We start from the raw sequence: 72089 nt of genomic DNA, 5'->3' as shown, positions 1-72089 counted from the left end.
AACTGCATGCTGAGTTTTACCGCAAAATGACATCTCCTTCTAAGTGTTTGATTTTTTTTGACAAACAGTGTAATACTGTCGATATAAAATGTACACTTACCCCTATATATTTTCACCTTCAGTGTGACCTACCTGTACAATTCCATTGAAAAACAAACTGAAATCTTTAAGGGTGGGGAAAAAAACATGGTTCCATAAATATGTGCACCTTATAATCAATATTTTGTTGATGTATATATTTGCTAATATAGTATGAATATTAATGTGTAAAGTCGTGTGTATGCAAATATATATATGAGTGTGTGCCTGTATGAGTGGTTTGTGTTTGTTTCCTGTGGCCACTCCAGAAAATATAAAAATAGGTTAGTTTGGAATGTAGATTGTGAGCCCCAATAGGAATAGGAACCTTAGTGCAGCAGATGAAAGACACATCATGCTTACTTCCCTTCAAAATTGGAAGATTTCCAGCAGTGCCATCAGCTCAGAACTGGCAGAAACCAGTGACACCATTTTCATTCATTTTGTCTTCGGAGGAGTTTGGAAAACAGTGGTCTTCACGGAAGAATTGTGTCTAAAAAACCATACCTTCAACAAGGCCTAGCAGCTCAACCATGCACGAAAACATAGGAACCGGCGTTCAGTAAAATGTCAGCAGGCGCTCTGGACTAATGAGTCAAAATGTGAAATATTTGGCTGTAACAGAAGGCAGGTTGTTCCCTGGAGGACTGAAGAGCCGTACAATAAGGGGCCCTTCACACTTGCAATCGCGATATCGCTGCATTTGTGTAACGCGAATGTCAATGGGACTTTCTCATGTTAAAAACGCATCGTACAAAAATCGCAAGTTTGTGCTTTGTGACTTTTGTGTGATGCATTTTTAACATTAGAAAGTCCAATTGACATTCGCGTTAAAAAAACGCAGCGATATCGCAAGTGTGAAGGCACCCTAATGAATGTCTGCAGGCAGCAGTGAAGCATAGTGGAAGTTCCTGGCAAGTTTGGGGCTGCATTTCAGCAAATGAAGTTGGGGATTTGGCCAGGATTAATGGTGCTCTCAGTGCTGAGAAATACAGGCAGATGCTTATCCATTATGTAATATCATTAGGGAGGCATCTGATCGGCTCCAAATGTACTCTGCAGCAGGACAATGATCACAAACATCCAGCCAATGTCATTGAGAACTATCTTCAGCGTAAAGAAGAACAGGGAGTCCTGGAAGTGATAATATGGCCCTACAAAGCCCTGATCTTAGCATTATCTATTTTGTCTGGGATTACATGATGAGACAGACGAATTTGAGCAAGCTACATCCACAGAAGATCTGTAGTTAGTTCTTAAAGATGTTTGGTACAACCTCCCTGCAGAGTTCCTTCAAAAACTTTGTACAATTGTACCTAGAAGAGCTGATGCTGTTTTGAAGATAAAGGGCAGTCACACCAATTATTGATTTGATTTAGATTTCTATTTTGTTCATTCACTTTGTAACTAGTAATACTTCTATTTTGAAAGTATTTCTACTTTGCTGCACTTTTTCCACACCCGCCTAAAACCTTAGCACAGTAATATATATGTAGACATGTAAATATTGGTATTGTTGTATCTTGTCTCCACCAGAAGAATGTGTTGAGACAAGCTGTACGCCCACAACCAATGCTCACAACTTCATTGGATGGGCCGGGGAATCCGCTGGTCTGTGCTCCCCTGGCGATCTTCTTCCCTTCCAGCTTCAGCGGTGTAAGTTTTTCTCCCCCTCTCCTCCTCAACCATTGCATTCCCCCGCTGCCAATATTCCTGGGTGGCAACCCCTCAAGCCGGCACCTCTGTGGGCTCGCAGGTACGCAGTGATACTTCCCCCAGCGACCTTCCCTGCCGGCATCAGCGCTGTTTTTCCCCCCCTCCACTGCATTCCCCCATTTTCACTGCCCCCGGCGCCCTGCCTTCTTCTCCCATGCCTGCTTGGTCACCCACTGACAGTCTTCTTGCCGGCGTCGTATAATGCTTGCAATATGTGATGGCACCGCTGAGACTGACAGTGCAGGAGCCGGGAAGGGGACAAGGGAGAGTGTCGGAGTGTCACTGCTCCCAGCGCTCTGCCTTTTTCTCCCGTCCCTGCTATGGCGCAGTCTAGTGCAGAAGCCGCTAAGGGCACAAGGGAGAGTGGGTGTGGGGGCAATGGCACGACGAGGAGGGAGGGAACATAATAGAAACCCATTCTCTGGACAAGCCAATCAAGTTGTGGGCGTTGGTTGTAAGCGTGCAGCTTGTCTCCACCCATTATTCTGGTGGAGATAAGATACAACAGTACCGTAAATAGCTATATGTCTTCCTCCTAAGCACATGTGAGTACACATGAGCTCACTGTAGCACTTGCGGCTGCTTTGTTACCCTGGACCCCTAGGCTTCACAATGAGGTCAGAAAACAAATCTACGGTGAAAACTCTATCTATAACTGGCTGAATTTTCCCGCATTCCCTGGCTGATGGGTTGTTTTATTCTGGCCCCTTGTTCTCCTCACATCAGCCGCTGCCCCTATCTGCATAAGAAAATATTTATTTTATCCTAAAGAACAGTAAGAAAAAAATTAATCTGGCAGCAAAACTGACAACTGCATTTTATTACCTCAAAAATGTCATATTGCCTGACAGAGTGAATGGATATGAAAATGTAAATGTGGAGGTTCTGTCCTCTGCAAACATCGGGAGAAGTGAGTGCTTTCCTTACTGGGATAACACATACATTTACATAAGACGTTGCCGTGGGTTTACACGCTCACCTGGTTAACGCTATCACCACTACAGCGAATATTAACATTTAATTTGTATGGGCATATATCCTGTCTTTGTGCTGTCCGTGTATTTCAGTACATCGAGCCATTATAGTCAATTAGACTATTCACATGAGTGCTTTTTCACCCAGACTGATGGTTCGCATTAAATTCACTGTATGTCCTATTGTGGTACATATCACAGTAGATCATGCAATGTCCTCTGTCCCCGCCCCTTGGACAGCACATGGACATGAGAATCTTGGGCGTAACTTGCATATTCCCACCTGAATGGCCCTTACAGATAAAAAATAATGAATCCCACAAAATATTTATCTGGTACCAAACAATGTTTTAATGCCAGGACAGATAATTCTCTGTAAGCTAAGCACAAGTCTCTCTTGTCCTAGACTATATATAGGCTGATAGCACTCACCAGTAAACCCCATCCTGCTGCAGCCTTTTTTCTTAATTCTTTATTTATTTGTTTTCCATGTAAAACTGCAATTCAACATTTTGTTGCAGCCCTTTTTGTTTTTATTATTTCATCCCAGCTTTCACAAAAATGCAAACTTTTTCATTTTTTCGGTGCTAAAAGACGGCATGCTTTTTCTGCGAGGAGTTGTATTTTTCAGTGTTACAATATAACGTACCATATTATATATTGGAAATTTTTTAACAATTGCTAAGTGGGGCGAAATGAAAAAAATGGCAACTTTTTGATTGCTTCTCATGCAATTTTTTCTTGTAGCTGGGGTGACCAAAAGTGTGCCGTTCTGGCATTGCATTTTTTTTTAACTAATGGCATTCACCATGCAAAATTAATAATGTAATATTTTAATAAATTGGCCTTTTGTGGACCAATTTTCATAAATTTTCTTTATTATAGAGTGACAACTGGGGATTTTTTTTTTAACTTTTAAATATATTTCTAATTTTTTATAGTAATTAAAAGACATATTTATTATTATTATTGCTTTTTTTAGTCCCCACGCTTATACATTATAATACAGTACCATAGTATTGCATTACAATGTATTTTTACCAGCATTCTATTAAGACATGCCACAGGCATAACTTAATATGCAAACAATCATGGCAGTCTCGGGGACCTTTTGAAGGCCTCTTGCTGCTATGAAACCTGAACTGTACCACATGATCTTATTGTGGGAAGATAGTTCAGAAGATCTCAGACCTGATTGGGACATTTAAATGACAATTTAAAGATTTAACAACCTCAATTGAAGTTATCTCTGCAGCTTTGTGGATGAGTGTTGGCTGTCAAAGATGGCTGATGCCTGACATATATGGAACGGGCTGGTCTCCCGAGCCTGATCCATACAGTGACACCTAATGTGCGCCATACAAGAACGACACACATTGGGAAGGGGTTAAAGCAAGCCGTACACAGTAAAAGCAGGCCTATAAGGAGAGGGTTTCAGCTACTATATGTTAACAAGAATGTTTTCTTTCTCTGAATGCAAATAGAGATCTATTTTATTCTTACTGTCTTTACCGTCAGGCCTCAGGATAGAGCACAGATTGCACACGGTCGTTACCCTGGGGCAGCATTCTCTTGTGCTCAGCGTTCTCCCACTAGAGTAATGCACTGTCTATGAGAAGCAGAGGATGGGAAGTGCAACTGATCTGCACACATTTCTTCTTTTGTTTTCTATATGCACCAGTATTTATAGTGTTGGCCTGATTGGGTGGGCACTAGTGGGACTGAAGATCGGCTCTAAAAGTGTTCTCTATGTTACATGAATTTGGCCATTCTATCCACTTTGAATTCTGCAGTTGGCTTCCGTTTTGTATCTCTGATGACTCCATCGCCTCCAGTAATAAGTGACTGCCAAAATAAACCACTGTATATATAACTCAGTTCCAAAAGCTTTCATTGACATCTAAGTGCCGCGATAAGTCATGATCTGGTGCAATTAGTCATTACTAGATGTAGATCATGATGTCTTTACACGTGAATCTTGGTTTCTTTGTGAGACTTTCAATGATACAATTCCCCAGAAGGTTTTTCTCCATGATTCCATTAACTCCTTCCCCATCTCCTGGGGAATTCCAGGTGATGCTACTTAAATCCTCATTATTCTCAGCACAAGAAGTGGTGACTTTCCCATTACCTTGAAGAAGCAATGCTTCCCCCACCTACATCTCAGCAATATCCCACAATGCACAGCAGCTGTTCTCCAGATGACTATTATCTCATAAGTGTAAGTTTTCTGCTCGAATCTGTCCTCAGCAAAGTATCTGTACGAGAAACATAACCTGGAATATTGTCAATATAGCATTCCCCACTGTCCGCACACTCACACAGTAATTATGGAACGGTAATTAGAGAAGCAGATACAGTATCTAGCAGCTGACCCCCTGACCCTGCTGTGCAGAGAAAACATACATCAGAACACCATTTACTTATGACAAGTTGTAAACAAGCCGAAAACAAAACTTTCCAAGAGACACAATTATTTGCTAATTTGTAAATATGGTTTTACCTTAAGATTCTCTCTATTTAGTCATCGTCTCCGGGGAAAAAGACAAAGTGTTTGAAACAGTACAGAAATGAAGAAGAGCCTTTACAGAATCATTACATAGCTTTCCCAGAATCCTGAACAACAAATCTACCCTATTTTGCAGTGATACATCCTCTATTTCCGTATACAGTACCCTACCTGACCTACTGTATGTACCCCTATCTGTAGAATGGATCATGTTTTATTAGCTAGATGAGATACAGACCCTTGGAGGTGTCAGTCATATTTTCTGATGTGAACTGTACACTATTGTATATAGGTTATGATGCTGCTGTATACAAGCTGTCCTTCACGAAGCGTAATACATCAGTCCGTCTCCAATGGTGCAAGGAGTGTTGTCATTGGACAGTTGAGAAATGGAAGAGCGTTCTGTGGAGTGATTAATCACACTACTTTCTTTAAGTCAGATGGATATACCTTGGCTGGTTGTAGTGACAAGAACCACGAACACAGAGGTGTACCCTGACATTCTAGACAATTATGTGCCGCTGACAATGTGACAATACTCTGGGAATCGTCAGCAATACTTCCAACAAGACAACGTCTTGTCACAAATCTAATACTGTTTTACGTTGCTTTGTGGATATACATGTTCCACGTTTGGACTGGCTTGGACAAAGTCCCAACCTGACCCCTATTGAACATCTTAGGGATGAACTGGGAGGTCGGGTCAGGAAACATGAATTGCGTACATCTTATTTGAGAGAACTCGTTAGGTGTTTGCAGGATGAATTGAGGGAAATACCAGCTAAAGTGTATCAAAAGTTAGTAGAAAGCATATCACAGTATGAGTATCCAATGCCATTAAAGCCAAAGGAGGCTCCCTTAAGTATTAATATATGTAAATAGATACTGCTTTTGATTCTTGCTCAGGTGTTCAATTACTTTTGCTAGGATAGTGTACTACTCTATAATTTACTATAGAGGGCTCCATTAAAAAAAACAACCAAAAACAGGAAATTATTCATGTGGGAGCTATAATGGTGGCCATTTGGTTGTCTTCCAGTTAAGCCTGTGGTAGAAATGGATGCTGTATGATGTGGTTTACTTTCTGGGGGTTTGGGGAGTCTTTGTCCCTGAGTTTCCAGTAACTTTTTCTAATTATTATACAAGGTAAATGTAGAAAGGTTGGCATGATGCAAATGACGCTTATTGGAGTCAGCATGGGCAGGGAAGCCAAAAGAAATGACGCAATTCAGGTTCGGATACGGAAGCTTGCAGTAATAGTTCTTGGAATTCCTGTGATGTATAGGTATACTGAGGGATGGAAACTTGAGGGGGTGTGTGGGCAGCAGTTACAGTTCCTTCTGTTCTTGTCCACCCTGTGCGGTGCTCGCCCCCAGATTGCAGGGGAATGTCATTACTCTCTGTCTGCTTAAGCCAGCTGTTCAGCTTTGTGTCACTGCTGGGATGTCACTATCTATTAATTACTTAATCAATAAGGTCCTTTAATGGAGCACATAACAATCCCAGGAGGCTTAGGAGAAGCTGGGACACAACTTTCAAATTTACATCTAAATGAGAAAAGACTCAGAAATGTAGAGTCCTATCTCTCAGACTTATCACAGAGTCACACAATGTCCACAAACCTGATAAAAGATCAGAATAGTGAAGTCAAGACAGCTTAAAACTGTATGGCACATAATGGTGGCCAAACCTGACCCAAGGGCACCAGAGGATAATACTAGTGTCCCTACTCATAAGGCAGAACCAACAGCAGAGACAAGGAATTACAATGTATCCAAATGGAGTCTGCCAGGTGCAAGATGATTCCAGGTACCCAATGTAACCATTACGTTGTGTAATATGTGTCACTCTTCTTCTCCACTGGACAAACCTCATCCAGAAAAGGCTGAAATGAGATGTTATGTGTAATCTACAGCACTGGGTAAACATTTTAGGCAGGTATGGAAAAATGTAGCAAAGTAAGAATGCTTTCAGTGTAAATAGTTTATTTCAGTCAATCAACGAAATGCAAAGTGAATTTACAAAAAATAATTCTATGTTAGCGATGGGGTTACAACTAAGGGCGCCGGAGTCTGGTTGGTGCAGGCTGCTCGTCCTGGCATGGCTGGGGCCCGTGCTGGCGGCACTGTCCGGAATTCCCCAACTCTGGTGGTCGGTCGCGGTGGCCAGCAGTGCATCCTGTGTTGTGCTCAGGCTTTTCCTCTGGTCGGCCACGGGGCGCTCGGGCTGGTGCGCGCCGCCGGGGGGGAAGCGGCTTTATGATTCCCTCCAGGGCATCATGTGACTTCTCTCCACCCCTCTGGGCGGGGAGTCCTGGATATATACCCTGCTGGTCCAGACACTGGTTGCCAGTGTTTGGTTTTGACCTAGTCTGCCTGCATCTGCAATATAACTGACCTGACTTCTTTGTGCTTGTGACCTCGGCTGTGCATCTGAATCTGACTCTGTTTTTCCCTCCTGTGATGCGCACGTGTTTTTCCTGGTTTGACCTGGCTTGTTCTTGACTACTCTCTGGTTTGTTGATTGTTGTGCCCTGTCAGCTACTCGGTGCTCACCTGAGGTCTCCCTGTCCCTCTTTCCTTGGGGTCCCTGTCATTAGAGCAACGCAGGGACCGTCACCCAGTTGTCGCCCTGGGGCTTAGCCCAGGGGGGCAAGTAGGTAGGGACACGGGAGAGGGCTGGCATAGAGATTCCCTGACCATCTGTCCCTGCCAGTCCCTAACAGAAACACTGGCCATATTGCTGCTGGGAACCTGTTTCGACCATCCCGCTTGAACCCTGATTTGGAGGTGGTTGCGGCCCTTGCTAATCAGGTGCAAGCCTTAACAGGATTGGTGCAAGAGCTGTCCACTTGGCTCCAGCAACAGGAGCAGACCGTTGCTGGTACTTCGGTCACTACTGCTGCAGCCCCAGGCTCGGGGGTTGAACCCAAGATTGCGCTACCTGACGTTTTTTCTGGTGACCGTAGGACGTTCTTCGTTTTCCAGGAAGCATGCAGGTTATATTTTGAATTACGTCCCCACTCGTTGGGTCCTGAATACCAGAGGGCAGGCATTGTAATTTCACGTTTGAGAGGTGACCCTCAAAACTGCGCATTCTCGCTGCCCCCGACTCATGGCTCCGCCAATCGGTAGATGCCTTTTTTACGGCCCTAGGGCAGATTTATGATGAGCCACAAAGGACGGGGTACACCGTGAGTAAGTTATTGAGTCTTCGGCAGGGAAGACATCCTGCGGAAGAGTTCTGCTCCCAGTTTCGGCAGTTTTGTGTGGAGTCAAGATGGAATGACCGTGCTTTGAAAGATTTTTTTCTGACTGGGTTGTCTGAGTTTGTTAAAGATCTGTTGTTGTCACACCCGGCACCCAAGACGTTAGAACAGGCTATGACTATAGCGGTAAAGGCCGACCGTCATCTTAGGGCCCGACGCAAGACTCAGACCGAACTGCCCGTGACCCAGTCTGAGAATGCACCCTTGACCTCAGCTAGCAACGAAGTTGAGTCAATGGAAGTGGGCTCCTTGTCCCCAATGGAGCGCAAGGAATTCCGGCTCAGGAATCGATTATGCCTATATTGTGGAGGTCCAGGTAATTGGGTCACTAACTGCCCCAAGAAGCAGCTGTCGGAAAACTTCCACTCCTAGGTGATGTCCAGAGGAATCGCCTATGAGCTCAGGTACTTCCGGAATGTTCAAAATTGTTTGTGCCATTCTCTATTTCGTATAATGCTCGTCTCCTTAATGGTTGGGCTGCCGCGAACTTCATTAATTTTGAATTTGTCAAGTCTGCATGGCTTTTACCAGTGAATCCTCCCTTCTGGGTTTTGGGAATTAATTCCACTCTGTCAGTGGGGGTAATCAGTAAGAGGACTCCTGAACTAGTTTTTTCCGTAGGGGCGCTACATTCAGAGGTGTGTTCGTTCCTGGTGATGGAGAGCCTTTCCGTTGATTTAGTCCTTGGTTTACACTGGCTCCGGCTTCACAATCCCCAGTTTGATTGGTCCACCTCTGAACTAGTACAGTAGGGGCAAGGTTGCCATGAGCATTTGGTCTTTGTTCAAGTGCATTCCACTGAGTGTAAGGTAAAGGGGTTACCTCCGTATATTAAGGACTTTTCTGACGTGTTTTCAAAACAACTTTCTGAGATGTTACCTCCGCGCCGGGAATGGGATTGCAAGATCGATTTTATTCCCGGGAGCAAGATCCCTAAAGGGGGAATATATAATGTAACTGTCCCTGAACATGAAAATTATTTTACTGAGAATCTCGTCAAGGGACATATGCATCCTTCCGAATCACCTCCAGGGGCAGGGTTTTTTTTCATGGAGAGGAAAGATGGTGGCCTCTGGCCCTGTGTTGATTATAGAGCCTTAAATAGGATAACCATCAAGAATCAGTAGTCTTTACCCCTGATTCCTGACCTCCTCAACCATGCTGTAGGAGCCCGTTGGTTCTCCAAGCTAGACCTTCGGGGAGCTTATAATCTCATCCGTATGAGAGAGGGGGACAAATGGAAAACGGCGTTTAATACTCATTTGGGGCATTTTGAATGTCTAGTCATGCCATTTGGGTTATGTAATGTGCCAGCTATTTTTAAAGGTTTTTATGAATACCATTTATCATGACATCCAGGAGTAGCGACACGAGACGGAGGCACGAGCGAGCGGGGAGCTGAAGGGGACAGAGGAGCAGCTCAGCAGCCGAAGCAGGTGCGGGGGCAGCGGCAACTGAAGCAGGCACGGGGGCAGGAGTGTCCAGTGGGACCGGAGCGCAACAGCGCAGCAGCCGGCGCCAAGAGGCCACCAGGAGTTCAGCGGAGCAGCTGAGACAGGAGGGCAGAGTGAGCGGCCGCCGGGACAGCGGGTGACGTCACCAGGAGGAGCGGAGGAGCTGAGTATCTACCTCTGTGTGTGTTTGTGAGCTGTGTGTCTTCTGTGTATCTGGTTAGTTGTGTCTTCTGTGTGTGTGTGTGTCTGGGGGTCTAAGTGTTTGTGAGGGGGAAAAAAAAAAAAAAAAAAAAAAAAAAAAAAAAAAAAAAAAAAAAAAAAAAAAAAATTTTGACTGTTTGCGCATAAGTGTCAGCGGGTAAGAGGTTGCGCGAGAGAGGCAGCGGGTGAGGGGTTGCGGCAGCGGGTGAGGGGTTGCGGCAGCGGGTCAGCGGTTGCGGCAGCGGGTCAGCGGTTGCGGCAGCGGGCCAGCGGTTGCGGTAGCGGGTCAGAGGTTGCGGTAGCGGGTCAGAGGTTGCGGCAGCGGGTCAGAGGTTGCGGCAGCGGGTCAGAGGTTGCGGCAGCGGGTCAGCGGTTGCGGCAGCGGGTCAGCGGTTGCGGCAGCGGGTCAGCGGTTGCGGCAGCGGGTCAGCGGTTGCGGCAGCGGGTCAGCGGTTGCGGCAGCGGGTCAGCGGTTGCGGCAGCGGGACAGCGGTTGCGGCAGCGGGACAGCGGTTGCGGCAGCGGGTCAGCGGTTGCGGCAGCGGGTCAGCGGTTGCGGCAGCGGGTCAGCGGTTGCGGCAGCGGGACAGCGGTTGCGGCAGCGGGACAGCGGTTGCGGCAGCGGGACAGCGGTTGCGGCAGCGTGTGAGCGGAGTGTGAGCAAGGCTATCTTCACTACTTCCACAAGTAAATTGTAGATCCCCATTAGGATGAGCTCCATGCCTGGCAATGTCATCCAGTGTGCTACTTGTGCAATGTATGCGGTCCTTGATCAGCCGATCGAGGGTGCATACTGTTGCGCAAGATGCATGCACGTTGCAAATTTAGAAGCCCAAATTCTGGATCTAAATGGGCAACTGGCAACACTGAGAGCCATTGACATCATGGAAAGGAGTTTGGTGCTCACTGAGCAGACACTCGCTGGGGTAGAGGCGGGGGCGGATGGTAGTACGGAAGAGCAGGGGGAGCAGGCAGTCAGCTGGGTGACAGAAAGAAGGAGGGGTAGAGGGAAGAGAACCAGGGAGGCTAGTCCTGAACTGGCACAACCCAACAAGTCTGCACGATTGGCAGATGAGGGGGATGCCATTACAGAGCCAGCACCGCTGCAGCACGACACGCCCTCTGAACGCCAGGGGGATGACTGCTCCAGTGAGACAGGGACGGGGAGCGCAGGGCAGGCTAGACAGGTTCTAGTGGTGGGGGACTCAATTATTAGGGGGACAGAGAGGGCAATCTGCCATAAAGACCGGGATCGTCGAACGGTGTGTTGTCTTCCTGGCGCTCGAGTTCGACACATCGCGGATCGGATTGACAGGTTACTGGGAGGGGCTGGTGAGGATCCAGCGGTCATGGTGCACGTTGGCACCAATGAACAAATTAGAGGTCAATGGAGGGCCCTCAAAAATGATTTCAGGGACTTAGGGTCCAAGCTCAGGGCGCGGACCTCCAGGGTAGTTTTCTCGGAAATACTACCTGTACCTAAAGCCACACTAGAAAGGCAGCAGGACCTTAGGGAGGTAAACAAGTGGCTCCGGAGTTGGTGCAAGAAGGAGGGATTTGGGTTCCTGGAGAACTGGGCTGACTTTGCGGTCGGCTACAGGCTCTACCGTAGGGACGGGCTGCATCTAAATGGGGAGGGTGCAGCTGTGCTGGGGGAAAAGATGGCTAGAAGGCTGGAGGAGTGTTTAAACTAGGGACTGGGGGGGAGGGTAAAATGAGAAATAGTGGGGTAGTCAGTGTAACTAGCGATCCGGGTCCAAGCAAAGGGAATGGGGGTCGAGCAGGGGGTGGGGTTAGTACAGTTAGAACTGACAGATCAGCCATAAGTACGAATAGCAACAAAACAAATTTAAAAAACAAAAAAAATGAAATAAATTGTATGATCACGAATGCACGAAGTCTGATCGGTAAAGTGGGCGAGCTTGAAGCGAGAATGACTGATGAAAACTATGATATGGTCGGAATTACTGAAACATGGCTTGATGATAAGTGCGATTGGGCGGTGAATTTGCAGGGGTACAATCTCTTCAGAAGAGACCGAAGGAACCAGAAAGGGGGAGGGGTATGTCTGTACGTCAAATCGAACTTGAAGCCGAGGCTACGGGAGGATATAGGGGTAGGAGACGAACAGGTGGAATCTCTGTGGGTAGAAATACAGGGGGGAAAAAACAACAAAATCCTGATAGGGGTCTTTTATCGACCACCAAAAGCAACAGCAGAAACTGAAGACTTACTACTAAGGCAGATAGAGGAGGTGTCAAAACGAAACGAAGTAATTATCATGGGGGACTTTAATTACCCAGATATAACATGGGAGAACGAAACCTGCAAATCTCACAGGGGTGATAAGTTCTTGAGAGTAATTAAAGACAATTACCTGAACCAACTTGTGCAGGAACCAACAAGAGGGAAAGCCATTCTGGACCTAGTGCTAACTAACAAACCGGAACGTATAAAGGGGGTGCAGGTTGAGGGGCACTTGGGGAACAGCGACCACAATATAATCAACTTCCAGCTGTCAATCAATAGGATGCCTTATCAAGGAGTAACAAAGAAACTAAACTTTAGTAAAGCAAAATTTGATGAGCTTAGAACTACTATCGGTAACATTAATTGGGACAACATCCTCAAAAATATCAGTACGGAGGAAAAATGGGAAGAGTTCAAAAGGATCCTAATCGCCTCATGTGAGCAGTTCATTCCCTTCAGAAATAAAAGTAACTCAGCTAAAAGGAAACCAATGTGGCTCGACAAGACGGTACGAGGGGCAATAAACGAAAAGAAGAAAGCGTTCAAACTACTAAAGCAACAAGGCAGCGAAGAAGCGCTAAAATCATACAGGGAAAAAAACAAAATATGCAAAGATACGATTAAAACTGCCAAAGAGGAAGCGGAAAGACGGATCGCAAAAGAGAGCAGAAACAACCCGAAGCTATTTTTCAACTACATAAACAGCAAAAGGATTTGCAGGGAGAGCACTGGCCCTTTAAAAAACAATGCAGGAGAAATCATTGATGATGACGAAGGGAAAGCAAATCTAATAAACAGTTTCTTCTCAAGTGTGTTCACCAAAGAAAAGGAAATGCCACACGAGGAGCAGAGGAATAAAACAAACCCCTCACAAAATATCACATACCTAACGCAGGAGGAGGTGCGGAAGCGTCTAAAGAAAACTAAAATTGATAAATCACCGGGCCCAGATGGATTACACCCAAGGATACTAAAGGAACTAAGTGACGAGATAGCTAGGCCGCTATACCTTATATTTCTAGACACTATCAAGACTGGAGTAGTACCATTGGACTGGCGCATTGCCAACGTGGTACCAATCTACAAAAAAGGGAGTAAAAGTGAGCCTGGTAACTACAGGCCAGTAAGTCTCACTTCAGTAACGGGAAAAATTTTCGAGGGGATTCTGAGAGACGCCATCAATGAGTACCTCAAGGAGATTAAGGGAATAACTCCTCACCAGCATGGATTCATGAAGGGTCGCTCATGTCAGACAAATCTGATCAGTTTCTACGATGAAGTAAGCTCTAAGCTGGACCAGGGAGAATCTATTGATCTTGTATATCTGGACTTCTCTAAAGCCTTTGACACCGTGCCACATAATAGGCTAATATACAAAATGAGGCAGCTCGGACTGGGCGAAAACGTGTGTAAGTGGGTAAAAAATTGGCTCAACGATAGAAAGCAGAGGGTGGTAATAAATGGTTCGTACTCTGATTGGACCACAGTCGCTAGCGGGGTGCCACAGGGTTCAGTATTAGGCCCCACTCTGTTCAACATATTTATTAATGACTTGATAGAGGGGCTGCACAGCAAAATATCAATATTTGCAGATGACACAAAATTATACAATGTAATTAATGCAACGGAGGACAATATGTGGCTACAAACGGACCTGGATAAGCTGGGGGCTTGGGCAGAAAAATGGCAAATGAAGTTCAATGTTGAAAAATGTAAGACTATGCACATGGGCAAGAGGAACGGATGTCACGAATATTCACTTAATGGGGTACCACTAGGGAAAAGTGATATGGAAAAGGATCTGGGGGTATTAGTGGATAATAGACTAAACTGGAGTAACCAATGCCAGTCAGCCGCTGCAAAGGCAAATAAAGTCTTGGGGTGCATCAAAAGAGGAATAGGGGCGAAGGACGAGAACATCATCCTCCCACTATATAAGGCACTTGTCAGACCTCACATGGAATACTGCGTACAATTCTGGACACCGGTGCTCAGGAAAGATGTCACAGTGCTTGAGGGGGTTCAAAGAAGAGCGACTAAACTAATACATGGAATGACGGGACTGGAATACCCAGAGAGGCTATCCAAATTGGGACTATTTACTCTAGAAAAAAGAAGGTTAAGAGGCGACCAAATAACCATGTATAAGTACATGAGGGGACAACACATGGATCTCTCCCGCGATCTGTTTACACCCAGGACCTCGACGGTAACAAGAGGACATCCGCTACGATTAGAGGAAAGTAGGTTTCATCACCAACACAGAAAGGGGTTCTTTACTGTAAGAGCAGTTAGACTGTGGAACTCTCTACCGGAGGAAGTGGTGATGGCAAAATCCATAGAGGAGTTTAAAAGGGGACTTGATGTCTTTCTGGAGAAGAAGGATATTACAGGATATAAATATTAGGTTAAGTGCAATCCTGGAATATAGGCAGGTAGGAACTATTAGGGGTTGATCCAGGGAACAGTCTGATTGCCATTAGGGAGTCGGGAAGGAATTTTTTCCCCAAAAGGGCTAATTGACTTCTGGCCTTGGGGTTTTTTGCCTTCCTCTGGATCAACACAGTAGGATAGACAGGCTGGACTAGATGGACAATGTCTTCATTCGGCCTTACATACTATGTTACTATATGTTACTATCCTGGGCACATTCATGGTTGTATATTTGGTGACATTCTGATATTCTCTTCTAATTGGGAGAGCCATGTCAGGCATTTACGGACAGGAAAACACTTAACCCAGAGAAGGGACCTGCCTATGCGTTAATAACCAGCCCCGACAAGGGCAAACCTGTCCACGTATCTAGGCCACTAGCAGACCCTACGTGGGATAGGAGAAAACAATATGGAAATGATAATAACCGCAGTACTTAGATTTGAGAAGAATTAGGCCGCCTGCAGACGGGCGGGTCGGATCCGGCTGCGAGGATTCTCGCCGCGGGACCCAACCCGAGCAGCTGCAGAGAGCGGTGCGTACTCACCAGCGCCCGCGGCTCTGGCTGTTTGATGTGCCGGCTTGCCGGGCAGCAGGCGCATGCGCAGATCGGAGCCGGCGGCCAGGCAGTGACGTTTCTGTGCGGGGCTCGCAGAAATAGAGCACGCCACGGTTTGTTTGCTGTGCGAGATTTCACACGGACAAACTGCGGCCGTCTGCCTACGATTGCGTTTGCTAACGCAATCCTATGGCAGCTTCCAAGGGCGGAAATTCCGCGGGGAATCCCGCCGCGGAATTTCTGCCTGTCTGCAGGCGGCCTTAGGCAAACAGGAGATCCAGCATCAAACTCTGTTTTCCAAAACAGTCAGAGGAAGACTGAAAATTAAATAGGAAAGAGCTAAGCACAAGGCCAGGATAAATAGTCCTCCCAAATTGCTCACAGGTGAGACCAAGCAAGTCTCACCCAATACCACTCCCTTCAGAGCCAGAAGATGGATAAACAAATACAAGACCTGTACCAGATCACTAAAAAGAAACAGATCCCAGAACTGCCAGACCACACCTGCTGGTAGAGACAGGGGTGTAATTCAAATTTTTTAATAACAGGTTCTTCACTTGGCTGACAAAGATGTACATGCGTAAAGCTATGGTACAATGTACTGTGTAGTGGCCAATATTCAATGTACTTACAATGAGATCAAGAGAATCACAGTACAGCCAAGGAAAGTGCCAATAAATAAGCAAAGTGGGGACATCCCTAAAATATAACTTTTATTAGGTTCAAACTAAAAACTAGAACCAATATAACACTAAATACAAAAAAATGTAAAACACACCAAGAGTCAAGAATCACCAAATATGCAGTCCTTGGCTAATTGGTCACTGAAAAATGAACTCATGGGAGACTGCTTTGATCAGACACAGAAAGCCAGAGATTTTATGAAAATAGTTGGTCAGTGTGCAAAAAACAAATGCCCAACCCCAGAGTACTGAAAGGAAAAACACAATAGGCTCCAAATCCTGATAAATGTTTATGTTCCTATTTCTACCAAATAGAACACAGAGCATAAGAGTAAAGTAGCTATAAACTAGGGCTTCCTCAAATGTGCACCAAAAAGCCAGTCCTCAAATATAATAACTCAAATATGCAAATACCAACAGGCCCTAAAAGCCTAGAAAATCTGAAACTACCGTGATGAAACATAACTAGATAGCCTTTAGTTTTAAGTTATACAGCTCAATGATGAAAAAAGTCTTCTAGCCTCACATGTAATAATTATTGGTAGTCTGAAGTAGGACGGCTCAGGCTAGAGTAAGGCAGCTGAAGTTCAATAATTCTAGATAACCTCAACCTTAGCCGATCAGATGTTGCAACGTCACTATTCCAAACTCCTGGCATCATGGTGCCTAGGATATAAGACCCTAATACCAGGAGAATGGGTAGGGACTCTGCAGCCTCTGATTGGCTGCAGCAATAACCTTTTTTCCGCTGTTGGCAGAGACTGGGGATCTCAGCTATAGCCGGTATATTATTTTCCAGGGAGAGAAAAGAAGTGAATATCCTTTGTTTTATTATTTTATACCATGGGCAGCCGTTGAAAAAACTTGTTTCAAACTTAGACAACCCCTTTAATATGTGTCATGCAAAGTGTGTCCTGAAAATATTTGCCATCATAATCCCACTGTACATATGTCAAACAGCAAGATATAGGCTTCTTACCAGGTAATATCTTCACTGGACATAGAAGAGAAATAATTTATACTCATCGGTACATGAAAGCAAGTCAATTCTTTATTGTGCAATTTCCATTTCCTCTTGAGAACACAGAGTCCATCTTAATTAGACCTCCTCACCCAGCCGTCATGTTTCAGGGTGCGGAGATCTGATTAGGATGGACTCACTGTTCTTGAGATTATTTTTTCAGTAACATATGCTTAATATTGTATTGTTTATCATATTAGCTTGTAACAATGTTGCTTTTACTTGTAAATAACATCCCCAGTGATTATTTTAGGTCTATGCACACCATTGCACTTTTTTTCCCTTTTAATTAATGTATTTTTGGAAATATTTTTGTAATTGGTTTTCATGGTGAATCTGATTGTTTGATTTCTGTGCTTGTGGTGTTCTCTAAGGCACTGCAGATTGAGGACTGAAATCTTAGCAAGTTCTGTCAGTCAGAGTTAACTGATGGGCTCAGCTCTTTCCCTAGCCTGCCCCATGTGGTCCAGGCCACATGACTGAAACACTTCCTATTTAATAGCTAATTTTATAATCATTGGAATATAGTGGCCATAGGTAACTGTCACATCTCAGTCAGCGCATGGTTAATTAGTTTCCAGTACACCTAGTTTCTGTAGGTTCTATCCAGATTAGCCAGAGTTAACAGCTCCTGTGCTTACTAGTCCAGGTTAGTTAGTCCTACTAGTGTCTGAGAGGTCTGGCTAGTGATTGACATTTCTGTCAGCCAATCGGCTTCTCCCTCCTCCCTATAAGATTCAGCTCTTGCTGCCTGTGAGTTGCCGATTAATTTTCAGTGATCCCTGAGCAGTCAGCCCGCTCAGAGCTGCTGTGTGTCTGGCTCTGGTGCTTTGGTTTGCTCTCTGTCTGTCTCCTTCCTGGAGTTGTCCTCTTTGTCCTACTGTGCACGGTGAACTTCAACGTCATCCAGTGTGATCCTCACCCTGCACCCGTGCTGAGCATGTGCTCTGTGCCGCATGGTTGAGATATACAGGTCTTCACCTTCATGCAGAGGTGCTCTCTGTCCATTCTGCATCTAGCCAGTCAAACAGAAAAAAGTGGAATGCTTTGGTTTGTTTTCTGTTTGTGTCCATTACTTCCACCTTCGTGGAGTTGTCCTCTTTGTCCTACTGTGCACGGTGAACTTCAACTTCATCCAGTGTGATTGTCACCCTACACCTGTGCTAAGCATGTGCTCTGAGCCGCATGGTTGAGATATACAGGCCTTCACCTTCCTGCAGAGGTGCTCTCTGTCCATTCTGCATCTAGCCACCTGTACAAGCTAGTTCCCATTTTCATCTTGGCTGCCCTCCATACCCTGTTCTTGTTGGCAGTCCAGGACGGACGTGACAGTAACATTGCAGGTATATGTAATACATAGAATTACATAAGTGTATAAAGTACTAGACACACTGAGTCAAGGAGACACATACAGTATGAGGGGCAGCATCTGCTCCATACCCAACCATAGTGGATTCTTAAACCACAGATGTGAAAGCAGTCTAAAAGGCCCTTAACAGCATGTTTAAACAATATTGCCCTATTGTACACCTAAACAATGCAGCCAAACTATAGCCCTAAAATAGACCTACGGAAGCCAGTTTAAAACAATGTGGCCATATAAATATAATGTAAAATCTGCATAATGACACACACAAAAATAATTTTTCATTTCAATTACACAACTTTATTAGAACATTACATAATTCATATAAAACACAGAGATTAAATGTATTAGCAAAAATGCATTTGTGCAGAAAAAAGTGTATTACAGGTCATTTAGTTCAGTAGCAGGTAAGAGCAAATGAAAAAGAGTAAGATTTGAAAAAACCCATCCCCTAGATTACACAGTACAAACAGACAAGCCATTCAGCTTTAAGCATAAAGAGCAACATGGTAACTGTGTTCCCACAAATGTGCAGCACAGTGCTTTAAATGTAGACACCTCCGCCAGGCAGGGAGGAGCAGGAAAACAGAAGACATCAAATGACCAAAGCGCTGTGCCCCTTGTGTTATCTGTGTCAGTTGATGCATCTCCTCTCAGTTTCCGGGTCCTCATTGGGTGTATGTATGGCCAGCCTGCCTCTTAAAGGACTAGCATGCAGCCAGCTTTTCCATCCTTGAAGAATCTGGACAAGTCTCTGGCTATTTTATGCCCCCTCCCTAACTAGCAGGTTCCTGAGCAATTAGTGTAGTTTGGTATGCAAAGGTTGTCATTTGTTATGACTGATTTGTGGTTTGACTCATGATTGTTCTACTCAGTTTTTCTGACTTCTCCTCCCCAAAACTTAGCTTGTTTTTGGACCATACTATGTCTGTCCGCTGCTTGCCTGACCGTTGGCCTGTTATATTGTTATGCACGAATTTTGCCTATCCTGACCTTAGCTCTATTCTGCAACCCTGTCTCTGCCTCCTCCTCCAGTACTGCAATATGGTTAACTATCGGAACATGTAAAGACACTTAAAACATTTAATTATCCTATCCTATTTTCCCAGAGAAAGATCACAATTTAGTGGTGACAACTCTGGGCCACTACCATGAGATTCTGATTGGTGGGGATAAAGGGTCATTACCATGGTACCCCAGGTGCTGCCCCTGGAAATAGCCCAGAGCCAAAGTGGTTTGGGGCACAGAAGGTCCACTTCCACTACCTAGACACATACATAATCAGACTTCCTGTAACTGAGCTGACCCCAATGACTGAAAAAGTTCAGTTTTGGTGCCGCTATATTGATGATGTCCTGATGATCTGGCAAGCAACTAGGAATGAGTTGAACAGTTTTATGAACTCCTTAAAGGGGTTGTCCGGCCATAAACATTAGGTCTCATTACTTCTGTTTGCCAATTTCCATGCACTTTGTAATATACATTGTGCATGGAAAATAAAGCAAACAGAAGTTTTGGACTTACCTGAAGGGATGCCCCCCCCTGTGTTGCTCCTCCGTCGTCCCTGGTTACCACAAGAATCTTCTCTTCTTGTCGGGCCACAGCAGCTCTTGTCGGCGCGGGAACGAGCCCCTTCTCATCCGCGCATGCGCAGTTCTTCTCTCTGCAGCCGGGACCGATATAAGATCTTCTTGTGTGCAGGGGGGGGGGGGAGGATGGAAGAGCCTCAGAGCAGGAACTGAGCTCCCGCCTCCTCTCTGCCTCCTTTCCGCCCCTCTGCACTCTTTTCAATGAGGAGAGGCGGGACGGGGGCGGGGCTAAGGTTCGAGAATTAGCCCCGCCCCCGTCTCGGCTCTCCCCATTGCAAATAGTGCAGAGGGGCGGAGAGGAGGCAGAGAGGGGGCGGGAGCTCAGTTCCTGCTCTGAGGCTCTTCCATCCTCCCCCCCCCCCTGCACACAAGAAGATCGTATATCGGTCCCGGCTGCAGAGAGAAGAACTGCGCATGCGCGGATGAGAAGGGGCTCGTTCCCGCGCCGACAAGAGCTGGGCCGACAAGAAGAAAAGATTCTTGTGGTAACCAGGGACGACGGAGGAGCAACACAGGGGGGGGGGGCATCCCTTCAGGTAAGTCCAAAACTTCTGTTTGCTTCATTTTCCATGCACAATGTATATTACAAAGTGCATGGAAATGGGCAAACAGAAGTAATGAGACCTAATGTTTATGGCCGGACAACCCCTTTAAGTGCCATTAATTGGAGCATCAAGCTCACATATAAAGATGGCTGTGTCAACGTGGATTTTTTGGATATTTAGTTGCAGATTGGTAATCAAGGTTTCATTCATTCTTATGTTTATAGAAAAACTATGGCAGTGAATTGCTTGTTACATGAAAGACCCTACATATGAAGCATGTAGAAATGTTCTGATAATGGTGTTTTTTGGAAAAAAAGCATTGAAATTACAACAGAGGTTTAAAAACATGAACATAATAATTATTCTATTAAGAAAGGTTATATGAAAGTAAAATGGACACACTCAAAGAACATTATGAAAGCCGCCAGGGGTATGGAACCCTAGAATGATACGTTGAAACTTTTTTTCATCATATAAATCAAGGTCGCTTGAGATGAACGTGGCTCTTGACAAATGTTGGAATGTGTTGTTGTTGGACAACACATTGCAAAGTTATTTACTTGATCTTCCAAGCATTACACACAGGAGATCTAACAACTAAAAGGATGTTTTGGTTCATGGTCTATCTGAACGCCATAATTTACAGAATGTTTCTCTTAAATCTCATTCATATCTGCATTGAAAGTTCTATTTGTAGCCTACGTCACAGCTTCCTGTTAAAACCAAGGCAAAATAGCACTGTGTGCAGCACTGTTTTGTCTTCAAGAATGCTGGAGGGCATAATGGTGTAGTGGCCTAAAAAAGGGCACTCCATAAGCGCTGTTTAGCTGTGGGGACTGGTAATATAACCATCATGTCACATCTCAGTCAGTACATAGTTAATTATTTGCCAGCACACCTTGTTTCTGTAGGTTCTGTCCAGACAAGCCAGGGTTAACAGCTCCTGTGCCTTCTAGTCTAGGTTAATTGCCCTGCTAGTGTATGACAGGGGTGCTGGTGATTGACATGTCTGTCTGCCAATCAACTTCTTCTGCCTCCCTATAAGATCCAGCTCTTGCTGCCTGGGAGTGGCTGATTATTCTCCAGTGATCTCTGAGCAGTCCTGCTGCTCAGACCTGCGGAGTTCTGGCTCTGGTACTTTGACCTGTTCCCTGTTTGTGCCAGGTGTTCTGCTGCTGCTGATAGTAGCTGCTGCGTGTTTACCAGTTTTTCCTGTATTATTGGTCTATCCTTTCAGCCTAGCTGTCAGTACCAGTAAGTTGTTTTCTGCATAGGTACGGCGGTTCCTTCCTGTCTTGCCACTAGGCAGCGTAGGGTCAGTGTTGCCGGCCTGGACCTGTCCACCTTTGGGGTTACCTCTAGGAAAGGACATTGGCGTGGGTGAGGGTCAGGGAGTCCTGCACCGTGCGTACCTGTGCACACTACCAGTATTGTAACATACCCGCGCCGTGCGTACCTGTGCACACTACTAGTATTGTAGTCCCCTGCCGTGCATTCCTGTGCACACTACTAGTATTGTAGTCCCCTGCCGTGCATTCCTGTGCACACTACTAGTATTGTAGTCCCCTGCCGTGCATTCCTGTGCACACTACTAGTATTGTAGTCCCCTGCCGTGCATTCCTGTGCACACTACTAGTATTGTAGTCCCCTGCCGTGCATTCCTGTGCACACTACTAGTATTGTAGTCCCCTGCCGTGCATTCCTGTGCACACTACTAGTATTGTAGTCCCGTGCCGTGCATTCCTGTGCACACTACTAGTATTGTAGTCCCGTGCCGTGCATTCCTGTGCACCCTACTAGTATTGTAGTCCCGTGCCGTGCGTACCTGTCTGTGTACACTACTAGTATCGTAACACACCATCCCTAAGGGGTTTCATCTGAGTCATTTTGCACAGCTGATGCAAGTAACCTAGCAACCAGTTAGTTGTTTTATTCAGCTGCACAAGATAGAAAAAATGCCTAGAGACTCAGATGATGCAGGTAGCCTAGCAACCAAATAGGTTGTGATTGGCTGCAGACAGACTGGTCAGGTGACAGAGGCAATAAATAGCTGGGAAACAATGGTCGCAGCAGAGCAAGAACAAGCAGGAGCAAGACAAGGAGAGAAACAAGAGAGAAGCAGGAGGGAACGAGAGAAAACAGAGAAACAGGAGAAAAATCAGAGAAACAATGAGTAACAGAAAAGGAGAGTCAGCTGTAACAGTGAGTAGAAGAGAGATAAGAGAGAAAGCTGAGCTGAAGAGAGTGAGATAAAGAAATGTAAATATGAAGAGGGATGGCGAAAAGAAATGCAAAGTATGTTCCCAGAAATAAACGTGTTAGACACAAGTACCTTGATTGTTGCAAAATTGTATATTATTTATTATTCACTGTATGTGTTGAAGAGAATTACCTAATCTCCATTTTATTTAATAACAACACCGTGTTTACAACAAGTTAAGCAAATCATCTGGCTCCATGTGTTATTCAGCACCTCACTACTCACTACTACAAATCGTGCCCAAGGGCACTGGCGTTCGAACTACAAAGAAAACAAATCATAATTACACACTAATAAGCGCCACCATAATGGGACCAGATGGACCCCATTGAAGTCAATGTGGTCTAATAAATGCTATTTGGTTCCATCATAGGATGGATCATATTAACCAGGGATTCTGGGATCCTGCTTTCCTACTCCTATGACAGAGAAGAAAAATGGAACCCATAGATGTTAGGGTGAATTAACCCTTTCTTATTTTCATTTGTACTTCCATGTTGCTGTGCTAAATGGTATATAATATGAAAAACTGGTAATTGGTTCTGAAGCCCCCAAACGTCAATCACACTTAAAGGGTTTTTTTTTATTCAATAGGCCCCCCGTTCGGCGCGAGACAAACACAAGGGATGGGTTAAAAAAAAAACAGTTTAGTACTTACCCGAATCCCCGCTCTGCAGCGACTTCTTTCTTACCTTAGCAAGATGGCCGCCGGGATCTTCACCCACGATGCACCGCGGGTCTTCTCCCATGGTGCACCGTGGGCTCTGTGCGGTCCATTGCCGATTCCAGCCTCCTGATTGGCTGGAATCGGCACACGTGACGGGGCGGAGCTACGAGGACCAGCTCTCTGGCACAAGCGGCCCCATTCACCAGGGAGAAGACCGGACTGCGCAAGCGCGTCTAATCGGGCGATTAGACGCTGAAATTAGATGGCACCATGGCGCCGGGGACGCTAGCAACGGAACAGGTAAGTGAATAACTTCTGTATGGCTCATAATTAATGCACGATGTACATTACAAAGTGCATTAATATGGCCATACAGAAGTGCTGAACCCCACTTGCTTTCGCGGGACAACCCCTTTAATACACAATGAACTTTCAAGAAAATCAAACAGATAAGTAATATTAATAAAGCAAGCCCATACATATAACAGTCACAGAGAGGTGTAGGGTACAGGAGCTTCTTCAGGGTCTTGTACAGTACATAGTGTTAAAAAAGCATGAAGCGGCCCTGACCAGGTCTCAAAAGTAGAGTGCAGTACGGGACATGTAGTGCCGCACTTTACTGTAGAGAGGCGCCACTTGACAGCCAATTAGTGCATGCACCTCTGTAATACAAGTGAAGTGTCCATGCTGATTGGTTGGATTTTCCAGCAAAGTGCTGACATTATATGCTGAATCTAGCTTTAAGTAATAATGGCCCAGGAAAGACCATTGTGTGCTGAAAACATTGGGGGAAATTTACTAAGCCATTTCCGATGCCAGGCTCAGTATAGTTTCCCTCTGCGCATGGTGCGCTTAATACACGAAGAGGCGCCTGAAATTTACATGAAATGAAAATGTATTTTTGTGTGCGGCTCTTTATTTCTCATGAATGAAGAGTGGTTGGTAGCATTGAGGGGTACGCAAAATAGATTGTGGTCATGAAGGAGTTAGTCATCATCCTCCACATTTTGCTGTGACAATCATCAGGTCAGTTGCGGAGAGGCTGATAACAGCGGTTTGTATAGTTTACGGCCATTCATAAAAGGTGACCGGTGATGCCACAAGGCCATGATGTGCTACTCATTGTTCCCATCCATGACCCAAGGCCCTTGAGGGCTTTGCAGGTCTTGTGTCTTGTGAATTTCCTTCTCTTCATTTTCTGATCTTCCTAATGATAAGTGACTGTGAATGTGATTTGACCTGAATCTGGATAATGATTCATCCTAGAGCTGACACTCCTTATGGCTCCTAAAGAGACAAGAAACAATGGTGCTCAAAGAGGAGATAACAGCAGATGCAACCTTGGCAATGACAGTGACCTCAGTGGTGAATGTTCGGCCCAAGGAGTCATCTCTCCAGACGTCTCCTGCAGCATCTCATAAACCGATCTGTCATACAACTGCTAATACTTTATATAATAGAAGAAAAAAAAAACTAAACTCCAGTAAGTACAAACTGATCAACTTCCAGACATCTGTCTGAGAATTCTGATCATAGAAGAGTTGGGTAATAATCAATATCCCGGAAGATTTTCATTCAACTTTACCACCAATTTCTTTTTCACTATATTTTTCCATAGAATGAAATATCCGAAGCAAATCTCATACTGCAACATCTGCAGCATATTAACGGCCCAGAGAGATGGTGACATCACATGTACTTGCCCCTTCTCACTTAATTTTAGTATACCGTGAAGTTCTTTTTTCATTGCGTGATTACTTCTCATTAATTTCCAGTCGTTTAAAATCTTTTTACACAGATTCGAGCTGAAAACCTTCATTTCACATGAAATCGTCACTTGATGAGTCTAATTGTCCTTTATTGACACTAAAAGCTAAATAATTGAGAGTTAATGGAGGAAACGCAGAGAAGGATAAAGATGCCAGAGAACACATCTGTACTTCAAGAGCCATAACTGCAAATATAAGGGGCCATCCTGCTGCTGGGTCACATCACCTACATTTGAGGTCCATTCCCTCTTATGCCCTAGCTCTGCAGATTGTCAGTTGCTCTTTTCTTTGCCAATCCTGCAGAAACAGTGGAGAATGGAGATTCAACACCACTTATGGGAAGGGGAAAGCGGACCAACCTGACACAAAGTTAGATATTGCCTATTCTCAAACTCCCACTAGGCACTACTGGCACTTCGGGGCCAATACGTTCACCCTATAAGATCATGTACAGAGATCTTTCTTCTTGCCATAAATCACTCATGATGTCCTACAGCATGGTCTGGGTTTTACCAGATTATGTGATCTGGCAAAATATATACGGCTTTGACCAGGACTAAACTGAAACTCTTCCTAGACAAACACTTGTAATGTCACCATGCCTGATATAGTAATGCCATATGAGCTAACAGAATGGTACTGATAGACAGCTTCTAGGGAAGAATAATCTGTTGAACTGCTCCAGACCACTAAGATTCACTGTAAGCTTTGGTATCTTCATTGGTCAAAATTGGTGCCTGGTAGCTCTGTTAGTAAATGGCGTCTTGGCACGGCCAAAGTTAGAGTCTTTTGGCTGCCCAACTTCTGTCCACTGTAGCATTGGGGAGACTTCCTGTACTAAGTATTATTGCACTCCTTCTCCTATAAAGTTATAACTTATAGATCCCCTAATAAAGAGAGACCTTTAGTGTCAGATACTTCTTGACTCTTTTCTAGGAGAGAATGCATGCCTATGCTCATGCATAATCCAAACCAGCCATATAACGGTGCCATAGAGATGAGAACTCGGGGAAAAGGCAATAAAGATCCCACTTGGCATAAGATTGGGAGTGAAGGAGACTCAGTAGGCAAATTAGAGGATTTGGGGTTTTACAAATGCTAACAGATCATAAAGATATTGGGGATGGGGTCTTCGGCGCTCAATTTAGTTCCTGTTTCTTAATTAAAATCTTTATAGAAATGCTACGACCATAATTACGCTTAGAAACCATTACAGCGACATCTTCCAATGATTAACTGTGGAGAAGAGGACGGCATCAGCACATTGTCTGCACCAGCAAATGGATGGCCACAAATTAGCTGCAAAGTGCAAGATTTTCTCTTTTATAGGTGGAAACAATAAAAGTATAAAATTGAGAGAATTACATTGATGGAGCCGGGAGGAGGGGTAACCTGCTATTAAGTATCTACTGCCTCCAGTCACATACAGCAGTAATCAGGACTCATTCAATTAATTGGGTTATCTCCCTGATACCTATTTCTCACATTAGAAAACAGGTGTCAGGCTCCACCCCTTGTGTTATTTACCTTTTTACTGATGGGCGATGAGGGGGCATAAGTACTATTTGGGGATAGAAAATGGGGCAATATTACTGATGGGGACATAATGGTTCATAATTATTTCTGGAGACATAAAGGTTGATAATTACTATGCGATGGGCCCTAAAGGCAGTACTTACTGTGTGGGGCTTAATTATAGATGGTATTGTAGATAAGAAGATTGTGTGTAAGTGTGGAAAACATAGGGAGGATGCTGGAAAAGCAAAGAGCCAAAGATGTATCTATGTCAAATTCTGCAATGACATATTGTGGCTGGGAGAAGTCATCATGGTGATCTAGGGTGGATAGAGAAGAAAGGGAAAAATGAAAGACTCCAGTCAGAGGGGATATCACCTCTGATCACTGGATATAATAGTACTGTAATCACATATACAGTGTGTAGTATTTTGGCGCTGGGGCTGGAGCCATGGGTGTAGTAGCCACAGGTCTGGAGAATGATCAAGGAAAACCAGAAGTCACTATCAGGAGTTCTTGTGTTGCGGTACAAATGGAAGAGGCAGGTAGTGTTGTCAGCAAGGATGCCAGAGGTTGGTATCAGGAGGTCTTGTGTCATGGCACAAATGGAGGAGTTGGGTAGTGTTGTCAGGAAGGAAGCCAGAGGTCAGTATTAGGAGATCTCGTGTCATGGTACAAATGGAGGAGGTGGGTAGCATTGTTAAGAAGAAAGCCAGAGGTCGGTATCGGGAGGTCTTGTTGAAATAGAAGAGTAGACAGGAATAAAGCTTGATCAAGACTGTGGAGCACAATAATCACATGCTGGTGCAGTAGCAGGGTCAGACTTTTATAATGAGCCTAATTAGGAACAAAGGTGAGGTCAGGACAGGGGCTGGGTTTGCAGGATCTGGCAACAAGGCAAAGAGTCATACAGGGGAACTGTCCAAAGGCTGAATGGCTCAGCAGGGAGAACTACTGACTGGAGTACAGGAGTTCCCAGGTTTGATTTCTGACACAGTGTGCAGAGCGCTCGTGGTAACTGTATAGGGTAATATTTGTCTTTTTATAATGCTTTTTTACAATAACAGTATGATAATAGTTTTCCATTACTATGTAGTGATGGTGATTAGACATGAGGGAGCACGCTCGAATAAGGCAGTTACTTGAGCGAGCATCGCTCTTCTCGAGTAACTGCATTCTTGTCCGAGCAGGCTCGGAGGGGTGGTGGTGGTGAGCCTGCTCGGATGAGAATGTAGTTACTCGAGAAGAGCGATGCTCACTCAAGTAACTGCCTTATCCCGGCGTGCTCGCTCATCTCTAATGGTGATATATGTTCGGCGGTAGTTAGGCGGTATTATTTAGCCCTTACTCAATGTTATTATTAATAAAGTCTGTCTTGGTATATAATGGGTTCTGTTCAGTGATCACATGGTGTTAATATGAATGGTGATAATATTTTTACCTTATATTATGTGATATTATTTTGGGGTCTGGTCTGGGATACCATATCAGTGCCTAGCTGTTTTTTACACTCTTCTTAAGCCTACAAGGGTAATGGCACATTTAGAAGCCTAGGCTTTGTTTTTTTCACTTTTAGGTGTAACTTTGCAAAAAAGTGTGTCCTTACCTGAACTTTTACAAAACTTTTTCATAGGGCTGGTAAATGTTCATGTTCATGCTCGAGTGGGCATTCAAATATTTGCTAAGGGACCCAATCTCTTCTCGTTGTGCCTGATTGTGTTGTTTTGGCTGGAAATAGGTTTTGCTAGTTTGAGCTGTCAACTATTCACAGGAGGGCACGGTGGTAGGGCCTGAGATAATGGGAGAATAAAGGAACTTGTTATTGGAGGGCAGGGTTGAGGAGAGCAGGCTGGTTACTTAGATATAAAGAATTGCAAGGCAGGGACAAGCCTTTCTGCCATTGTATAGGCTGAGTGGTTGAAAAGAGTATCCTTCATTCAGAATTCCAGGTCAGCTAGAAATGGTGGCATTGCTATCATTTTCTGCGCCATATCTAACCCCTCTCTATCACATGAAAGACAGGTAGCCTCATTGCATCCCTGTTCACGCCCTACTGGTTTGCAATGCCATTCTGTATGGCCCCTAGTCATGTGATTAGAGACATGCTTGACATGCTTTTCATGTCAGAGAGAAGAGGAGAGGGACGTAAGGTACGAGTAGAGACAGGTAAGTACTAGTGTTCAATGTGTGGCTATCTCTGCAATCCCTATATATCAACAGAATATGTGGATCCTGACCCCTTTGTAGCAACTCCAAAAAGGAGTAGTAGAGATGGAGAGGTGTTCATGCTCAGTGAGGGTATCTTCATTGTCATTTATGGGAGGAGTACAACATTTGGTTGTTTCAGCATCTCAAATAAACTGCAATGGAGAGAGCCATATGCAGGCATGGTGTCTTACTTTACAGGCTGCACGTAAATAGGAAGCAGACCCCATTTGCTCAGTAGGTGAGAGTCCTAAAAGTGGAACTGACACCTATTAGAGATTATGGCATATACCTTTGGTAAGCCGCAACTGTCTTAGATAGTTATAGGCCGCTTTTACATCTGCGTCAGGAGTTCCGTTTTCTGGCTCTGTTATGGGAGCAAGAAAGGCTGAATGGATCCGTCTTATTACGGAACAGAACACCACTGAATGGATCCCCTTGACAATAATGGGGTCCATTTGGTTTCTGCTTAGCTGTCTGGCATTTTACAGGAGGAAAAAAAGCTCCATGCAGCACTTTTAATTCTGGTATTTTGTGCCGGATCTGCAAAGGAACCTCCGGAGATAAGTGGCCTTACTCTGTTAAGTTTTATTTTGATCCTTATAATACCTTATGTGTGGAACATGTGTAAAGTCAGGCTGATGCCTAATGTCACTAGGTCATTATTGGGTAAAATTCAGACATCTACAGTACCCGCTTAGGCCGGCTGCACACGACCGGGTCGGATTCTGCATGCCCAGCTGGTATCCGCGCATACCTGGCATTTCTTCTCCTTTTCTGTACTGCGTATGGTCGGCGCACGGTGAGCCGTTGGACATGCGCAGTAGAGATTTTTTTTAAACCCCTGCTTTTCCCATGTTATCGCCTAGCAATGACGCGGAATCCGCAACCGTTCAGCAATGCCAATTGTGGAAGGGTCGCAGGTTGGACGGCTTCCATTGTCTTAAATGGAAGATGCCCACGCAGAATCTGCTTAAAAACAGAGCGGCTTTTGCACCGCGAGTGGAAAATTGCAATTGATTTCTGCTCATGTGTAGGTAAAAGCATTTTTGCATAGCATGCTATGGGCAGTATTTGCTGTGGAATCTGTAGGTGGATGCCCAGCTCAATATTCCGCAATGCAAATCCGCCCGTGTGCAGCCGGTCTTAGTTATTAACTTTTTATATAAATCTTATCACTATAACTTCATTATTGAATATACTCTACATGTTACAATTATAGCAGGAAACAGGTTCAAGGTACTGGCCTTCATCAGAGGTCTGACAATAGAAATCTGATCATACATAAGGTTGAAAGTTATTGATTTACTGAAAGACTAGTAGATGCTGGGAGCAAACTTCCAGCAGACGTGGTTTAAAAATCAACAATAAATGAATTCCAGCTGCCTGGGATAAGCATAGATCCGTCCTATGAGAAGAAGGAAACAATATAAAAGTAAACTAGATGGACCATTTTGCTGTTGTCAGTCTTCCACGTTTCTATTAAAGGGTTTTATTTGGCACTTAAATAAAAGTGTAAATGGCCTCAAAATAAAGAAAAATGGAATACTCCCCTGTCCCCGCTGCTCCCCCATCCAGCGCTGCAGCCCTGCGGTAATTCTTCTACAGCTGCTAAAGCCTGTAAGTGGCTGAGCAGTTACATGCAGAATGAACAGCTTATGATTTTCCTCCACTTCTTTAGGGTTCCATGCAGTAAGCACTGGGGCTGCAGCGCTGGATGCGGGGTGGCGGGGACAGGTAACTATTTAATTTTTCTTTATTTTAAAGCCGTTTAACCTTTTTTTGAAGTTTTGGAAAACCCCTTTAGAAAAAATGGTTTGATGCTTTTTTGGCACAGGATTAGTGATCGCTCAAGGTCATAGATATTGAAATCTGCAAATTATGATCAATCCACTCTTTATCATCCATGTGTGACAGCTCTGCAGCAATCAGGGGCACTGACAGTTCTGTAGTTCCTCACCAATGACCACCAGGGGGCAGTAATGTTATTCTATTTTCGCTCCATTTTCTTACATTTTGAAGTTTGTTTTCCACTGGTGAAGCTTTACAATCACTTTGTGGTAATGCAGCTTTTATTCATAGAGTAACAAACACCTGCTGGGACGCAGGCAGGGAAGAAACAACCTGTTATCTGCTGTCGCTCAGTAAAGATCAAGCCACAGAATGTGCAGTGCTGGGCTGTAAGGGGTTAATGTCTGCTGTTCTTTCCAGCTAAAATGCTGGAAGCCAATGGAAAGCTGTCTTAGCAAAGGTCAAAGCTTGCACCTTTGTTCTTCCTATGACTAATGCAAGCTTCCGGTTCAGTCCAGGGGTTCGTCTGAATTCCGCTTTCAGTATTTCAGACTGAACCCTGCGATGTAAAAAACATAGGGCGGAATTTACTAAGCCCAGCATTTGCAAGGCCGAGTTTATTATAATTTCTGGCACACGCCTCTTCATGTATTAAGCACATCCCTGGCATCTCCATGTGCCCTTCTAGAAATGTGTGCCAGGTGCAACTTGGTGTATATTTCTGGTATAATTTACATGCCTGGAGTAAATTATACATAAATCTATCAGTCCAGGGCGGTCACACCTCGACAAGTCCTCCCCACGTTTCGGAAAAGTGGCAAGGCCAGCGCAAAATAAAGAAAAGTTGAAACTTTTTATGCAAATACCTGCTTTTAGAAAAATCTGTATTTTTTTTATGCTGCAAAATGGAAAAAAAAGGTCTGTAAATGTGAAACTAGCCTTATCCGGAATTATGAATATTTCTTGGGGTTTAGTGGAAGCTTCTTAGTTATAATGGGCGTTCCCACAGGCGTAATGTCATGTGTTCTATAATATCCACGTAAATGGTGAGCCATGATAATGTCACAGGTTATAATCTGTCAGTTAAGATATATTCATGATTACATTATAGCTTACACTCTAGCTAGAATTTAAAGAGCAGCTCCCCCCTAAACAAAGCCTGCCACTTGTGATCTGCTCCTCACAGGCTATGGATTGTGCACCCGGATCATTGCCTGCTCAATTTCTCATCTGCAGGATGGGGTCACCTGGGTAACAATCTGGAGTGGGGATAAATAAGTGACAACTACTTTGGGCACCACAAATTGTTATTTCCTATTGTATTCACATGCAGAGCAGAGCTCCCCCTAGTGATCATATCAAGTTATTACAACCTCTACCTCCTGATGTCTAATCTCATTATTTCTAGTGTGCTGCTTTTGCTGAGTAGCCCATTATGGCTAGGATACATACATTTATCATGATCTTACAAGTTGCATATACTTTGCTTTACTTATACTGATCTTGAGTTATATCTTTACTCTAGTTATATCCAAAACACTGCTGTGATGCATTACAGGAGCTTCGGGCATTACTTGAGAGACTTCGTGGAAGAACAATACAATACAGTGAAACAAAGTGTACAGAACACATACAACTCAGCAGTAAGAGTCTAGTGAGCTGTGCCATTACAGCCATCCATTAGGAGAACGGCAGAGTGGTGGATGCAGCTCTCGGTGTGACTAGGGTATAAGACATGATATAACAGCAGAATGGTGACTGCAGCTATGGATGTGATCAGAGTATAAAACATGATCCAACTGCAAAATTGTTGATATGACTGAAGTATAAGGGAGGTCTCTCACGAACGGATTTGAATTGTGGATTCCGCGATCCCTGGCTTTAAGACAGGTATTTTCAAATTTTCCTTCACACTCATGGGTATGAATTGCGGAAGAAAAATCGCAGCATGCTCTATTTTAACACTGATTCCGTGCGGACGGCCTCAATATATGTCTATAGATGCAAGTGATCCAAAGCTCATATGCAATAACCATTGCTTATGAGCTTCGGAAACGCTCACAATTTGAATAGATAGAAAAAGAGATCTTTCTTCCGTGCAGATGATACGTTGTGCATATGTGTTCATCCGTGCGGAAAACCTCACGCATCTGCGATCATTCGCAATTATTTTCCCCAAAGGATTACAGATCTTCCACTGCAGGAATCCGCATGCAGAATCTGAACCCGGCCTAACACAAGATGTAAAGGAAGAACGGTGCATGAAGCTCTCTGTACATGACTGCAGTATAAGATATAATGTAACAGCTGAATTGTGAGTGCAGCTGTGGATGTGACTGGTACATAATGTAAACCAGGTCAGTAAAAGATAAGTGGAAGATTTCCACAGTTAATCAGCTATATATGGACTCTACAGTGATGCTTGGCAGCGGCGCTCTGCATTACAGCGATGGAGCTTTGTGAAGATACATTAATATTACTGAAGGCCTGTAAAAGATACATTGTCCTGTATCCTGTGGAGACACAGAAGGGGCACTTTACATAACAGGCCGGGCTGCTGGGGAGATAAATAGCCTGCTTCTGTCCTCCCCACAGCGTATATCAGATTGTGTTGGAAGTCATTAAATGATGACAATTTTGCAGTGTTTACTGCGCTGCCAGATTGGCCGGATGCCATGTTTCTCAGCGGGACGGAGGTTGGGAGGTCCTGGTGTCACCCTGGAATCTTTTTACGTTTCAGTCATTTGCTAAGAAAAATCTTATAAAGCTGCAAACGTTTCCAGGAAAAGGAAAATTCTCTCCAGGAAATTGTAGAAATTAGATCACGTCCTAAACCGTGGGCACAAGGAAAGTAGCGATAGAGAATCCTGCTACAACTGCCACATGGAGAAAAGTACTAATCACTGCGGGGTGGGAAATAGTCTCTGATAGGACAGATCAGCCAATGCAGAAGATGGAAAGGGGCAGTCAGGGGTCCCTTAAGGCCCAATGTCTACTTGCACGCATGGACTCCACTGCTGAATCCCGGAACGGAATCCAGCCATGCCCAAGGTTTTCTTACCTCTCCGGCTCCAGCGCGATCTGCAGACAAAATGGAGCATATTGCATTTTGCGAAAAAAAAAGCACATCCGCATGCTTAAAATTGCCCTGCAGATGCATCCCTATGGGCTTCTAGAGCTGCGGATCTCCTGCAAGTAAGACACGAGCGAGTTCTACAATTAAAATCTGCCTGTGGACTTTGTGCCTAAAGGGTTTTTGTCCTTCGTAAACAGAAATTCTATACTTACCTATTCCTCCCCTACAGAGGCGTAACTTGAAGCTCCCGGGCCCCGAAGCAAAACTTGTAACAGGGCCCCCAACTATAATGCTTTACTCATAGTACTGGGTTCCCTATATGGAGAAGAGTGGCCTTATGGCTCCCCTATGGCTCCTGGGCCCGGGGCCAACCGCATCCCCTGCATCCTCTATAGTTACGCCCCTGCTCCCCCACCAGTCTTCTTACTGCATCTTGCAGGGACTGGTCCCGGGCAGTTCCTAATCCTACCCGGAACCCCGGTCCCTACCTACTTGCCCCCCTGGGCTAAGCCCCAGGGCGGCAACTGGGCGACAGTCCCTACACTTACTAGGGAAGCGGGGCACGGGGACCGATACAGACAATCACTGGAAACAAATGAACGCAATGGGGAGTCAGACAGTCTGAGTCAGCAACTGGAGGGTACGCAGTACAAAGGGGTCAGGCAAGGCAAGGTCAGGTCCGAAGTCCGAAGTCCAAATATGCGGGTGTAGCCTGGAGACAAACATACACTGGCAGGTACTGACAGACACAGAGAAGTTTAAATGCTGTCAGAACTCCCACCCCAGCAGCTGATTAGGGCGGGAGCCTGACAACAGCAGAAGCTAATCCAGAGAGCAAGCAAGCCCGCCCCCAGCACTAGCTGGCGGGGCAGAGATAAAGAACGCGTGCCCGGCTGCCATGGCAACAGGGACGCGGCGCGGGACAGCACCCACCGTGTCCCTAGCAACCCGGTGGCAAGCAGGGCAACGACGGCCAGGGGTGGTCACCAGCATCGGGGTTCCCCTGCGTCGCACCCCAGCTGCCTAGTGACACAGCATTCATAGCCTAGCAGGGAGTGCCAAGCTATTGCGGAGACTGCACATGCGCGCTGTCTCTCTGCAGTAGTACATGAACTTTTATGGCAAGACAGCGCACGTGCGCAGTCTCGGCAATAGATAGGCATTGCTTCCTAGGCAGTGAACATTATGTCACTAGTGACTTAAAGGGGTTCTGACATCAAAAAAAAAAAAATTGTACTCACCTTGCCTTGCCTGGCCTGGCCTGATCGCCAGGCATGTCCCCTCCAGCCGGCATCTTCTTCTGTGCCTTTAAAGCAGAGCAGGAGCGGTCAAAAAGACTGCTTCCTGCTCTGGTCCGTCCGTCAGGCACTTCCGAGGTGAACGGACGGACCGCACAGTGCTTGCTGTGGGCGGCCCGTCCGTCCTGCTGAACTCCGGAGTGCTGCGCATGCGCAGTGGAGATGCAGCCCGTCCTGACTCCTGTCAGAGGGCACCTCTCCACTGCGCATGCGCGCGATCCCGGAGTGGCGCGGCTCGTGCAGACAGAAGAGGAGGAACAGCGCCTGCTGGGAGATGACCCCCCCGTGGTCAACAACAACAGAAGAACAGGTAAGTGTTATCTTTTTATGCTTTAGCAGCCATTAAACCGTGGGTTCCCTGGGTCCATTAGGCACACCAGGGAACAATGGCTGCTAAAGCATAAAAACATTATTTGTGTCAGAACCCCTTTAACCTTCACTGAAGAATGCAGAGAATGGACACATCATAACAAGTAGGAGAGGATCCGGCCGGCTTGAGGTGAGATGATCTGGGGGGACTGGAGGAGCCAGAAGATGAGGGAGGGGAAGATGCGGTAAAAAGACTGACGGGGGAGGAATAGGTAAGTATTTTATTTTTTCTTTCTAATGACAGAACCCCTTTAAGCTACACAAATCTCTCTCCTGTCTTGATACTTTGTTATAATGTATTAGTTCAGGTAAAATGTAGCAGTCAGGAGTCCAGGCTGTTTAGTGCACAAAGGATTATCAATTGTAAGAAAGATCAGCGAGGAGAAGATGCATGAGGAAGGCTGCCTGGGGAGGAATAGGAAAGTATTGATATATTTTTTATGATAAAACCCCTTTAAATAAAGCTTCATCATTGCAGAATGAAAATGTCTTTTCTTAAAATGTAAAGATCTTTGAATGCTGTCAGTAAATGAGAACATCATCCAAAATCCTGGCCTAATCTAGGCGTGCAGAAACAGCTCCATGGGACAACAGAAGACAGCTTTGATCTACTGTAATAGAATACAGTGTAGTACAGAACTCCTACTCCATCGGTATTTAGAGTTGGCTGAAACCTGAATCTCTCCTGCTCATAAAGGGATTGATATACTGCATATCACTGTTGGACTGCAAATAATATAACTGACCCTCATAACCGTGTGTTATCGCGGCACACATCAGCCACACCATCTATTAGGACTGATAGCTGTGCAATCTCTCCAAGGCCCCCTTGCAGCAGGTGATCTCATGCACTGCCAATCTCAGATGGGGATGCTGGACTTGATCATTATAGAATCTCTGGGGAGGTCCTCGTAATGCAATTCCATAATATAATGTAGACATTGTCACCATTAGTAGATAAACCGAGTATAGCTATTGTTTCACATGGGTGACATGTGTTACAATTAGAGATGACCAAGCATGCTCGGATAAGTCAGTTACTCGAGTGAGCCTCGCTCTTCTTGAGTAACTGCATTCTTGTCCGAGCGTGCTCGGGGGGGGGGGGGGGGGGGGCGGGGGTTAGCAGGGGAGAGAGAGATCTCTCTCACTCTCTCCTCTGCCGCCCCCCCCCCCCCCGAGCATGCTCGGGCAAGAATGCAGTTACTTGAGAAGAGCGAGGCTCGCTCGAGTAAATGACTTATCCGAGCATGCTTGCTCATCTCTAGTTACAATGTATTATCAGCATAGGCGTAACTTGAAGCTTCTGGGCCCCAATGCAAAATCTGTAACGGGACCCAGAATTATAATGTTTTATAATAGTACTGGGCTCCCTATATGGAGAAGAGAGGCCTTATGGGCCCCCTAAGGCTCCTGGGCCCGGGTGCAACCACATCCTCTATATTTACGCCCCTGATATCAGTTAAAACCCTATAGGACAGAAGTCTAGGGAGTAACGGTAGCATACATTAACCTATTCAGCAACAGCACCTGGACCCGGCAGTCGGAGTGATATCATTGGTTGTTAAGCTGCCGATTTTTATGAGGATTTTATAACTCTTTTCAAATAATCCTGTTTCCATGGTGATCTCAGATCTACAGTCGTGGTTCTGGGTTTAATTTTGTTTAATGTCCTGGATTCATCTTCTCTATCTTGAGATTATTCAGACGATTTTAAAGCCATCAGACATGAATTGTGTCATCAATTAGGATTCCCATCATGTAATCAAAGGACAGACCACAGAACCCAGCTATCAATGCAGATTGTCATATCCAGCACTGTGAACCCATTACCTTCCCGTTCTCTATCAAGATGGGTCCATAGGCTGCACTATGGGAAAGTGTCTACATGACAATCGTCTGCCTTTATAGTCACAAGTACAGTATTCTTATATATAATTTATCATTCTATAGTATTCTTTTCTAAATTGGCTTTTCATTGTGCAGAACATTGGATATTTTAGGGCTTTTCTTAGGGACGATAATTTGGAGAACATTTCATTCCAAAAGATTTTTGCACTTTGGTGCTTTTGCTTTCCTGACTGCATTGCCTTCCACTAGTGGTTAAAGGTGGTACTGCACTGTCTAAAAAATGCAACAAGGTTTGAAGGAAGCATCGGAGATTCGACATAGGAGGATTATATTGTGCTACTAGTAGGGATGAGCGATTATGCTCGCTAAAGCACTACTCGCTCGAGTAATGTGCTTTAGCCGAGTATCTCCCTGCTCGTCCCTGAAGATTCGGGAGCCGCCGCAGCTAACAGGTGAGTCGCGGCGGGGAGCAGGGGAGAGCGGGCGGGAGAGAGAGATCTCCCTTCCGTTCCTCCCCGCAGCTCCCCGCCCTGCGCCTGCCCCCGAATCTTCAGGGACGAGCAGGGAGATACTTGGCTAAAGCACATTACTCGAGCGAGTAGTGCTTTAGCGAGTATACTCGCTCATCCCTAGCTACTACTTGATACAGTATTATTGTTATATGGTATTATCTAGGTCAATGTCAGTAGCCTTCACTATGCAGTCACTATTTAGCACTATACAGTGCTCATTGGGCGCTGTTTGGTACCATATGAGCGCTATATGGATATTTTGTAAGTAGGCCTTATATGGCTCTATTTGGGCAAAATTATGGCACTGTGTGTAGCTACTATTTGGTTTTATGCAGTGACCTTATGGCACTACTTAAGGCAAAGAATGTTATTCTGGGTAATGTACTGTACTAAAAGTGACAGTTCTAGTGATGATCATCAAAACCTTGGTGGTCCACAGCATAACAAATGGTTAAACAGTTCTATTCATACTTTGGTAAGGGATTGCAGTACATCGCGGCATCATCACCCTTACAAGTATGCGCAATAGTTATCTCAGCCTTGTATTGTGTTGGTCATCCAAGGACTGTATGGCACTATGACAGTAAATTCATATGTAAATGTACAGTAGGTGTCCTTCTTCAGACATATACAGTATTCCCAGATCCCTCAATTGAACCCTTAAAGAAGTTGTCCATTTATGTAAACCATTGATGGCCTAGCCTTAGGATAGAGTGTCCTTCTTCATGGACGCCTGCTGTTCAGCTTTTCTCTAAGCTAGTGAGCGTATGCACTGAGCTGATTTATGCAGGAAGCAGATAGCTCAGTTCCCACTGTAGTGGCCTGATTTGATATTGCAGGCAACCTTCCCACCCACTTGAATTGGAACTTTGCCTGTAGTACCAAGCTTGGCCACTGCAGTTCTGGCATTTATGAATTGGCCAATCAATGCTGCAGCTCAGCCAATTTATAAATCTCGCCTTCATAATGCACTGGCTGTTGATTGGTTCTTCAGCCGCTGCTCAGCCAATCAATGCAGTGCTAAATGAACCAATCGCAGTCATCACATTGATTTGTTGAGCACTGCATTGATTGGCTGAGCAGCGCTGGATGAACCAATCAGAGCCATCATTTCCTGGAGGCAGGATTTATGAATCCAGCAACCAGCAAGTGATCTTCTGTGCGTGAACGAGGACTGCAGGACACCTGATGGAGCTTTGGAGAGCAGCGGGAGGACCCTGAGCCTTTTAGGTAAGTGTTCCTTTTTTGGGAGGGGAGTGCAGCTAGGGCTTAGTTTTGAGGTAGGGCTTAACCTTCACGCGAATTTATCATGGGCAGCAGCGATACGAAGTGCGATTTTTCCATGTAGCAGCGATATCGCTGTAGTCCATGTGAAAGAGGCCTTAAGATGCTATTTTGGTCCTTTGGATTCTGGAGCTGGGCCTGCACCCTTTAGTCACTTTTACATAATTGATCCCGGCTTGCTATAGGAGTGGTGCTGCTGACATAGACTGTTATCCAGTGTCCGATCATCTGTAGAGACCTGAAAGATCCTACAGTCAAGTTCATGTGGCTGCAGCCAGGGCCATTCCAGCCCAAACTGTGAAGATGAGACTAAAAGCAGGGAAGTTGGGGGAATGTCTGGGTGAGGCAGGTGTGTGTGAGTATCATGGCCGCCTGTCATAGCGGTGATTAATTCTTCCTTCTACACTCCAGCTGTGTCCTGTATCCTCGGCTGCTTCCATAATCAAACTGCACAACAGACGCTCAGTCTTTAATTCAGCAGCATCTTCTTAGCAGCGTTCATCTGCTGATGCAGAGGTTTTGCTGTGTCATTTCTGCGCTGTGATGTAGCAGATATGACAGATCAGTCGGGGGAGCAAGGACGGTACAAACCTTCCATCTGCTGGAGAATTGTGTCAATCCCTCCCAACAGAGAGGCGCAGACAACAGGGTCCTAGGCCAAACGGCTTTTTGTAAGCACATAACTCTGTAATGAGGCATTGTATGCAACCCACAATGCTGAACTATTACAGTAACTATCTGCCACCCATACAGGGGTCTGGCAGGCACGGGCTGAGAATAGAGATGCCACAGAAGCTGGCATGGTGCCATCACTTAAAGGGCCACTTCAGTCTTCTGTAAATAAAGCTTGAATAACTGTAAAATGAAAAGTTCATCAACTTTCTAATAGAATAAGGGAGGAACTCATTAAAGACTGACATAGATTTGCACTGTAATTTATGCCAGTTTTTGTCTTAAATTATAGTATTTAAGTATGTCAGACTGCAGAGACCATGCATTTCTGTTTAGACCTGCCAACTTCTTCACAGTGTGGCGTAAAAATAAGAGAAAAAGAAAATGCTAATTTTTGCACAAACGCAGAATACACCAAATGTATGATTTTTTAAAATCTGAATTCTGAAGCAAATGCATAGATAAATTAACCCCTTTGTATTTTACATTCCTATTGTCTTCACCCAAATCACCTCTGGCTCTCGCTGTCCATCAACTTCACATTCCTTTTCTCCATTCAGCCTGACTTCTCATAAACGCATTACAATGTGTCCTTCATATTTTTGCAGTTACAGATTAATTTTCCACCTTAGCGACCCATCACTGTTCGCAATGTCACTTTATTGTTTTCATCATTTCTCCTTGAAGGAAACAAGAGAAGATTTCTGTACTTGTTACTTTCTTGAGCAAACAGAATTTGGGGATAATAATGATGGCTGATTTTAATTGTTTGCTGCTGCAGCGCACTTGTCACGTCCCCGCGCTTTCATTTTAATGTATTTGACTTTAATTAAATACAATTCAGATGTTTAGAGAGAGAAACGTTCCAAGTGAAGAAATGACCCTTCTATTCTTACACCAGCAAACATCATTAATACGCTGGCAGTTCTCAGCAAAGATGCAACCGCTAACATATTATCATTACTGTATGTATACAAATTAAAGGGATAGGACGCACATTCAAATGATGGGACTGCGTAATGTGGATCTGAGCTTACAGTGAATTTATCTCCATGGGAGTCAGAGCTCAGTATCTGATACTCATATCTAAATCCTGTGGACAGACACAGAAATAGATGAGTTCCATCTGCCAGCATATATTAAGCTGCTAAACTCCATAAAGTGGGGGCTGACAGTAGACAGAATGCTATCATTTTACTCTATATCTATGCAAGTTATTTGGAGCTCCTGCCACAATAAAGATATGTAAAAAATAAATCTACACACAATGCTTTACTTGCGAAATTACTTTAAATTGGTTGTCTTGGATTAAATGGAAAGAGCTACTTTTCCCCCCCTAGAAATGGCACCCCCTCCTGTACATGGCTGTATTTAGTACTGCATCTCAGACCTATTTAACTGATTGTCAGGCTTCCTTCACACAATTGTTTCATCGTGGCTATTTTGCCATGATGAAACATCGCTCGAAAATTGCTACCATGTGAAGCATTGGATTACAATGCATTTATTCAGATGGGCGGTGCTTGAAAAATACGTGCTGTAAAATCGTAAAATCGCCAACCGTTTTGGTCACCGATGCGTCTCCACCGATGTGTCTCACAGCTTCCCAAGATAGGTCTTGATCTTGACCTATCATTTGACAAAAACGTGGGAGGCTCCCAAAGGCTCTTATGGGAGCTAAAAAAGGGAGTTTACCCGTGTCTGAGCCTGGGAAAAGAAGACAGCTGCCTCTATTTTAGCTATTCAAGCTAATAGAAGCCATTCTGCCCACCGATGGAATTCTGCGATGCAGCGAGTTTTTTTTTCACGTGATACACTCATGTGAATGGACAAGAAAATGCTAATTCATATCGGAATTAGATCGTGGCTATTCTTCTCTACAAAGTAGAAATTGCACACGCTCGTGTGAATGAGGTCTCAGAGACATGTCAAATCCAATTTTGAAGATGAGAGGATTGAAGGTCCTTCTACGCTGCTCAATCTGAACATTATAATGACTGCTAATCAATGCGATTGGCGCTTCTTTGTCTGGCTTTCACACAGACCCATTCAAAATGTATTCAGGGCGAACATTTGTTAATGCAATCTTTTGTCCTTCATGCTATGCTGTTTAATTGCTGTTTATATGTTGCTGGCAATGATGATTTTTGGTGCCATGTGGAAGATGCAATCACTCAGTGAATGAATATTTGCTCATTCGTCAGGTAGTTGGCGGCACTCACATGGCCAAAACATTCCAACGAACGTTCTTGCTTGATCATCGGATGGTGTAAAAGGCTCTCTTTAGGCCAGTTTCACATGAGCAGATTGTAATACAGACGAGTGTCCCTGCCAGACTGCAAGTCTGTTAGGATGGTCTGAGTTCAGGTCAGTAGAGATGCAGTTGGGCCATGACACGTGTCCATATTATGGGCACATAAATATGTCTGTAATACGTTCATGTGAAACTGGCTATAGACTTGATGCAGAATCGGTATGGATTCCATGTCAAATCTGTTGCAGATTACGTTGTATGAACATAACCTTAGAATTGAAGACTTGAATAGTAACAAATACGGACTATTCCACAGAGGAGATGTAGAAGCTGCCCAGATACAGACAGGTAACTCAGGCACCTTCTGGACACTAAGGGCACCTTTACACACAGCTGTAGGCATTACGTTGGAAAACCGCATTGGCCAAATCCACACCAAAATGGTGCGGATTTAGCTTCATTTTTGACTGCAGAAATACTGTGGATTTTAACCCTGGGGGCTTGAAATATGCAGAAGAAATGGACATGCAAAAGATTTAGAATCAATAGCGTTTTTCAAAAGTGCTGCAAACTTGTTGCGAAACTTTCCGGCACCTCGTAAAGAGTCTGGAAATCTCCTTTACATGGCTTGTACTATAAATGCTGTGGAATTTCTGCTGCGATTCCAGAAAACTCTGCAGCATTTCCGCCATGTGTGAAGATGGCTTAATAGTGCTGTCCTTGGTTGGAGTCACTTTGCAGCAAGTATCCTATGAAGGAATTGACTTGTGAGCCGTGCAGATAGAGAGTCTTGGGGAAATGTTCATGATACAAGTCCCTGTTACAATGTTCACTCTGCAGAGCGCTCCGCTGACTTTGCCGTCATCTCCATCCTTCTATTTCATTCTCAGCTCTAACAGTACAAAAAGACAAGTTATCCAATTAAGGAAAAACTAACATAGCCCAGCGCCTGCATAATGCCTGAAGATCAGAGCTCCAAGCGTCCCAGGAATGTGCCAGCGGCCAGACGTTTTCTCTGGCACGGCCAAAGGATACACAGCGTCCAAACAAAATATTCCGCCGCCTTTATAGTGTCATAGCTAGTGTCAAGCAGAGATTTCGGATCAATATTAATGTCCTGGATTTAGGAGATTTGCTAAAGTGCAGTCATGTCTGTTCTATTTTCTGTGCCTAATGTCAATTTTATCCACCTTGGAGCAGCTTAGCATGCACAAAGGAGAAGAGGATGGGGTAGAAATGATGAGCTTGAGAGTAGGGATGATGGAGGTGGGAGTAGTCATTATGAAGATGGGGAAAGATGTGATCAGGATGGAACGAAGATTAATATGAATGTAAAGATGACTCTACTTCCTGTAGAGGACAAATCACAGATGATCCTGAGTATGGGAACTAGAGATTCAGGACGAATTAACACCTTAAAATCCCTTGCTTCCTGACACATAGACAAGAGTTTCGCCATGCAAGTATATGACTGCCTGCGTCCACCCATAGACTTATTATTTACTTTAATGAGAACTGTATAAATCTGTATGCAGTGAGCTCCCTCTAGTGGTGGCTACAGGAAAACAATTTTATCCTACAGCTCAACGTGTAAGCAAGCAGAGGGCATTTACTTTAGGTCCCAAGAGGTCACATTAAAGAATAAATATAAAATCTGTGGAATATATATAATATACTTACTCAGTATTATTCTGCTCATTTAGCAACAAGGCTGTGACACATCATGAGTTAAATGTGATTCTGCTATTCTGATCCTGTCTTGTGGGACAAATCTTGTAGCACCTGGTGATGCAGCCGCCACATTCAGTGTTTGTCTCAATAAACCACACACTTTAACCGGCCAAGAAACCCCCTCCCAAACACAGAAAATAGAGCAGATTCCCCAAGGGATGAAATAAACAGGAAATATTTTGACATCCTTCAACTTTTCAGATTTCCCCATCTTCATTTCCATCAGAGAAGCTTTGTGTCCCCTGTGATTTCATGAATTGATACACACAGCGGCGGCCAATAAACTGTTATCGAACAGAGCATGAACAATATTAAATCTGTCACCGCAGTCAACACATTTAGATGATGAGAATCACATACACAGATATGGCTGTTTGAGCATGGCGTGGCATGCCGGGGCTCAAGAGGACACTAGAGGGCACTGCAATGTACTGAGATCAGGCCTGCAACAAAGGGTCAGTCATCAGAATATGGGCTCATTCACATCAGTGGCCAACATGCCTTAGAGAGAGTCTGCTCCACTGCTATGGTGCAAGGGAATGAAAGAACTGGTGCATTACTGCTCTTCTCCTAGTGGATGGTACAGGTATGTGACAAACCCTCAACTGTGTGAGCAGGACTAAGGCCTCCCTCACACAGGCATTTGCATTAATTTTCATTGCTTCTTTTACTGCGGTTTCAGCAGCGTTGTCATACATTTTTGACAACGTTTTGTCATGGATGCTGAAAAACGAAAAAAAAAAGTGAATACTCACCTAGGTGGCGCTATCCTGTTCCCTGACGCTGTTTTCCGGAGCTCCCGGTACATGTCGTAGCCGACAGAGGAACCTTTGCTAGTGACGGAGTTTGAAGACCACGCCTCCAGAAAGAGATTGCTCTGATTGGCTGAGCCCCCTGAGTGAGTATCAGCAGGCTCCGCCAATCACAGCAAGCGATGGATGCACCAATCAGAGCTTCAACAAAAGAACGTATGATCAAATACACATGCTGCATTGCAGCAATAGTCAGGCTGTTGCGCGTGTCTCTTTGCATAGCCAGTTCACACGTGTGCATGATACTCCCTTTCTGTGGAATAGAATGGCTATTAAAGCCTAATAAGCTGTCTTCTTTTTCCTGTGCTTTGCACCAGGTCACACCCACCCCTTGTTTATCTCGCGGAGAAACATGCTCATGAGAATGAACCCATTGAAACATGTTTGTTTCTTTAAGCCCTAAATGTAAACAAAAGTGTTCCCATTCACTGAAAATAGTGAGGAGTTTTATAATAAAGTCTATTAGAAAGTTGTAGAACTGTTCATTATATAATGACTAGCAATTATTAGGAAAGTATAGTACCAGTGTTTCTGGTGGCACAATGCGCCACACAGCTCTGGTACATGCAAGTCACACGCACACAGCTCTGCTAAACACAGGTCACACATACACAGTTCTGCTCCACACTTGTTACACACAGATCTGGTACATGCATGTCACACACACACAGTTTTGCTACATGTACGTCATACACACAGCTCTGCTACATGTACGTCACACACACAGCTCTGCTACATGCAAGTCACGCAAAGCTCTGCTACACATACCTCACACACGCACAGTTCTGCTCCACGTACGTCACACACATAGAGCTCTGATACATGCACGTCACACACACAGTTCCGCTATATGTACGTCATACACACACAGCTCTGCTACATGTACGTCACACACAGAGCTCTTCTACATGGACGTCACACACACAAAGCTCTGCTACATGCACGTCACACACAGCTCTGCTAAACACACAGTTCTGCTACACACACATCACACACACAGCTCTGGTACATGTCCCTCACACACACATAGCTCTGCTACATGCACATCACACACACAGCTCTGCTACATGTACATCCCACATAGCTTTGTTACATACATTCTTCATCCCATACAACAGTAATCACAAGCGTCACAGCAGAGTCCTGCACACACTGATCACCCCCTGGTAATGTGACCGTAGACTCCTCCCACACAGGTGACTGATCACATGACGGTGACCTCATCATAGGTCCTGTAAGCACATGGCTGTTCTACAGGTTTTTAATAAAGTTCAGAGCCCGGGTGACTGATCCCATGACAGTGGCATCTTCAAATGTAACTCACACAATCACTCACTTACAGACAGGTGGTCATTAGTATTCCATAGCAACTGAGGCCGTGGGGGGTTTAGGGAATGTAGTCCACCCGTAATCTGCACAAGGATGAAGGACCTGTGATGACATCACCGTCAGGTGATCAGGGGCGGAGCATGTAGCTCACTCACGGACGGACAGATGGTCGTTAAAATTTTGATGTAGCTTTATTTACAGAAGACTGGATTTAGACCTTTAAACCGGCATCACCCTAATTTTGCCACAGTACTGATGTCATGTGGTCACAGCCTTATGTACAAGTATACATTGTAACATCATTTAGGCTACAACCTGTTGCTTTACATACTGTGAGAAAAGTACAACTCCTAACATCTGATAGACTGTTTAACAAGAGAGAAACTTTCTCTCCATTATGCGGTATGTGATGTAGAAGCCCGGCCAGCGGGGAGGCGAGGATGCTGCAGGAAGAGCGATACATTGCAGGTAACAATCACAGGATGAGGACGGAGACACTTAAAGTCAGTGGAAGCCATCGATGAAGTGAAGGGCAAATAGCAATTGAATGCCAGAGTCCTGTTCATCCTGAGCGTTAAAAGCAATTTATCAGTCAATTAGCGGTGGTTGATGGTAAACCTCGTGCTGAGAGCAAAAGACACCAGGCATCCGCTGGGCTGCTCCGCGTTAACTACTTCCTGCCCTTATGGAGGCTCCCACCCAAATCCTAGAACCAGAGAAGTATCAGTCAGTGACTGTAATGTATCCAGGTCAGGATCATCATGCAGTAAGGTGTTAGTGTGCCTATGGGGGCTGGTGATACAAAACAGCCACAATGATAGAGGAGATGATGTAGGTTTGATAAAACAAAGGGCTCCCTCACACATGAGCGCAGCACAGCGCTGCGGTTTAAATCGCGGTGCTCTGCCACGCTTTTACTTTCGCTTTTGGAGGCAGCTCTTTAGCATGCCCCATCACTGATGAGGTGCATTAAATGCACAAAATAGAAGAGACAGCGCTCGAAAATCATGCCTAATTTCTCATTTGAACGCGCCAACGCCGTCAGAGTTCGCTCAGGCAGCCTGTTAATCGTTCAATCATTGATAGTCACTGTATAAGGGCTAATGCCCATGGTCGGATTTCTGCCGTGTTTTACGAGACGGAAATCCGCGGCGTTGTCCCGCAGAATTCGGTTGACCCGTGGAATTCCGCAGCATGAAAGAAAATGCTACATGCTCTATTTGCCGCAGGCATTCGCACGGCCGACTTCCATTGTAGTCAATAGCACAGCGGAAGTATCATGTGAATACACGTCCCCCCTCACCGCCAGCCGCATCATCCGCACTGCCAGTGCGTCACGTGCTGTACTGCGCTTGTGCACTGGCCCGCCAGATGGGACGCATACAGCGGATCCGGAGTGGTGAGTATGGGGGTTTTAGGGGGCACCGTGGTGGGCTCTGCTGCGATATTCTGCTGGCGGAGTCCGTCACGGCCGTGGACATGAGCCTTAAGTGAAGGAGAAGGACTGATCAATCAGTATTTAACCCGAACGATTAGTGAACGAGCCAACAATGAGTTTTAGTCCTGCATAAAATGAACAATGAACGAAAAGCCAATGATTTATCATTGGTTGTTCGATCGTTGGCTGCGTTTACACTGAATAGTTCATTTATTTTCGTTTATTTGAATGATTTTTTGAATGATAATCGTTTCGTGTAAACGGGCCCTAACACATACAGTAGCCTCCAACTTTCAAACAGAGGAAAGAGAGACAACACCATTCAATGGACATTGCAGCAATTTTTTCCTATGCAAAACCATGCCTCTAACCATGCCCAATCCCTCTCTGTCTCGTGTAACTGTGCAGTAAAAACTATGAAGAGGATACAGCACTAAAACAGTACTGCAGTCTCGTGGGAGGCGATGTGCGACGCGCATCACAGGATACGACAGAATTACAAAAACAGAAACTTTTTATTTTAAACAATCTAAGAGGCAGTTTAAAAACCAATTAACTTTCATGGTATCGTATGGAATGCTGACTATCACTCAGAATGATGATTGCTATATTCTATACACTTGGAAAACAACAATATGCAAATGGTATAATTTACAATATAACAATGTAAAATACTTATATGTCAACTAGTGACTCAAACACAGTGATTTGAGTCTGAACACTAGTCTATAGATATCAAACTGCAGATTTCCGCCCACAGTCACTGACACCAAAACACTCCTACATGTTTTGTAGTATCTAAGGGCACTTATTTAAGCTTCATGTGCACTTTCGTCTCCAGGTTCAATCCTGGGCCCGGCTCCAGTTACAGTTCAGTCTTATCTGTACCTCATATGCGTGAATTTAGTACTGCAGCCCTTTGTAGTGCACAGCAAGTCTGCTGACAAGCTAACTCGTATTCACTGGTGTGCACAGTGGTGTTTATCAAGGCCGGCCTCACTTACAAAACATTCTGCAACCAAGAGTCCTGGAAGTCCAGATGATAATTCTGATGTCCTCCTGTAGATCAATGCTCTTCAGGAATGTTCCTTTCACAGGAGTAGATCGTCGATCCCGGACCGGTGATCCCTTCAGCGACGAGGGGCACTGCTGTAACTTTAAGCAGTCTGCCAGTCCTCACTGGATGCGGAGCAGCTCCTGCTACTCCTCTCACTGGCCTCTGTGACTTCTGCTGACAGTCTCCTCCTGAGCCACACAACACCTCAGCCCACACTGCAGTCTCAGCTTCTTCTTCCCGTGTTGCAGGAAACAATTCTCTTTTATTGACTGGGAAGCTGCCAATCACAGAATGTCCTTCTGGGCATGTTCAGTTCAAATTATTCCATGTGTCCAATTTGTTACACATTCTTTTGCATCTCTGCCCATCACCATGACAACCCATTGACCTTTTTGGGAAGCCCCTTACAGCAACACCTTCATTTTTAGGATCAAAAGCATGCACATTTTTTTTATCAGACTGCACATGATACGGACAGAAAAAAGAATTGTGGCATGTTGTGTCAGACTGCGTATGTACCAAGATACTCTCAGCATGGCTTCTAGAGAAGAACATCTCCGTACACGTGCAGTCAGACCGAGCGTGGACAGCAGTGATCAGAGCTTGTAGAGCTGCACGTACAGGACTCTGCAATGTACATGAGCACTATATTTATAATAGACATTCTTAAATGCATTATTATATGATTATTATTATTATTACATCAGGTTCTATGTGACTAATATAAATCCTAACCGCTTATGCTAGCCCTATAACATCTTACTCTTGGATCACATGCAGAGAGGCGTTGCTTAATGAACTGATATTATATCGCTCCATGGGAGGGTAGGGTGCCTTTAGTTTTCTATATAAAACCAATCTGTTTGTTTGTGTCGGATACAAATCCACAATTCTGGTCTGATTTGATTGAAATTTTGCATCAGCGTTCTTCAGCACCATGTGACGAGTACTGGCAGAATTAAAAATCGAAAACTCACCAACTTCCCCTGTAATTTATGTTGCCCATAGCAACCAATTACAGCTCAGCTTTCATTTCTTATACTGCTGAGGTGAAATGAAAGCTGCGCTGTGATTGGTTGCTATGGGCAACACAGATTTTTTTTTGAGCAGCTTCCATAACAGTGCGGTGATAGGCTCATTTTTGTGGACACTTTGTATATTCCAGGACTGATTTCCACAAGATCACCGTGCAACGCAGGGGTATATCACCTAGTGTTCATAATTAACTGGAATTTCACACTTATAACATATGTCTCCATGTAACAGTCTTCGGACTCCGTGCACATGGGATCAATGCACAACAGTACTGGGTACATCTTTCTTTCCCTCTGCGTGACAAGGCACTTTGAACACCATCATTTACTATCCAAAACCTAGTATTGCTCCATAACCATCATTGTACTCTGTATTACCGTAGGTCAACTTTGCAGACTAATGCACTGTAGGTGCCGGAGTACGCCACTAAGTTTTGGAGCTCCGTCTCACTATGGACTCACGCACCATAGACGCGAATCAACATCTCCATCAAAGCATTACTGACTCACCTACACTTTCGTGTGTTCATAGCACTACTATACTGCAGTGGCCTGTCACCCTGCACATCACTTAATTTACACATCATTTTAACGAACATCAGATAATTCTCATGGTATGAAACTCAAATAACTCCCATCATGTGAACAATAGCAGTTACACCATTCGCATTACATTGATGTTATTTAAATCACAGAATTCACATGCATCATTCACTAGAGATCCAGTTAGCCTCGAGCCATAAACTTGATTTCTTGTTCTTCCTCCTCTGTTCTCCCCCTCTGTCTTTTTACTTTGTTAGCTCTCTCAGAATAACCTTGGTTTGTTAGTACTCACACTTGATGTTTTTCTTCCCACCACACTGGCTATCATAGATGTCCCCCTTGTTCCTCACCAGTCTAAGGCCCCCTGCAAATGGGTGGAAATTCCGTGGCTGGATTTCTCGCAGAATTTCCGCCCGTGCCCGCCTGCATAGGATTACATTACAAAACACAATCCTATGCAGACGGCCGTGATCACGGCATCTTCTATTTCTGTGCGGGTCTCGCAGAGGTCCACTCAGAAATGTCACTAGCAAAGTTTCGGCTCCAGTCTGCTGGGCAGCAGCCGGCACATCGCAGAGCCGGAGCTGCGGGAGCAGGTGAGAGCCGCACTGGTCCTTGCAGTACACGGGTCGGATCCTGCTGCAAGAATTCTCGCAGGGGATCCAACCCGGCCATCTGCAGGCGGCCTATATCTCAGGTTTCGCTGGACTAGACTGGCCAACCCTGCCCACTCTGTCTTTTATACCTATCCTATCCACCAATCCTGAGCTAGTGGAACTCTCTCTATTCAATCCCAGGCTAGCTAGGGGTGACTGGCAGGTGTGAGAGCAGGTTAGGGTGCCTGTCCACGGGCGTGATTCCGCCGGCCAAAGCTTTCTATAGCGTTGCTATGGAAAGCGCCGGCCCCCTGTCCACGAGCAGAGAATCATTGTGATTCTCCGCTCGCGGCGGGCAATTCGTAGCATGCTGCAAATTGCCCAGATTCTCCGTGGTCAGCCTATTAGATTAGGCTGACTGGCAGAGATTCGTGTGCGGCTCCTGCTTCCGGGTGGCGGCTCCCGCGACCGAGATCTGCTGTGGGACTTCGCAACACGCGTGGACAGGGGGCCTTAGGGTGTCTTATGCACAGTCATGCAGTGTTAGGTGGTAGGAACATCAGAATTAAACATATACATTACCCATTTAAAGTCATAAACATATAATTACACCCATTTACATCTTTACTGATACACATACACACTATTCATGAGGTAGCAATAGCAATGCTGTGGGACCCCATGGGTACTACATGTGTGCTCACTAAAGTCGTTGGAGCGATATTACATTTCTGGCAGCTTTCATCGATTACAAGTCCATGATGCCATCATTCTCTTCGGTAATCATGTTCCCTGCTGGAAGGAAGACTCCCCCTCCTTCCCCGCAGTCTGTAATCTCTTGTCCCCTGGATCATTGGGCCCTCTTGCTGACATCTCTGCTGGGACTCTGGTAATGACTGCAGCCACATCACGTAGGCCTCTGCTGGTGATGGGTGCTTGTAGGGATAGGGGCTGCCGTAGTCTCCCCTGCTCTGTGCTAAGCACTGTCTTCCTCTGCTTTTCCCTGCTGTGACACAGGTCAGAGGCATATATACCGGTTATCTACTGCATCAAAGTCTTCCCTGACTTTCTGAGGCGGGAGCCTAGCTCCCACTATTCCCTAATATGGGGCTGGATCTTTTGGGCAATGATGTGCTATTCGCGCATCTGCCCATGTCATCATGAGGGCAGAGCCCCCATCTCTTCATCCTCTGAGGCTATGACAAAATAGTGCCATGCAGTGCACTACAACATGGTGCGCACGTGCGCCCAAACCCTTCTGCTGTCCACTACCCAGCTGTAAATGTGGCTGGTGGAGGGGAGCATATTACACAATGCAGCTGTGTTCTTCAGACAGACGCCGGTAAGGTGGCATTTTGAACTTGCAACCATTGGTCACTCTAAGGCCCCACAGGTGAGGCGGAATATCACTAGTGATATTCCACCACAGGGGAGAGAACTGACAGATAGGCTCACTGTGGAGAATCACGGCAAATCACAGCATGCTGCAATTTGAGTCCTGCGAGCCAAGAATCGCTATGATTCTTTGCTTGTGGACAGGGGGCTGCGCTTTCCATAGTTAAGTCTATGCAAAGCGTGCACTGCGTTACTTTTGGCTGTGAGTAACGAAATGCAATATTATCTATGGACAGGAGCCCTAACGGAGCGGCTGCATGCTGCTGTCTGTAAGAGGGAGTCGGGCCCCACTACATCACTACGCCCTTATATGTATATGAGGAATAACACTATTTCTGGCCATTATATGATTTGTATTCTGCATGTATCATAATTTTCCCCTCTGCAAACTATATCTATAAATCTCAATTATTTCTGAGCTGATGGAAGGAGTCTAACTGTTATAATGTCTTTTATGCATTGTGCACAAAGAAAACTGCAGATTCTGCTTCCAAACTCACTATAACACACACAGAAGAATAACATCATCATGTAGGACACTAGAGATATACTGCACAGTGTACATGTGATTCCAGTAGAAACAACACAGAAAACAATCAATTACTATTAGCTGGAGACATCATCTGTGTGAATCTTTCTCCCTCCAACAATTCCTTTACTGCTCACCTCTGCTCTCCATAGAATTCTAAGGGCAGCATGAGTCTTCTTCCATTCCCTTTCTTTTCTCTTTCTTGTTATCTGTTACCAGAAAGGGACAACAGGCAATGGACAACAAATTAGAAGTAAGGGAGACCCATAGTAGCTAGCACTTTAGATTCATTTTTAAGCACAAAAATATGATATTTGTGTAGTGACCCAAAAAGGGTCCTACAAAATGGTAAGTATATGGGGATTAATGGTTTTTGGTGCACATACAATACAGGTGTATACTTATTCACACTATCTATTAGTGGTAGCTCTAATCTCCACAGCAATGGAGTTACCGGTAATTGGTCCGGTAACCAGAACCCTTTGCCATTGGTCATCTCTAAAACTTTAGGCATTGGTCAGCCTGGATAATGAGAGAAATTCCCCTATTGGCTGAGAGCTGTGGTTTGATATAAGGTGATGTTGAGAGAGATAGGACAAAGAACAATTTCAATAATACTGTACAAAGATCTTTCCAGCAGAACAGATAAACTGAAATGCAGATCACACAGTTCATCCTCTGCAGGGTTCACACTCTAGGATTAGCAACACAGTCCACTGCCAATGCAAAGTTTGAACCCCTACTGATGCATCTCTATCATGTAACCTCGTGCCCCTGTATACCATCCCAGTTCTTAACAGCAGGAAGCAGTTCAAGTCCTACGTAACAGGCCTGTTGGTTACTAGCTATTTTTCCAAAATGGGGTTCTTGCAAGATCGGACCGAACAATTACAACCATAACTTTATAACCACTTACAACTCTTACCAACTTTTGATAGGGAAAAGTTGGTAGAAACACTGGTCCCTCCTATTACAAGACCCATATCTTGCTGACAACATCCCATAAAAACATCATATCACCTTCAGAAAGGCACAGCCACTCTAACTCTACCACACAGTCATTATGGTGCCGCATAAACAGACACAGCTCAAACACCACTAATGTTTTTGAAACATAGTGTGTCTTAGGTTGCATTTACACTGCAAAGATGATCGTTCAAAAGATGGCTTTTGAGCGATCATTTTGCATAAACTACTACTTGGCACTAATGCCTATTAATATTAGTAGTGTGTGAGCCGTGGGGAGCTGTAATCAGGAAACAGACCTCCCGCGGTTTCCTGATTACTTTCGCTTTGATCTGCCACTGGGGCTGACAGCTGAGAACAGCTGCTATAATGTTATCAGCTGTAATTAGCTCTTCCCCAGCAGAGCACAGTGTGCGGTCCTGCTTCACAGCTGTTCTGCTGAACAATGGTTTCCAAGCAGAACTGCAAACCATCGTTCGGCAGAAAACTGAAAGATGGGCACATTTAGACCCAACGATTATCGCTCAAAAGACAGCTTTTTAGTGAATTTTGAGCGATAATCGTTGTGTCTAAATGGGCCTTTTTTGCTGGTTGTTCAATTGATTAATAAAAGAGAAGTGGGATTCAACCTAATCTCATATTTTGGAAAGCTGTACCGTAACACCAGTGTTGTTTTATATATACCATAAGGGTTTGTGATAATACAGCCTCAGCATCCTCAGGCACAGGGTATGAGGCCACCCTCACAGGATTGGCCAACTCTTTAGAGTTACTACTAGCTCACCCTGCCTGTCCAGAGGTAGCCCCTCTACCACAGGTTTAACTAGCTCTGTTGCTTCTGTACATTTGTTACTGGGTGCTGTTGATCTTTTGCACCTTGGCACTTATCTCCGTCAACAGTAGCTCAAGCATGACATAAAACTTTCTGCACACTTCTTCCAGTCCTGCTTTTGAGGGTGCAGGCTCCACAGCACTATGTGCAACAGTGCTTGAAGCTACTGGAGTGTCTATCACTACCTCCGGCACTAAGCCACCCATTCCCACCAGTGAGAAGACAGTAATATTGCAGCCTGGTAACTAAATGCTCGCCACTGGACTATCCTCACTGTGTGGCCCTTCTACCATTGCCTCCATTGCTTTCTCTGTTAATGCAAACAAAAACAGCACTTAGTGCCCTATTAGAGCTCAATTTTGTAATCTTCCTGCTCCCCTGCACTCAGATTTCAGCAGGACGCAGGCTGTATTGGGTAAGCAAAGCTCACCCTGCGAGGAGAACATACTGTAAGTCAGACTCACCTGCTTTTGTAGTTTTGTCACAGCTTTAGACAACTTTTACTTTTTTTTCCCCTGGGTAACTCTTCTGGGAGCTCATCTCTAAAGCCAAGGTTCTGCATACACATCGGGGTCTCCAGCTAATGAATCTGAGCCATCAGGGCCCCACCAATGGCTACTGCCGTCAATGTTGTCTCTTGAATCGGATGTTATGCAGCTAGGTGGCACTACTGCTTGCACTGCAGCTGGCTCGCTGTGTAGGGTCTGTTGATGTTACAGACTCCCAGGTGGATCTTGTTGGTCATCATCATCAATGATCTCCTCTACAACAACATTCTCCTACTCATCTACCTGGCTCTTTGGTTGAAGCCCTCTCAGCCTTATCTGCCCCACAGGGGCGTAACTATAGGGGATGCAGGGGATGCGGTTGCACCCGGGCCCAGGAGCCTTAGGGGGCCCATAAGGCCTTTCTTCTCCATATAGGGAACCCAGTACTATGAGTAAAGCATTATAGTTGGGGGCCCTGTTAGAAGTTTTGCATCGGGGCCTGGGAGCTTCAAGTTACGCCTCTGCTGCCCCACCTACATACGACATAGTATGGAAACGTTCTTTATTCTCTAATTGCTTCCAAAAGAGTCCACTATTTTTTATAAGGTACAATTTGCATGTCTCCATCTCTTGTTTCTCTGCTTTCAGCCATTTTACAGTTTGAGATAGTTTAGGCATATTCTCTTGGATCAACATCCGCTAATGATCTTGCTTTCCCCCCCACAACTCTTGGAGTTGAAGGGTTTAAGTAGTGCTGGCGTACAAACAGAGGTTTTCTAGGACCTAGAACTAGAACTATACGCAAACTCCTGTGCCTTCTGTGCTTACCACTCTGACTCTTCCAAAACAGGTTGGGAGTTGTAAATTGGCCAGTTGCCAGCTACTCTGCTCCCTACTGGTGCTCACTATTCTGCTGGTGGAGTCACTGTATGACGTTACTTATCCTGTACTGATTCTGAGTTACATCGTATATTATACTCAAGAGCTGCACTCACAATTCTGCTAGTGGAGTCATTGTATACATACATAGGTGGGCCATCTGTTCTAGAATGAGGGCTGCATGTGCTCATCAACCGACATTAAAGAGGGGCCTCATAATGTTTTTTTTTTAAACTATGGGTCCTCTCTCCTCCCTATACCATCTCGCACTTCTAAGATATGAAGGTTCCATGATCTCAGGATTTGCTTCTCCCAACACTGCCCGCCTTCTTTTTCTATACTTGGATCCTGGTTTGTTTGTTTGTTTGTTTAAGTGTTAATAGGAGTTTTTCTCGCCTTGTTAATATGAGTTTTTAAAGTTTGCTGTATGGATTTTACTGGCTCCAGTAGAGAAGTGCGAGCATCTGATAATAAAACGTCTGACAAGGTCATAATCCTCTATTGTTCCAGAACCGGCTGTCTTTTATTGAAGAGTTTTACAATATTTCTGCAAATCAGTAGATAAATGCCCTGTGCCAAGCAGCAAATTGAGGGCATGGACACGGCAAACAGGAGGAAATAAATATCATCAAAATATGAAAAATCCTGAAATCCTGGAAGGAACTCAACCCTGAGAGGGGGAGTGATTGCAACACAACTAATATATTTTTCTAATAAGAGGAAAAACTAAAAATGTCCCAAAATGTATACTACTCCAGAGATCAGAACTCGCAGAGCCCCCCTAGTAAATGCAGTCCCAGGATGATAATCACAAGAGACAAACCCATTTTAACACAAAGCCAGGTGCAGTCTTAGCCATTATGGCAAACGGAAGCCATAGGTATACAGGCGTTATGTGCCAGTGTAGTGGCCCAGAGTTAACGGGGCCCCTCCATAAGTATGAATGTGTTTGTCCTGTGCAATTGTATTGTCAGTGTCTTCTATGTGTGTGAATTTGATATGTATTGCACCTCTGCAGCACTGAAAGGGTTAACGTCTGGGTTACGTCTGGAAAATTTATCTTGTTGTATGTCAAGTGATCATGTTTCATATATGTGTATTCAAGGTGTAGTGCGAGGGTCTTCTTGCAAAAGTCAGTCTGCGAGTCAGTCTAGCAGGACACTTCAGTCTGACTCTGAGCCTGAGCCAGAGTCTAGCTGAAGTCTGGAGAGCTGAGAGACTAGTGAGTGGGAGAACTTGTGCCTTGTCTTACGAGGAGCCCTAGGATGGAAAAGGCTGAGCGATGGCCCGATGTGTGCCCTGGGCCCTATTCACCCAGGCCTTCCTGCTATTAATATGGAGGACGGTGAGAGAGAGGAACAGCCATGCAGCGCTGAGTGCCACCTCTAAATGTGAGTGTTGTCCGGTAGAGAGCTGGAGAAAGAGAGTGGCTGGGAGCAGAACCCCACAGATAACTGAGACTGTGGACTCGTCTGACCTCCTGTAAATCCTCCCTGTCACACCACTATTCTATGTGCACCGGTGATATGCTGGCTGATGTAAAGTTGATGGACTGTTAATCGTTATTACAAGTAAACGAGCTCTACCGACTGTTCCCGGATTAGCTCATAACGTTATCTCTGTGTGTGGACTACTTTATTTTCATCTACTGAATTCACCGCAGACGACAGAACGGTGGCGTCACGAGTGACAAAAAGGACTTAAGGTAAACTGCGTACTGGGTAACCCTGTGAAACTCCACCAGCAGTAACTTGGTCGGGTCCCATGCTGCCCCCAGGAAAAGAGATGGTAGAGCCCCGTGACAAGGCCTCAATCTACCCCGCTGTCTCCTCGGCTGTGGGCCCGCTCCCAGCCATTCGTGGGTGCTACGAGTCTCTTAGTGCAGGCGCCCATTTCTACAGCCAGTTCTTTATCCTGGCAAATAAAGAGGTTTCCTGAATGAAGCCTCCCGCCATGATGTCCAGCGATGGACAGCAGTTGTGGCCTTGGGACCACCCATTTAATGTCTGTCACCAACAATTGTTAGCCATGGTGGAAACAATTGAGTATGGACGGTTACTTCACTGTGCTTAGAGACTGACAAGTTATTAAAGGCACGTACTGTGCTTATTATACCATAGTTTTGTATTATGGCTATTTCTATAATAATTGTATTTCTCCCTTCAGAACTTCTGCTAATGATCCTTACTCTCCCACAGGTGCTGCAAGGATAAGCCGTCTTCTTAGAAGAAGCTCCATTTAGCTTCTTTTCACATCATGCCTGCTTTCTGCCGAGACCCAATGTGCTGTGTCAGTGACTCGGTGCATCAGATGTGGATCTCAGTGTTACACCAGATGCATTGAGTCACTGACTCAGTACTCAGTTGCTCTATTCATCTATGCAGCCGAAGACAAATTTTCCTTAGCAATGATTCTCGGCTGCATAGATGAATAGGAATAAGGGCAGTGTTTGAAGTGAGCTTTTACAAAAAGCACCCTAGAATAGGTTGCTTAGTTTGAAACAATGCCTAAAATCGCCTACACTTTAGATAAAAATTATAATTACACTTTATTTTACCCCTCTGATTGCAGGGACTCAAAAACAAAGATAATATGAAGAATAAAGCAATGAAGATGATAGTAATTATAATAATGATATGACTTTTCATCAACGATAAATATATTACAGATCATTTCCTGCTTTTTTTAAATTAAAAAATAAATCTGCAGTTGAAGGGAGTAATCTACTATAATGATTAACCCCTTCAGTGGCAGGTTTATTATTACCATGTCAATGCAGCAAGCCCCAGAGATTTTCCTGAGGTAATTCAAAGTGGCAAACATGTACAGTGGCACAATAACTGTGTGTCCTGGCCAGGATTTCAGCACTAGAGCTGTCCACAGAAATCTTCCGGGGTTTAACACTGCATGGTCAGTGCAGCAAGCCCTGGAGATTTTCTGGGCGTGCCACTAAAGGTATTAAAGGGGCTTTCCCACAATGTAAAATTGTCTCACAATCACTCTGCCCTTCCTGGTTGCTACTGCCGCAGCCAATCAATAGCTAAAGAAAGTTACTAGTGTGGCCAGTGATGGGCTGCGGCAGTCACATATCCACTGAGCAGCAACCAGGAAGGGCAGAGTGGTTGTAAAGCAATTTTAAGTTATGGCAAAGCCCATTTAAGTTTACGAATGCTTATTTGCAATTATATTTTAGCTATGCTTTTCTGATCTCGCTGTTACATCATACATCCAGACTTCACTCACATGCAGAGCTGCATTCACAACAGAAATGATTTACTGCTTCCTGGTGGCAGTGCATTGTAGGATCAGATATTGGGACACTTCCTATTTCAAATGCCAGCAAACAGAATTAGGCTGCCTGCACACAACCGGATTTCAGTTGTGAAATCTGTGATTGTTACCTGTGTAGTGGCCAGAAGTCTATGTTGCTGGCCCCTCCATAAATGTTATACATGTCATGTCTTTTGTCGATGCGCTGTGCAAAGTTGTCTAGTCATTTTGTTATGTGTATTGCACAGCTGCAGCAAGTGAGAGGTTAATGTTTGCATGAGACTGGGAGGTGCCTACAAATGTATCAATATTTGTCTAGTCAGGTGATCTATGTTGTCTATAAATATAAAAGCTTTGGATGTGGTAGTGAGTAGAGTCTTCAGTTCTTCTTGGAGACAGAGTTTTCATCATCTTCTGGGTTCCTGAGTCTTCAGAGTGCCAGCCACATGGGGGTACCTTCAACCTTCATGTGGAGAAGTATGTAAGAAGAGAAGCGGTTCCTGAGGGTCCCTATACCAGGAACCATGGAGGTGAGAGAGCAAGTGAAGTACGAAAGAGAGATTGAGAGTGAGAATGTCCAGAAAAGGCTGAGATCAGCGTGCAGAGGTACTGACCTACATGAGTGTCTGTGGAGTTACCCTACCCCTATCCTCCTCTGGAGAGTTCCCCTGCCAGGAGCGGTTCCTGTCAGGTAACTGAGACTGCAGGACCAGTGTCATCCTGCATTTCCACCCTGACCTCAAATCTGCTATTTTGCCTGCATGGCCGTCTTTAGCAATTGTGCCTTGTACCAAGTTTTCTACAAGTAAAGTTTTGCCAGGCCCTGACCATTCCCAGGGACCCGAGGCACTTTAATATTGTCTGCGGCTCTTTTATTTATTTACCGCCGAGGGTCAATCCATTGAAAAAATAGTATATTCCCACGTCTGCTCACACGAGTAGATAACAATTGCTATTTCCACGAGTGGATTTAAAATCGCAGCATGTTCTGTTTTTGGGCGGACTCTGCACAGATGGCTTCCATTAAAAGTCCATGGAAGCTGTCTGATCTGCAGCCCTTCCGCAATTAACATTGCGGATAGGCCGTGGGTACCCACATCATTGCCTAGCGATAGTGCGAGAAAAACAATTTAAAAAAAAAAAATCTGTACTGCGCATGACCGAAGGTGAGTGTCCACAAAAGCAAAGATACGCTGGGGCGGCGGCCGGGATCAGAGCCTGTTGCTTTCAAAATCAGTTCTTCTAGGTGCACTTACGGTGGTTCACATCTGTGTTGTGGTTTATGCTTTCCTGCTCTAATCGGGGAGCAGTAAACGGGAATCCCCATGGACGAATGGCTCCATCTTTAGATAGAACTGTACAGCGCCAGACAGACCCAATTGACTATAATGGAGTCCGTCCACTTTACGCCCAGTTCCCTGACTTTTGAATGGAAGAAAAAGCGCTGCCTGCAGCACTTTTCTCCCGTTATTTTGAGCCGGATCTTTGATGGAAGCTCCAGTCGGAGGTTCCAACGCAGATGTGAAACCAGCCTTACCCACTTGCACACAGGTTTTGAAGGAACTTGGCACGGATGTTTTTTCACACATCTGAGCGAACGTATCACAGATTTTCTATCGATGTGCATGAATGTATGAAAAAAGCGGTTGCAGGTGCAATCCCTTTTTTTTCCTTTCTTCTCCTCCTCAGGGGATTAAAGTATAAAGCAGATCATACATTAGAAGTGGCTGTTCTCTAGGTGACCTGTTCATTTGTGAAGGTTGGTGCCTCAGATGACAATACTATAAGGTAAAAATCACTGATCTCTTCTGTGATCTGTGGCCTGGTTTGTTCTTCCATCCATGGGCTACAGATCTGTTATTTGGCATGAACAACTTTTCAATAACAGCATCTGACGACTGAAAAAGATCCAACATGCCAGATCAAATTGGAATTAAACAGTCAATGGCAGAAAATGGCCTACATTTCCATTTTGAGCTGTCCAAAATCTCTAGTGTACAGCCAGTTTAAGACTTGATGTAACATGTCTTTTTAAAGTAAAGCATTTATAATGTTATGGAACTTTTCATGTATAGTGGAGCTCTAAAACATCAGGAGGAGCACACACTTAATGATGGCATCTCTGGCTCCAGTTACAGTCACTCTCATTTTCAGCTTAGAACAAGTAATTAATAAAATGGAGGTGTAATAATACAATGCAACATTTGCCGTCTGCTCTCATCGTTCATGCTTATAAGCTTTATAATTACCAATTACGAGCAGTATGATTTGCTGATTATCTCTATATGCTCCCTGCAGTGCAGCGCTCCACAGATGATATGCTGTTACATCACTTAATGGTATTACATCTACAACTGATAAATTCTGGGTCTCTAAAATGTAAAATAGAGCAACAGATGACACCGTGCTATGTTTCTGGGGCAAACCTCAGTTTAATACATATAGAATGTAGGAAGTGCAACTTGTATGCAGTATGATGCTTTAGAATAGACCTGAACCCTGCCCAATGTAGTGTACAAATTATATTGTGAAAAGAACGTTTGTTAGCAGAGCAAAATGTGACTGTTCTCAGTAAAAGAAACAAAGCAATCTTGTAAAAATGTTACATTTTAATGGCTAACAAAAAGAGAAGATGTCACGGCAAGCTTTCGAACCAATTGAGGAAGAACCCAAAGTAGGTTTGAAAGCTAGCTGTAACATCATGTATTTTTGTTAGACATTAAAAGGTATCAGATCTTCAAGATTACTTTGTTTCTCTTGCTGAGAACAATCACAATTACGTTGTGTAAATGATGTCTATGCACAATGCCCTTTAGTGATCATACAGATTAGACTAATGCCACCCAGTTCTCCTCATTGCCAATTCTAAAAAGACGGTACAAAAATGTATCAAAAATTGCACCCTCCCACAAGAGATTGTCATGATTTATTTCAAGGCAAAATGGGCTTAGACTAGAACATGATATCATTAGTTTTATGTATTAGCTGATGGGTGAGTTTTTTTAATCCAAGGGTTTATTTTACTTGGAATGCTTACTAGAGATGAGCGAACGTACTCGTCCGAGCTTGATATTCGTGCGAATATTAGGGTGTTCGGGATGCTCGTTACTCTTAACGAGCACCACGCGGTGTTCCGGTTACGTTCAGTTTCCTCTCTGAGACGTTAGCGCGCTTTTCTGGCCAATTGAAAGACAGGGAAGGCATTACAACTTCCCCCTGCGACGTTTAAGCCCTATACCACCCCCCTGCAGTGAGTGGCTGGGGCGATCAGATGTCACCCGAGTATAAAAGTCGGCCCCTCCCGCACTCGCCTCAGATGTCTTGTGAGTTAGCTGAGGGAAAGTGCTGCTGGTGCCGGAGCTGCTGTAGGGAGAGTGTTAGCAGTGAGTGTAGGCTTCAAGAACCCCAACGGTCCTTCTCAGGGCCACATCTATCCGTGTGCAGTACTGTGGAGGGTGCTGTTAGCAGTGTTGCACAATTTTTTTTTTTTTCAAAATCGGCAGTCTGCAGAGCATTGCGCCTTGCAGTAATACTACAGGGACAGAAGTGGTGCTTAGGTAGGGAGAGTGTTAGGAGTGAGTGTAGGCTTCAAGAACCCCAACGGTCCTTCTTAGGGCCACATCTATCCGTGTGCAGTACTGTGCAGGCTGCTGTTAGCAGTGTTGCATATTTTTTTCTTTTCAAAATCGGCTGTCTGCAGAGCATTGCGCCTTGCAGTAATACTACAGGGAGAGAATTGTGTAGGCAGGGCCAGAAGACATATATTATTGATTGAATATAGTCAGTGGGCCCTCCGTTTCCCAAAAAGGGAAAAATTGTATTTGTCCTGCAGTCTTGCGCCAATTTATTTCCTGCCTGGGAAAAGTAACCGCTGTGCTGCACTTCATATAACTGCATTTCTGTGCAACACATATCTTATCTGATTGAATATAGTCAGTGGGCCCTCCGTTTCCCAAAAAGGGAAACATTCTATTTGTCCTGCAGGCTTGCGCCAATTTATTTGCTGCCTGTGAAAAGTCTCCGCTGTGCTGCACTTCATATAACTGCATTTCTGTGCAACACATATCTTATCTGATTGAATATAGTCAGTGGGCCCTCCGTTTCCCAAAAAGGGAAACATTCTATTTGTCCTGCAGGCTTGCGCCAATTTATTTGCTGCCTGTGAAAAGTCTCCGCTGTGCTGCACTTCATATAACTGCATTTCTGTGCAACACATATCTTATCTGATTGAATATAGTCAGTGGGCCCTCCGTTTCCCAAAAAGGGAAACATTCTATTTGTCCTGCAGGCTTGCGCCAATTTATTTCCTGCCTGTGAAAAGTCTCCGCTGTGCTGCACTTCATATAACTGCATTTCTGTGCAACACATATCTTATCTGATTGAATATAGTCAGTAGGCCCTCCGTTTCCCAAAAAGGGAAACATTCTATTTGTCCTGCAGGCTTGCGCCAATTTATTTGTTGCCTGTGAAAAGTAACTGCTCTGCTGCACTTCATATAACTGCATTTCTGTGCAACACATATCTTATCTGATTGAATATAGTCAGTGGGCCCTCCGTTTCCCAAAAAGGGAAACATTCTATTTGTCCTGCAGGCTTGCGCCAATTTATTTGCTGCCTGTGAAAAGTAACCGCTCTGCTGCACTTCATATAACTGCATTTCTGTGCAACACATATCTTATTTGATTGAATATAGTCAGTGGGCCCTCCGTTTCCCAAAAAGGGAAACATTCTATTTGTCCTGCAGGCTTGCGCCAATTTATTTGCTGCCTGTGAAAAGTAACCGCTCTGCTGCACTTCATATAACTGCATTTCTGTGCAACACATATCTTATCTGATTGAATATAGTCAGTGGGCCCTCCGTTTCCCAAAAAGGGAAACATTCTATTTGTCCTGCAGGCTTGCGCCAATTTATTTCCTGCCTGGGAAATCACTGGTAATACAGCATGCTGAGGGGTAGGGGTAAGCCTAGAGGACGTGGACGTGGCCGAGGACGCGTAGGCCCAAGTGAGGGTGTGGGCACAGGGCGAGCTCCTGATCAAGGTGTATCGCAGCCGACTGCTGCGCGATTAGGAGAGAGGCACGTTTCTGGCGTCCCCACATTCATCGCCCAATTAATGGGTCCACGCGGGAGACCTTTATTAGAAAATGAGCAGTGTGAGCAGGTCCTGTCGTGGATGGCAGAAAGTGCTTCGAGCAAGCTATCATCCACCCACAGTTCTGCGCCGTCCAGTGCTGCAAATCCAAATCCTCTGGCTGCTACTCCTCCTTCCTCCCAGCCTCCTCACTCCACTACAATGACACATGCTCAGGAGCGGGCAGACTCCCAGGAACTGTTCTCGGGCCCCTGCTCAGATTGGGCAGCAGTGGTTCCTCTCCCACCAGAGGAGTTTATCGTCACTGATGCCCAACCATTGGAAAGTTCCCGGGGTCCGGGGGATGAGGCTGGGGACTTCCGGCAACTGTCTCAAGACCTTTCAGTGGGTGAGGAGGACGATGACGATGAGACACAGTTGTCTTGCAGTGAGGTAGTAGTAAGGGCAGTAAGTCCGAGGGAGGAGCGCACAGAGGATTCGGAGGAAGAGCAGCAGGACGATGAGGTGACTGACCCCACCTGGTGTGCAACGCCTACACAGGACAGGTCTTCAGAGGGGGAGGCAAGGGCAGCAGCAGGGTAGGTTGCAAGAGGCAGTGCGGTGTCCAGGGGTAGAGGCAGGGCCAGACCAAATAATCCACCAACTGTTTCCCAAAGCACACCCTCGCGCCATGCCACCCTGCAGAGGCCGAGGTGCTCAAAGGTCTGGCAGTTTTTCAGAGACGCCTGACGACCGACGAACAGTGGTGTGCAACCTTTGTCGCGCCAATATCAGCCGGGGAGCCACCACCAACAGCCTCACCACCACCAGCATGCGCAGACATATGATGGCCAAGCACCCCACAAGGTGGGACGAAGGCCGTTCACCGCCTCCGGTTTGCACCGCTGCCTCTCCCCCTGTGCCCCAACCTGCCACTGAGATCCAACCCCGCTCTGAGGACACAGGCACTACCGTCTCCTGGCCTGCACCCACACCCTCACCTCCGCTGTCCTCGGCCCCATCCACCAATGTCTCGCACCGCACCGTCCAGCCGTCGCTAGCGCAAGTGTTTGAGCGCAAGCGCAAGTACGCCGCCACGCACCCGCACGCTCAAGCGTTAACCGTCCACATAGCCAAATTTATCAGCCTTGAGATGCTGCCGTATAGGGTTGTGGAAACGGAGTCCTTCAAAAGTATGATGGAGGCGGCGGCCCCGCACTACTCAGTTCCCAGTCGCCACTACTTTTCCCGATGTGCCGTCCCAGCCCTGCACGACCACGTCTCCCGCAACATTGTACACGCCCTCACCAACGCGGTTACTGCCAAGGTCCACTTAACAATGGACACGTGGACAAGCACAGGCGGCCAGGGCCACTACATCTCCCTGACGGCACATTGGGTGAATTTAGTGAAGGCTGGGACAGAGTCAGAGCCTGGGACCGCTCACGTCCTACCCACCCCCAGAATTGCGGGCCCCAGCTCGGTGCTGGTATCTGCGGCGGTGTATGCTTCCTCCACTAAAGCACCCTCCTCCTCCTCCTCCTCCGCAACCTCTGTCTCGCAATCAAGATGTGTCAGCAGCAGCAGCACGTCGCCAGCAGTCGGTGTCGCGCGGCGTGGCAGCACAGCGGTGGGCAAGCGTCAGCAGGCCGTGCTGAAACTACTCAGCTTAGGAGATAAGAGGCACACGGCCCACGAACTGCTGCAGGGTCTGACAGAGCAGACCGACCGCTGGCTTGCGCCGCTGAGCCTCCAACCGGGCATGGTCGTGTGTGACAACGGCCGTAACCTGTTGGCGGCTCTGCAGCTCGGCAGCCTCACGCACGTGCCATGCCTGGTCCACGTCTTTAATTTGGTGGTTCAGCGCTTTCTGAAAAGCTACCCACGCTTGTCAGACCTGCTCGTAAAGGTGCGCCGGCTCTGCGCTCATTTCCGCAAGTCCCACACGGACGCTGCCACCCTGCGGACACTGCAACATCGGTTTAATCTGCCAGTGCACCGACTGCTGTGCGACGTGCCCACATGGTGGAACTCTACGCTCCACATGTTGGCCAGGCTCTATGAGCAGCGTAGAGCTATCGTGGAATACCAACTCCAACATGGGCGGCGCAGTGGGAGTCAGCCTCCTCAATTATTTTCAGAAGAGTGGGCCTGGTTGGCAGACATGCCAGGTCCTTCGAAACTTTTATGAGGGTTAAAATTCTAAGTGCAACACCAATCAGGCCCACCCCACTTGCCCCGTTGCCGGCCGTAAGAAGAGACACCACACAGAGGTCTGGTATAGTTTCTCACACGGGACATGGCTGCCAGCTGTGCCCACGTCGACGCCGTGCTTTATTACAGATTACATGAGATCTTATACATTCTGCCCCCTCACCACCACGGGGTGATGGGCTCATAACCATATATGGGAAGTCCGGATTTGCGGACTGAGACAGTGAAAATCATATAACAGTCATTATCTTGATACTGGCGCCTCTGGCTTACGTACAGAAAATCACGTATTCAATTAACTCCAGTACAAAGAATCACCCACTCAATTCTAAGAAGTCCGGATTTCGGGCCTAAGACAGTGAAAATTATGTACATTTGAACATCTTGATATCTTGTTCCAGCGCTTCTGGGAAATCGGCCAAGTACATGCGTCCTTCATGTCTGGTTCGGTGGTTTTCTCTGAACTTCTAGAACATCTCTCTCAACCTTCGAATATCTGATGTAAGGCAACATATAAGTTTTTTCTCTCATTTGGAATTGAATAAAACTTACATATAGGTATAAAAGTATAAAAAACACATACGGCAATATATAGATATACCCTCACAAACCCCCCTAAAAAACTTAATATGGAGATCAAGCATCAGATTTTGCACTCTTCCTCGGTCGTCTCTCCCTTGCGTCAGGGTTTCTCCACTGCCCGTAAGTCCCTACTCCTAAAAGGGAAGGGATCCCTACCTCACCTCAGAAGGAGGCCATGGATTCCCTGGGCTTATTTCCGGGCATCCATACCCTCTATCTGTACAAGTTAACACCCCACAGGGTGTGCCCTCGCCGGAACCTAAGGTCTTCTGCACTTTCCCTAGGCAAATGGGAAGTCCACTGACAGTCCATCTTATGAGACTGAGGCAGACACAGTACTAGTCCATCTCTCCATTCTTCTGGTAACATACGTGGTTGGCATTATCGGAACTGGCTCTTCATCTTTTTCAAACAAGGGAAATTTTGGTCACATTATCCAGTCCCTTACTCATACTCTTTTTGATCAAAGGGATAATACACATACAGAAAATTACATACTCCACCTCTTTCTGCTAAAACCATATCCACGGCCACTCTATTTTGGAACGCCATGGATGCAGTGGGCCCTAACTGGTCAGCTAACCCTTGTAAAGCATCTCTGGTGTAGTTTACAAACCTCTGCTGATTGTAATAGATATAATTCATCTAATCTACATTATTATTAACAGTGACAATAGCAAATAAGGACTCAAAACCTGCTTTAACCTGATCTCTAGAATTAAATTCATCTGGCACCCCCCTTGGCACTCCTATTGCATCTATGTATACATGTGGATTAAAGTTACCACCTTGAACGTCAACTTCTCTCTTAGCACGATGCGGTGTTGGATTCTCACCCTCAGTGTAGGCTTCATATTGCACATTTGATTGTATTAATTTGTTCTGAAACAGGGGGCTAGTGTACAGTAGTCAAAGGTGTGTGTTAGAGGAATTGTACCACATTATAGCATTTAAAGGATATGCAGGATCATTAGTTTTTTCAGTGCGAAGTGTGGATCCAAGTGGGTTTTCCTTCGAGCTTGACTGCAGTTGGGTGAACAACATCTGGTAGGAACATTCAAACCGGGTTTCTCTCTTAAACTTTTTCACATAGACCCTGTCACCTGGTTTCAGATAGTGACACTCATCTGTAGGACCTGGGAGGAAAGCAGAGACTGCAGAATACATTACTAACAATTCCTTGGAGAAACCTATGACAAAATTAACAAGAAAATCATTCCCTAAACTCTGCTACTGTGGCATGTAACCTCCTAAGAAAAAGAAACTAATGGAAAACATTCAATTAAAAATTTGACCATTTCCTCCATTGTCTTTTGTATCTTCTTTCCCACTACTCTGCGGACGGTAGGGTGTGTGAAAAGCCTGGAAAATACCCAAAACCAGACATGATGTGTTGCATTATTTCACCTGTGAAGTTTGTACCTTTGTCAATTGACTCAATCACTTCCGGTGCCCCATATCTGCGGATTACCTCATTCATGAGCTTCTGTGCGGTCACCTGCTTATTTACTTTGGTAACAGGGTAGGTCTCCAACCTGAAAAGACATCAACAACAGCAAGCACATATTCATGCTTCCCAACAAGTGGGAGCTGAGTGTAGCCAATTTGCAATCCCTGAAATGGGTAGAGTGGTCTAGGCAAGTGTGGTGTGGCAAATTTTACTTCTGCCCTGTTGCTTTACGGCAAAGATCATGCAAAACTGGACAAATGATGCAGCAGCTACAGAAAACCAAGGAGCCACCCGTCCTTGTTCAAGCGTTGACATCATTACTGCTTTGAGAGGTGCGTCTTTTCGTGCGTCAGCTGGGCCATCATGGGGCACAGGGACTATGGTAAGCAAGTTCTGTTGACTGTTCACCATACGCCGTCCCTTTTTAGTCCATTTTTCCTTTTTCTTAACTGTAAAGTCTTTAGCATATCAAAGTTCACATTTTTATCAAAGTCCAAGTTCAAATCAAAGTCCAAGTTTTTATCAAAGTCCAAGTGTAGTCAAAGTCCAAAGTTATTATCAAATTCTTCTTTTCTTCTTTCTTCCACGGCTTAAGGGCCGCTGCTTTTGCTGTGTGGCCTGTGATGGCGTTGCCTCTTGTTTCTCCGGTATAGGAATTGGTGTGAGCTTTCCACCTTGTCAGGTAGAAGTAGGGCCTCCATGAGACTCTGCACCACTGCAACATTCTTAATTGGCTGTCCTGCTGAGGTAAAAAACTGTCTGGCCTTCCATGTTGGGCCGTAATCATGAGCTATGCCAAATGCATACCGGGAGTCAGTGTAAATGTTTGCCGTCTTACCTGTGGCCACTCCACACGCCTCAGCGAGGGCTTTTAATTCCGCTTCTTGTACTGCGACATGCGGAGACATTCTGCTTTTTAGGACATCTTGTTGTGTAACCACCGTATATCCAGTGTGGAGTCGTCAATCACCCTGGGTACCATCTATAAAAAACAACTCAAAATATGCATTATTAACAAGGGCTTTCAGTAACTTTTTTTTTTTTTAAAACTTAAATTTTCTTGTTGCATCACTGCTAGACAATCAGGCTGGTATTCTATTTCAAATAGATCAGAACCTTGTTGCAAAAAATTGTAAAAATGGCTTGCAAAAAAATGTAAAAATGGCTGACTTGCAATACCTAAAATGGCTGACTTGCAATACCTAAAATGGCTGACTTGCAATACCTAAAATGGCTGACTTGCAATACCTAAATCACCTATGCCTTCTCCTCCCCCCCTTTAAACCAGGGTACTCAATTGGAACAATAGTAGCCGGGTTTAAGTTATTATAACATTGTAAAAAGATTTGATGGATGCAGATAAGGCCTGTAAGATGTTAGCACCTATAACAGAAACATGAGTTACACCAGGGCAGAATAATCTACAAAACATCTATTAATATTGGAAATGTGAGATCCCTTTAAGTGAATTCATTATTAGTCTGATCCTGCCTGCAATATCTTTATCAAATTTCAGACAGGAGAAAAAAACAAAACAAAAATTTTTACTAGCTGCTCAAAATTCTCACCCCCTCCCTCGTGCAAGAGGAGGGATGAAACATTACTACGTACTATTACATCATCTAGCTCCACCCCTTCGATATTGGCACATTGCGTCCGTCTTCTCAGAACCCATTTCAGCTTAACCGTCCACACGTCCACATCTCAACCAAGCAAAGTCCCATGCATGGGGAGGACCTCTATCCCCAGTCAATTATCCACATCACACATTCCACCACAGCTTGAACACGGGTCACCAACTCTCATCCATCCATGCTCTCAAGTCTGCTCCGTCGCCCCCCTTTGAAGGTGTACCAGTACATGCAGATGCACGGACAAAAAAAGTTTGACAAACATACATACATCAGTTGAAAAACACCGAGGTGAGTGCTATTATTTTATAAAGTACATAATTCTATTGAGATGAGATTGTGAATGAGCGCTATCTTTGACAAATTATGTGAAAAAAAGTTTGCTGATACATTCTATATTTCTTATTTACTGAAGCTATTATATGCTGTATTAAACGCTGAAGTGTTTTAGAATCTCTGGGTATTTTTCAGCCCCCCTTGTGACCCTGACTGTTATCTCTCCGCGAATATGAAACACAAACTGAATAAGTTTTAGCTTAAACTATTGCCTGCATTTGAACTCATAATTAACACATATGCTGGGACCTTGCAACATTCATTTTCAACCCCTGTATAAGTAAGAATATATATTAGAAATTACTATATTTCCCTGCCTACTAAGACAGTATAACTAATTAAATTCATTTCAATTCATTGCAAGCAAGCAACGATATTAACCAAGGTTGTTATTGCATTTTCTCTCTCGCTGTTATCTTCCTGACCTTGGAGACTAAACACAAGTTCGCAGCTACATGTCAACAGACTCTTCTCCCCTAAAAGCAATCTCAGTTAACTATTTGCACATACAGTATATATATATATACACATATATATCCACCTAGTATGGATTATACATATTATCTATTATCTATCTTGTATTATACACATTTCCATCTCTCTTTACCAACAAATCACGTGCATTGTAACTTACTTATCGACTTGCTTGCTCCTTCAGCACTTTTCTCCCCTACCTAACTGCCAATATAACCTTCAATAGACACTCTCCTGACGCCCTCTTGATCACTTACTGTACTTTTCAACATTTCACTTACGGATACTTTCTTAAACAAATAAAGTGTATATACTTTCTCTGACTATCTATCTCTCTCCTAGCAAACCTTGATCTTCCAAGGCACCTCTCGGTCCTAAAGACCTCCTCCCAGATACCATTTTGTAATCTGCCGTGCGGGTCGGTGTCACACATTTTCATTAGAGTTTTCTTACATTCTACAAATTCATCCACACGGCGGCAGCCCTTGAAGGGCTCTATCTTCTTTAATAAGATCTTACGCATATTACAACAACAACAAATAATAAAAATAATAACACGCTCCATAGAATGCATCCCTCTTAATTTTCAAATTGTCAGCCCCTTATATATGGCAATACAACCGAGGGTCCCTTCTCCTTATGGAACCAGCCCCCATAAAAGGCATCTCTCTGAAATCAAATCGCTAGCCCCATATATAAGGCAAACCGACCGAGAGTCCCTTTTTTCTATGAGACTTATCTCACAAAATGCATCCCTCTCTGCTAAACCATTAACAACTAACTAAATTAAACTGAGGGTCCCTTCTCTTGTGAGATCAAATGAAAATAGAGAAAAAAATTCTGCAGATACAACAAACAATCAAACAATCTCCACTATCGCTAAAACGCTATGGACTTCAACAACAAATAAACTACAGACTAATTTCTGGGTGACCGATTGGTGCGCATATCACGGTCAGTGGTCCATGACGGCAAACCCGGAGCCCACACGAGTTACCGTGTAGAACTCTTAACCCAACCCGTCCGGTCACAAACCACAGATTGTCAGTCCTGCTGCAAGACTCTCAGCGTAAAACACAACATAAATATATGTTTGTCTTACCTGGAGTTCTAAGTGAGTTGATCAGGCTCGGTTTGCAGCAGGACGGTTTCTCAGTGGCGTGGATCCGGGTGAATTGCGCTGTAAGCTCCTGGTTTTACCGCCGCACGTTCGGGCGCCATTTAAGAGGGTTAAAATTCTAAGTGCAACACCAATCAGGCCCACC

The sequence above is a fragment of the Eleutherodactylus coqui genome, chromosome 6, assembly GCF_035609145.1.
Source record: "Eleutherodactylus coqui strain aEleCoq1 chromosome 6, aEleCoq1.hap1, whole genome shotgun sequence".
Taxonomy (NCBI): Eukaryota; Metazoa; Chordata; class Amphibia; order Anura; family Eleutherodactylidae; genus Eleutherodactylus; species Eleutherodactylus coqui.
This window is presented reverse-complemented; position numbering follows the sequence as displayed.